Genomic DNA, 72,089 nt, shown 5'->3' on the forward strand with positions numbered 1-72,089 from the left:
CCCTGGTAGCCAGGGAGGCTAATGGCATATTAGGGTGCATAAGGAGGAGCATTTCTAGCAGATCTAGAGAAGTTCTTCTTCTTTATTTGGCATTGGTGAGGCCACATCTGTAATATTGCATCCAGTTCTGATGTGGATGCATCACTACAGAAATGATGTGGATGCCTTGGAGAGGGTCCAGCAGAAGACGATCAAAATGAATGCGGTGCTGGAGTGCATGACCTACGAGGAGAGGCTGAGGGATTTGGGCTTATTTAGTCTGCAGAAAAGAAGAGTGAGGGGGGATTTGATAGCAGCCTTCAACTTCCTGAAGGGAGGTTCCAAAGAGGATGGAGAGAGGCTGTTCTTAGTAGTGACAGATGGCCGAACAAGGAGCAGTGGTCTCAAGTTACAGTGGGAGAGGTCTAGGTTGGATATTAGGAAAAACTATTTCACGGGGAGGGTGGTGAAGTACTGGAATGGGTTACCTAGGGAGGTGGTGGAATCTCCATCTCTAGAGGTTTTTAAGTTCCGGCTTGACAAAGCCCTGGCTGGATTGATTTAGTTGGGGTTGGTCCTGCTTTGGGCCGGGGGCTGGAGTCGATGACCTCCTGAGGACTCTTCCAGCCCTAGGGTTCTATGTTTCCATGAAAAGATCCAAATTCAACTATCCATGTTTCTGCTAGGAATAGTTCATCCTGTTCTATTAGCATAGATATTGAGTGTCCACTTTGCTGGGTTACTACTGGAGATGTAGGAGAGGTCAGAATGATTCCCATATCTTCGTTAGTTTTGCGGGGTTAAGGGGTCTGTCATGGGATGGGCACTTATCCCCATGGCGCCTCCAGATGGTCACTCAGGGAATCAACGCTCTTGCCCCAGAGTGCCCTCTGGTTGTCCATGTCTCCGCCTCTGTTGCAGGTCTTCTCTGTTCAGCCAGATATCTCTGCATTCTGGGGTCCTTCCCTCGCAGGGAACCCCCAATTCTTCTATCCCCGCCTTGCCTCCATGTCCCACTGCCAGTCGTTATCTAACCCTTTACCTCAGGGGCAAACCAGAGTCTAAAATGGCCACTCATCACTAGCAAGGGGTGTGGACCTACTGCCTTTATCTGCACTGACTGCCTCCCCGCAGCTCTGGTAACCTCTGGACGTGCTTCGGGCCCTGCAGCACGAGAGTAAGGCCAGGCCAGAGGCCTCTCTGCCTTTCTCCAGCACGGCTCTGTCTCAGGAAGCCTCTAGCTCCTGGGTTCCCAAACTGGGGGGCATGAAGAAATTGCCCCCCCTCTCCACCCCCAGGCCTTCAATCAACTCCTCCCCCCTAAGTTTTGCTGCTGAGGGCAGGGCCGGACTAAGGACGTGTGTAAGCTGCTATCAGGCACCGCGCGCCCGGCTCCCGCAGCGCCGCCCCCCCCCCCCCCATACCCGCGGTGTCGGCCAGCAGCGTCCTTCCCCCCACGGCCGCCGGGCTCTGCACAGCCAGGCGCGGCCTGCCCTGGGCTGCATGCCAGCAGCGGTGGCCAGGTCGGGCTGGGCAGCGCATGTGCTGTATGCTCCGGTGGGCCCGCGCATGTACCGTGCGCCCGAGCCACCAAAACGGCTCTGGCCGGCCCGGGGTGTGTGTGAGGGATTCTCAAAAATAAAAAAGGGCGCATGATTCCGAAAAGTTTGGGAACCATTGCTCTAGCTTTTCTGGCAGCCTGGTCACTCCTGCTCCCCAGCTGGAACAAGAGTGTTTTTTCTCCTTCTTCCGGGAGCCCTTATTTATACAGCCCCAGCTGGGCCCTAATTGGTTGTCTCTGCCTCAGCTGTGGGCTCCACTGCCCAGCCACCTCCCCTGGGCTATGTTTTACCCCTTAAAGGGCTAGTGTGGGGCAGGCACCCTGTCACAGGATCATTCCGGACACACATGCATTGTCTAAGTAGGCTCAGTGGGCATTCAGCACACAGGGTCCTAAAATCTTTCTTCTTTTATCCTTTTCAGATGTAGGGAGGTCCTGCTACAGCTGGGTAATGGGCTTACACTCTGCACTGAAGCCCCAGCGTCCACCAGGCTAGTAAAACCCGAGGCACTACCAAAGTCCATCTGAAGATGAAGCTTCTGCCCTCTAGAAGTCAGGTACAGTATCTTTTGCTTTTTAAGTTATAGTGGGGGGTAGAAATGCTTGGGGTTGTTGTTATTTATAGTCTATATCCTAGGTGGTTACCAAAATTCATGTAGAAAAAAGAAAGCTAGATGGAAAGTAGACACCATAGTTAGTTAATAATGTGACCTTTGCCATTCTAACCATTCTAACATTCAAAAGATGTTTTGAGGATGTTCATTTTCAGAGAATTTTTATGTTAAAAGACATATCCTGTGTCAGTCTGCACTGAATTTCTATAGCAGAGCAAATACCGTACTTTACGCCACTCCCCCCCACAAGACTTGCTGTGTTATTTATTTGGGACTATTACTGCAGGATACTGTAGGTACCTTTAGGATTAGACTTTCTGATAAGGGGATAAAAACCCAGCCATCTCTATACATTATTGTTAGTCACAGCAAGGGGATTTTTTTGTATATTTTTTGCTTCATGATTTGAATAGTGATATCTTTCTGAACTACGACCATCATCCTGGGAATTTTCATTGAAGTGTCAGTTTCCTCCTGATCACCAGAACTTACTCTTTGAGGGCAATTATCTTATCTCTTCTTGTTTTGCTATTACATCTTATGCAGCAACTCCAGTTTCTCTCCTACTCAGTAGCATGTCTATGTGTGTCTCCCCTTTCCACTTCCTCAGTTGTTTTTCTGTCTTCCCCTATTTCTTCATCATTAGCTGCCTGTTTGCCTATATCTCTTATTTCTTCCTCTTTTCAGTATTCTTTCTATTGGTCTTTTTTCCTTTCCTTCTCAACAGTCTGTGTCTCCTTTTCTTCCACTTCTCTGGATCTCATTTCTCCCTTGTTTCTCTCTCATTTCCCCCCCTAGTGTTGGAACTTCTTTCTTTTATTCCTTCCCCCAACCTCCCACCCTTTATAGTGCTGTTATCTGTGATTTTGGCAAAGAGCACATTTATTGGGGAGGAATATCCCCATGGCAACGCAGCAGATGGTGACTTTTGATTAGCTTGGCTTTCCCCCCCCACACACACACCCCCCGACTGCCAAATCACAATCCGTCTTTGAAATTAAATCAGGCTGCGATAGCATCAGTTGTTCTGGAGAGGGGACGAGAGAGAAACGAGACTGAAGTATTACAGCAGGAGCCAGGATGTAATGCAAATTTGTGTTTTTTAACCCTGGCAATAAAAATCCCTGTTCGTTTTGGGAGCTGGAGGAACCACAATGGTGAGAATAATAAAACAAAAAATAAGATTAAAAATGTTATCGCCACATGCGGTTTCTCATGCCTACCATGTTCACATTGGTATGTTTGTCTTCAGTAACATGGATGTCATTCATTGCTGACTCACCTGAAGCTGCTGGGCCTACTCCTGCTGCTGTTTAGATGCTGTTGGGGATTCTCCTCAGGCAAATCAAAACACAGGCCAGAAACACTTCATCACTGGTGGTTTGGAACCTCAACCTGCTGGCTCGATGTATACAGTCCAATCTGATCAAAATAGTCTGTAGACATTATATGTATGGAACATTTCTCCTCAGAGGTTACGGTGTTTTGAGGAGTTTAGCGGGTAGATGCTGCTTGGAAGACATCCAAGGAGTGTCTAGACAAATGCCCTTTTCTGGTCACAGTGGGAGGATACCAGATTTCAGGTAATTATTTATTCATATAAGAGCGATGTCCAAAGTAGAAAAAAGTGAGGGAATTCCTGTATGCTGGGGCGGGGGAGAGGAAGAGGAAGGAGGGAGCACTTCTAAGACTTCAGCATAGATTTGAGGTAACAAGCAAAGTACCCAGTGAAATGGAAAGGTCAGGTTGTTCATTATATTATAATACAGATCTGAGCCAGGGAGCAGAGTATGGAAAGATGAGGAACATGGGAAAGGAGGGGAGCTCCTGTAATGCTTCAAGGCAGGACTTGACTCCATTGAAGTTGATGGAGTTGCAGCAGAGCTTAATCTGGCCTACAAAGTCTGAGAATCTAGCATGTTTCCCATTCAAGTTATACTTCTGGTTATGACTATGAGATGGACTCAATTCACTCATTTCTGGAGACATTGGAGCAGAGGTGAAAGTAAGGGGCTGCACCTCAGTGCACAGATACAGCAAAAACTGGCTGAGTTGCAGCAAAAGCCAGCTGGGAGCTATCTAAAGAGTTGGCAGAGACTCAGATTGTGATAGGACAGTATCTGTAAGAAATTTAAGTTACCTTCACCTCTTAACTTTTGGAGGGTACAATCAGAATCTTAACTTTCTCCTGAACAGAGCTTAACATCTCATACAAAAGATGATTCTACTAACAGTGCCAAACTGTCCTGTTACCACTCTTCTGTGAAAAAAACAACAAATGGTCTGGTAGCACTTTATAGACTAACAAAACATGTAGATGGTATCGTGAGCTGTCATGGACACAGCCCACTTCTTCAGATGACCGGAGTTATGAGTAGGAGATATGAAAACTGGAAATAAATAGGAGAGGAGGGAGAAAAAGAAAAAAAAGAAAAAAGGAAGGGGTGTGTCTCTGTCTCTCACCCTCGTTCCTTTTTTCCTCTTTTCTTTTTTTCTTTTTCTCCCCCTCTCCTTTCCCTCTCCTATTTATTTTGAGTTTTCATATCCCCTACTCATAACTCCGGTCATCTGAAGAAGTGGGAGGTGCCTACGAAAGCTCACGATACCATCTACATGTTTTGTTAGTCTATAAAGTGCTACCCGACCATTTGTTGTTTTTTTCTGTAACAGACTAACTTGGCTACCTCCTGAAACTCTTCTGTGAGACCATCAAGGAGAAGATGAAACCCTGCTGTGGTATTCAGATCCACAGCCTTCTTACCCAGAGACCCTGCAACCCAGTGAGGCACTCTTGTTCCTTGGATAGGAGAAATAACCCAGACATTTCCACAGCTTCCTGTATGTTCCTTCCAATAGGAGACTCATGTTCCATTATTGTTTATGAGCTATGGCCTACCACAAAGTGAATACATTACCCATGGAGCTAGACTGCTACATTTTATAACTCTCCCATTTTAGCAAATGTGCCAATTGATTCTATAGACTTTCATGAAACCAGCTCTGTTTTGGCTACACACACTAGCTCGTTGATAAATGTTGTTGCAGAGGCTGTTCCATTTGTTAGAGAGCTCAGCAGATGGGAGTATTTAGATACATCTCATGTTAGTTCTAATTTGTTCTTTGAAATGACTATCAGAAGAGTATAAGATCAGGCACAAGGGTTGAACTAGGTGGTAGCAGAGTAGAAGTTTATATTAGAAAGATAACTAAGGGCCTGGCATCCTCCCAAAAATATTCATATGGGGGAAGGTGCAGATAATACAACCGCTGGCTGTGCATATCTATAGCTCTGTGTGTGTGTCTGTGTATTAGAGAGTTTGTTTTTCTGTTTTATCAAGAGCTCCTCCTAAACAGTAGCAGCTAGGAACACCACATTCGGTATACAGCTTCCTCTTACCATAACTTAAAACAACATAAGGGTTTGAAGAGACAGAATCACCAGATCAAGCCCAGTCCTCAAAACTGATATAACTGAGTGAATGTTGAAAGAGACTCAACCAAGATGAGCCAGAAAAGTAGGATGAACCTGGAATAGGATTGCTTCTCAATAAACCTTACAGAGAACAGATAAAACAGATAAATTTGGAGTAGTGCTCTGTTTTGGCACTACTAAATCAATGCTTAAGGTTGGAAAACTAAAAGAAAATGTTGTTGGAAACTAAATTGGCTATAGGCCTTTTTTGTAAAACATAATGAATGAAGAAAAAGGGTGAAGGATTAAAGGATGAATAAAAAAATACACTTGATGGAATTCCCATAAAAAGTACTAAAAAAAAAAAATTGAAAAATTTTAACCATCCCTTCTTTTTAAGAAATCCAAAATAAAAATTAACTTAATAAAAATAACATTGTATTTTTGAAAAATAAAGCATGTATATTTTCCTTTTATTCCTTCCCTCTTCCCTCCCCCCGCAAAAAAAACACTTAATTGAGTTAAGGACCCTAGCAATGCCAGGTAAATCTAGTGTGTAAAAAGAGAGAGAGAGAGGTCTGCTTATAGAAAGTACGTAGAAAAGAGTTGTGAATATGGATGAATCAAAATTCTCTATAAAGCCTGAATAATTATTTATGAGACATTTTGACTCACTATTCAGTCAACTCACTAATAGGTGATAGAAATTTTGATTCGGCCACATGATTTTCTGTGTACTTTCTACAAACATATATCTATGATCTTGTGTCTGTGTTTTATATAAGAATTTCAATCTGCCAAACCCAGCTTCTCCTGTTTGATTGGCTTCGCCTTGCCCTCCATTCACACTTCCACCTTTTTGCTCCCAAAACTCTATACGATTCCACCACAGTCTCCTTCTGTGCCTTAGTTGCATTATCTTCATTTCCCTTATGTTGCCCAAGCTTCTTTCTTGACCGTTAACTGCCAGTAATATTCATATAGCCATTCATTCATGCTGCCACTTATGCCTGGACAACCCCCAAAACTTGTACTCTCCATCCATCCCTCCTACTCCTTCAAAACTGCCTCCTTCCATCTTTCCACCTCCATGACAATATGTTCTCTCTCTCTACAGATTGCACCCTTTTTTGTTTGTTCTTCCCTCTGATAATGAAATGTCTCAGCTCCTGTGTTCTGTCCCTACAGCTCATCAACTGCACAGTGCTAGACATAGGGATTGAAAGATCTCAGTAGTAATAATATGGAATAGATGGGGTTTCAACCTATGTGTATATGGCCAGCCATGCAAAAGGATCACATTGTGACACCAGGTTTGCATCTTCATGGGTTGACGCTACATTATCATCACTAGACCCAAATAGAATCAGAACTATTCAGTTTCCTGCTGATCACAGGATAAGGCCATGAAAACTGAGACTTTCCTCAAGTCTCAGGATTGAGCAGTAGCAATTATTGTGGCATCACACTCTCTTCCATGCCATCAGACTGTACTGCTGCCAATACATAATTATGGTTTTTCTTCAGACTCCATCTGCAAAAGGAGGCAGAGAGAAGAATTTCTGTTCTTCTATCCTGACACACAAATTCTTACAAACTCTGAGAGCAAAGTGATGCTAAGCAATTACAAGCAGGAGCCATGGAGCTGATTATGATCCCACTCACAGGAGTGTAAATCCCCGAGCTCAGGGGTTTACAGACATGTGCAAGGGATCAGAAGAAGTCCCCTTGTTGCTGTACTGTCTGTAAAAAGCCTAGCACAGGAGCTCCTCAGACTGTCTTTGGGGAAGCCTTACTGGAAGTCTGTGGACTGTTGCTTAGTCTTGTGGTGCTGGCTCTTCTCCTTTGTTCCCAGATGCTTCTACAGGCATTTTCTCTGCAGTGATGAACCTAGAAATGGCAAACACAGCTGCAAACAAAGAAGAGAGGAGCCTGCCTAGTTGCTGCCTTCTTTTAGGCATTGCTCCCCATTAAAAGGACAGGAGCCACCAGCAGTACCAGATCTGCCAATCACTAGCAGGGAGCAAAGGAGAGGAAGTAGCTGGGAAGCAAGGGGAGCAGAGCAGATGGGAAGGGGAGACTCATTGAAAATCTGCATTTTGATTAAAACTTTCCAAAGGAACAAAACAGATACAACTTCATGCTTCTAAACAAAATTGATGTTTTGTTATGTAAATAGCTGCTATAGTTGGCGCATAGGATTTTTGTGTGATCGTGACTGTAAGGAAAACTAGTCTCTGCAGTTGTGAGTTGGAGAAGGAAGAGATGCCCACAAGATGATCTCGTTGCTAAGATGTGATCCACACTATGAAAGCCCCGAGCTGTTGGAACTATGCAAATGTTAATACTTCAAATGGCCTGGAATGGAAATATATCTGTGTTAGAGGTGGTGGGAAATCTTGCTTTAAATACCCAGCAAAGAATGAAAACAACTACAACAATCCTCTTAATAATTAGGGCATGAATGGTCAACTAGATCCAGCATCTGCCCCAGAGATGGGGAAACCCATAGGGAGTATCCTAGGACCAGCCAGTTGCCTTTAATGCACATAAGATCAGAGGTGGTGGGGAAAAGTTGAATCTGCAGGGGAAACGCAGGAGTGAAGGGATCCAGCTAATGCACCCGTCTATCAGATTAGGATGTCAGAAAATCAAACTGCTTCCATCACTGTCCAAGGAGAGACTCTTACTTGCTGCTTAATGTGATCGCAGGCCTGCTGCTGCCAGTCCAGGGAGAGGGGCCCACTGCCACCACTGTGTGCAGCAGGCTCTGAGTTTAAATCCTATTAGGCAGAGACTAACAGTTGCAAAAAGAAAGCAGGTATCCCCTAGTGGGGATTTAAAGATGTTTAGACATAATTGGATTTTCCAAGCAGATGTCATTATTGTTAAACAGTTGCCCACTTGATATGTTCAAGTTGTTGGCTGTAATTGCTAAAATTAGCAGGTCTGTGTAGAGCAAAGGTCAGTCGGTTAATATTGTGATTTAGTGTTTTATGAAGTAATTCCAAATGCTTTTATGTATGTTTTTGTTTTTGCAGACTAAGCCCCCATTAAAGTAGTTGTGGGCCTGTTAATAAAATAATGACTCAGCCTCTTTGTGCTGGCTGCTGATGTTACTTGGCTGAGTGGGTAGTTGCTGGGTTAGTTTTGTGTTTTTCATGGAGTCTCAGCTCAGTAAGAACCCTGCATTTTGATCTGATGTTATATTTATTTAGGAAAAGTTGCCTTGTTTAGATAGGAAGCTGTCTCCTTGGCCTGGCATTTGCACTCAGAGAAGCAACTGGTATCAGGCACAGCATCTGAACACACGTGGGCAGAGACCTGGGCTGAGTAGGTATGTTAACACAGTGGCCTGTCTTTGGCACCTCAGTCCAATAATGCTTGAAGGACATTGTGTGTTCGTATCTTCAAGTGTAGAAGCTTCTTAAATAGACTCTGTTAACCGGGTTTTGTCCCAAGATGTAGCTTCTTTGCAGGATGATCAATCTCATTCACATAACATCCCTAGCAGAGGAATAGTTAACTATAGAAATAGATACAGTGGGATAATTAGATTTATGTACCACAAAGGAGCCACTCGTTGGTCACATGATGCTGGTTCCTCCTTATTTACAGCTGCCAAATGGCATTAAAGGAAGCTGAAAGTAATACTTTCTTAATACTGAGTGTCCTGTGTAAATAACTGTGGCAGCTGCCATAGGGATGTGCTGTCATTGTGAATGTGAATGGAAGAGATCTCGACAATTGTGACTGGGGGTATGTCTACACTACAGCGTTATTCAAAATAAGCTATTTCGAAATAGTTAATTTGAAATAGCTTATTTTGAAATAACACGTCTACCCACAAAATGCATTTCAAAATAGCGTTTTGCTATTTCGAAATAGCGTGTCCACACTGAGTGGACGCTGAATCGCATTTAAGACCGGCTGGAACCAGGTCCGACAGGGCATCCAGTCAGGATTTACTTTGTGTGGCTGCTGTCCGAGGCTATCTTGAGGCCTATGCTTAAAGGGAACCCCTCCTCCCCCAGAACAGCCAGTTCTCAGGTTTCCGTGCTTGCTTGTCTACCTCAATGAGAGACAGCAAAGCATTTTGTTTCTGCGTGCTCTGGTTGCCCGCACTCAGACAGGGCCAGCTTGAGCCATTCCTGCGCCCCGGGCTGTGGGCATGCGACGCAGGCGCAGCTCCGCCCCTGGGCACACGGCGCATACGTGGCCCCGCCCCCCACCGCACAGTGCCTGATTGCAGCTCTAAGGGGTGCCATACGGCCAGGGGCGCGGCGCCCCTTATAGCTGCCATCAGGCACCCCCCATATGTTGGTGCCCTGGGCAGCTGCCCAGCTTGCCCCCCCCCCCCCCCCACTTAATTCAGCCCTGCACTCAGGACACCACAACATCTGCAACATGGAGCCAGAGCTGCCCCTGGGCACTCTGGTGCTTCTCTTGGACGCGTTCCTGCGAGCCTGGCTACACTTCCTGCAGGCTGCCATCTGGGAGGTCCATCGGGGGGGGCTGTCAGTATCCAGAAGGCCCTGTGGGAGAGCTTCCACCCTGAGGAGCACTAAGAGCCTCCCTAGTCTGCCCCACTCGGGGGTTGTGCCTCATTCCTCCCTCACATCCTTCCACTTACACCCCCAGACCCCTTCCTGATGTAAAATAAAATACACATTTTTTCGTAAACACAAACTGTCTTTATTTAACAAAACTGGGGGTGGGGAATGAAACTCTGATGAGACTGGGGAAAGGAGGCAGGACAGAGGAGGAGAGAGGGTGGGAGAAGGGAGGAGGGAGCTGGAAGGGGGAAGCAAGGGGAAGAAGGGGGAGGGGAAGCTCGGGGCTCAGGGTTGCTCCTGCGTTCGCATGTGGCCTTTGGTGGCCAGGCTGGCAGCTATCCTGCCATAGACGGACACATTCCTCCATCCAATATGGAGATCATGGACGTTGGGGGCATCCCCCCAAACCTGAATAAGGTCCATGTTCTCTGCCCTGGACCAGGAAGGCACCTGCCTTCTCCAAGCCTTGGCAGGCTCCTGGGGAGCAGTGGAGGGCTGGCTGCCAGTGGCTTGCTGGCTCATGTTTTGGGGCCACTGGGTCAGGGGCAGTGACTGCTGGCTCTGGGCTGGCAGGCTTGAAAGTGCCACAGGCACTGTGGCCAGAGTCTACCCCTTGAAGGGCTCCGGGGAGTGGGGGAGGGAGAGGAGTGTTCTTGGTTGAGGGTGGAGTGGCCACCAAGGCACCCTCAGAAGGCTGGAGGCCCCCTATTTCGAAATAAGTGTCTACACAGCACTTATTTCGAAATAGCTATTTCGAATTTGGCGTTATTCCTCGTAGAATGAGGTTTACCAAATTCAAAATAAGCACTTCGCTATTTCGAATTAATTTCAAAATAGCAGTTTGGCTCTGTAGACGCTAGGAACATTATTTCAAAATAAGGGCTGTTATTTCTAAATAACTTTTCTGTGTAGACATACCCTGGGAGAAAAGGTGCCTATCTATTTAGTTGTAGGGCTTTATATAAACATGTGGGTGTCGCTGATACTCAGTATACAAGGTGCATGTAGAGATGTGTATTGTTTTATTTAAAGCCATACAAATATATACAAATATTATCTTAGGAGTGGGCTTGAACCAAAATTCCAGTCCCAACTAAGCCCTAATGCCACTGGGGTTTGGGATTCAAACCAAGATCCAGTATTACAGCTTGCTGTTGTCAGTAGACTGGGTCACGCACAACATTCCTGAACTCTCTAAGCTGTTCAAATTCCAGGTCTGAATTTTGCATCTTGATCCAAAGTCTTTTTTATATTGGGGCTCAAACTGCAAAATTCAGAGCTTATCTGGATTTCTAACACCTCAGAGTTTGGGATGTTCTGACCTTCGCTCCCTTTTTAAAAGCGAGAGTGAGTATGATTGTATTCCATATTTGGATATGTGTCTGGAGATTCAAGAACAAGGAAAGGTGTGGTCAGCAGGCAGGAAAGAATGATAACCTTAGCAGCCGTATTTTGTAAGGGTCAGAAAGGGAAAGATACTAGAGGGATGAAGGAGTCTTGCAATGCACTTGGGGTATGCTGATATTTGATGTTCTGATGTCTTCCCAATAACCATGATAAGAAAGCTTGATTGTTTATTATATAGTAAAACCATTATTGTGTATCTGTCATTGTATCAGTCATCCCATTCATAGCTTCCCTGTAGGGTCTGAGGGCTCACAATTTTCACACTGTACATAGTTACAACAGGAATAATCTAAATTAGAGGAACCTTTTTTCAGTCAGGGGCCACTGAGCCACAGAAAAATCAGTTGGGGGTGCACAGAAGAAGCAAAACAAAAACAAATAAAAAACTTCACTGGTTTGTCTCCCAAAAAGCAAAAACAAAACACCTTGCTGGCCTGCTCTCAACGAGCGGGGTTTTAAAAATGGCGGAGCCCCGCTTATGCAAATGAAGCCCGGGAAATTCAAATCCTGGGCTTCATTTGCAACTCCGTATGACTACATTACCCCCCCCCCAGTTCGAACTAGGGAGGTAGTGTAGACATACCCTAAGTTATGGGATAGGTACTGTGGTAGTGCAAGTTTCTATTCAGCCTTACCAGCTATCTCAACCTTAACAAGAACAGTCCATTTCTAGGGGTGGAAGAGTATTGCGGTCTCCATGACATTTCAGTTCCCGGTGATTAAGAGTATCAATGCATCTATCACTTGTGACATTGGACATCCATCTACTATATTCTACAGTGGTTCCACCAATTCATTTCACATAAGTCGCCAAAAAGCTCGCCATGGACCTATCTTGCCACCTAGAAATAAAAGGCTCTCTCACTCATAACCATTCCTCTGGGCCATCCAGTCCCTTTACACTAACATACTTAGTCTGTTTGGTAATCCAGGAAGACTGTTCTTACCCGTACCATATTTATTTGAACTGATACATTTATTTTAGGTTTAATAACATTATAGCTGGCTTGAACAGCATGCCTCTATGCCTTTACCTGTAAAACAGTTGTTCCAAGTAATTAAAAAGTCTGTAATAATTGTGTCATGAACTCAGTGAAGCTGTTTATTCATACTACTTATATGAAATCCCATTTAACTGAACAAGAGTCCACAAATGAGATATTCCAAGCAGCTTGCTGGTAATGTTTCTGCACAGGTGTGCATGGTAAGTTGCTAGCATTTCAGTTGTTCTCTTCCATTGATTTTTATGGACTTCAGCTGCCCATCTTCCTCAACTTCAGTTCTTTCTTGTCCATTCTCGATGATTTTCCTGGTAGTGATTCTTCTACCATTGACCACTTCAGTAGAAGTTGAGACTGATCTGAAGTTGTTTGACCCACTAGTGTCTCCTCCAAAGGATCTGCAGGAGAATGTAGTGTGCTCACCAGGGCTGGCTGAATCGAATGACATAAATGATTCCATAAGATCAGGAAATGTATCAAAGCCAGCAAAGCTAGCTCCTCTTCCATTAGTTCTGTGTCTGTTCTCACCTATATTTCCATCAAATGGAATGTCCCAAAAATCATGTGCAAAGGGATCCATTCCTCCAAAAAATTCCCTGAAGATCTCTTCTGGGTTACGGAATATGTATTCAGAATCAAATGGGCTGTGGAAGTGACCTCCAGTTGCACCTCTGCCTCCTCTGTGCCGAGTTTCTTTGCCAGATCTGTCGTAGATGGAACGCTTTTGGGGATCTGATAAAACCTCGTATGCCTCAGCTACGGCTTTGAATTTCTTCTCTGCCTCCTCCTTGTTCTTAGGGTTCTTATCAGGATGCCATTTTAATGCGAGTTTACGGTAGGACTTTTTAATGTCATCTTGTGAGGCTTTTTGGTGAAGTCCTAAAACTTCGTAATAATTCACCATCCCAAATGAAAGGTGGATGGATTTTGAAATACTCTAAGCTCAGTGACCTGAAGTCCTGAGTTGTTCAGGATCCAGGGAATCCTGTTTCCTTTGTGCGTTCCAAATTTGCTCCTCACAACCTGCTGATTTTGCTCAGTTCATCTTTTGATTTGTTTGTGCTTGGAGCACAGAGAAACACTTTATTTAAATTCACAATTTGATTTTAAGACAGTTGGGTGGTGGGATTGTGACATCAGAGGTAATTCAGCCAATCATTGTACAGCTCACTTTAGTGCTTTTTTTTCCTTTTTTGCACACTGCAATGATATTGGTGAATTCTACACATTTTGTCAGGGGGTTAGCTTTTGTTTGCACACTGCTATGACAGTCCCAAGATATTCAAGACACGTGGTGAGAGAGGCAATATCTTTTATTGGACCAACTTCTGTTTATTTCACATTTAAAAAAAATATATTTCTCATCTATGATGATGTACATGTGAGATACAGATCTCTGATGGCATTAATATAGAAATAGTGTAGTTATGTCTTATACTCTGCCTGCCTGTGAATTTTTGTAGTTATGCAATAGATATTGAGGGGACATGATTCTCCGCTCACATAGTCATTTTAATGCTAATGGAGTTCAGAGAACTGGGGAATTGGGAGCCAGGGCTCTTGAATTTTATTTTTGTCACTAACTAATTTTATTTTTGTCCCATCTCCTCTTTCTGTATCATTTCCCATATTTATATATTGGTAATGTGCTTTGAAATGCTTGGGTTAAAGGTGCCACAAAAGTCAAGATTGTTATGATAGAAAAAATAATTGAGGACGTGAATATGCTTCTAATGTCTATTTGCCCTCTTCCTGGCACACAGAGAGAGAAATACAGTACATATAGGACCAAAGACCTAAAGGGAAAACTGCATCATCCACTAGAAAGGAACCGTAAAGGAAAAGCTAAGAAAGTTTCCCTTGAAGAAGAGGCCTTTGGCTGGTAATGGAGAAGAAGCCTTTGGCTGGAAGAATTTCCATTTCATTGCCAACAAGGATACATTTCTCTTGTGGGTCGGTGATAAGTCAATGCCATGGAACTACTTGTAATGTAATTACCTAAATTCAGCTATAAAAGTCATCATCAGTTAGTGCAATGAAGTTCTTGAGGTTAGAGCTCAAGGAAATGAAGGGCAATATTGAAGTCAAAGTTGTTTCATCTGCTGAGAATTCATCAGACATGTTCCTTCTCCTCCACCAGGATGGCTTCATTAATGGAGGAGGATGGTGCTTTGGAATTTGATGGTTTGGGGAGTACTGTGTGAATGGAGGAAGTGTGTTAAAAAATCCATGCCACTATTGCAAGTTCGTATTCTACCCATTGCGCTCTGAATTTGGAGCCCAGTCTGTGCCAAGGACTGAGGGGAAGTTTCCAATTAATTAATTAGATAGCCAGAAGGAATGAGGAGTGGAGAATGGCTGCCTGTATATACCGGATGTTGCGTTTTAATAATTAATGGTACCTTCATTCCTTTAAAAAAATTAAGTATGGACTTTTTCCTCTTTTTCCCCACTCTCAGATTTTGAATCTCCAGCATGGATGTTGAGTGAGTGTTCCCGGTATTGGACCCATCCCCTTTTGCCTATTTATTAGGAGAGGACACTAGGTGGAAGGACCACTTAAATTAGGGATCTCAAACTCCCAGCCTGTGGGCCATCCCCCTCTAGAGTGTTAGAGAAAAAACTGCCCCCCAGTAAAAAAGTTTGGCCAGGCCGCTCTTGCTATAGTGGGCAGCAGTACTTCTTGGGAGAAACCGGCCGCACCCTTCCTGCATACCATTGCCTTTAGAAAAAGGGAAGGTGTGAAAAGGGGAAAATAGCCTCAGACTCTCCCACCCATCACCTTGGCGTGAGAACTGCGGGGCTTACCTGTCGCATGAAACCTGCTCAGTTTCGGCCCAACCCCTGGGACACAGACCCCCCACTTGGTGACCATTGGGCTATATATGGTAATATGCAAGCGCGGGAAAGCGATGTGCAGATTTGGGAATAAATACCCATCGCACAGTTCACTCGAGGAGGTCTTCGCAACACACGTACCACCGTGCGTGTGCGTTCCTGTATACTTCAAAGCGCTGCCGGCCTGATCAACCGACCAGCCACCTCCCCCGACCCTCGGGCGTAACCAAGGCCTTCGCAACCAAACCGATATCTTTGAAATGTTCCATGTGCTGTGTAAGTTGGTACGTATGATTTGATTTTTTCTTGTTGTATAAGCTTAGTGTTGTAGTTGTTTTGGGTAGTACATAGAGTTTGTAGTTATCACTGTTATTTAATTAGTGTAGCTGGATATTTTTAGACTAGAGACTATTCCCTTTGCCATTCCCATCCTTATATCTCTGACACGTTTAACTAGAAATCATAGAATAAATATAATAAATACCGTAAATTCTTTATTAACACGGTCTATTAAAATCTTAAAATAAATACTATAAATTCATCAGTTATAAATAAATATTTTTTATTTGCTAAAACGGTCCACCTGGTTTTGTCCTTCCCCCCTTGGGTATGCATCATCGGATCTGTGATTCTTGCAGTGGTACAATCCTGCCTGGGAGTCTCAGCAGGCTGGAGGAGTTGTCTGTTCCTATTCCCCAAGCCTCTCCCCTTCCCCTCCATCACCCTGCCCTCTACCCACCGTGGCATCCTGACTGCTGAAGACACAGTCTTGAGGATTATCAGGGAGGACCTGGTATGGGACAGCAGCAGCAATCGGGCCCTTCCTCCCATACTTTCCATGGTGGCAAGAGCCATGGGGAAGCTATGGGGAGAAGGCAGGCTGATGGGCAGGAAAGGGTTTGGGGAATGGGAATAGACAGCCCCCTTCTTGGCTGGATTGCCTGCCAGTTCTGACCAGTTATGGCCCACAGGCTGGGAGTTTGAGACGCCTGACTTAGATTCTTGTGCTTGAAAGTAATATTAGAGTTTCTACTTAGGGGACGGGCACTGTCTCCATGCTCAGAAAATATCCCTACAGTCCTGAAAGTACCAAAATATTCAGTTGTTGGATTTTAGCTTGGGACCTTCCATTATCCTGCAAAGCTTTACACGTGTACTCAACTTTATGCATGTGAATAGTTGAACTAAATCAATGGAACCACTTGTGCTTAGAAGTCAGCACTTCTTTTTTGGAATGGGGCATTAGTGCTGCTGAAAAGTGCCAAATTACACCTTCGGTGAGAGGGGCTCTCTATTTATCCCTAAAACAGGTACAGCTCAAGTAGATGCAAGCCCCTGCCATGCTTCCCCACCAGTGTTCTTCAAACCCGACATAGAGGGATATCAGGGAGCAGGGAGAACAGGCTCCATGGGCATTTCAGTCATTGGCCTCTGAGCTAAAATTGCCATCCAGGGGATTTGGTTAGTGACTGTTGCGATGGTGGGTTTGTGACATAGGGTTTGTCTTCATTGCAGGCTAGATCCAGGGGCAGTGATCAATCCAGCAGGCAGCAATTTATTGCATCTAGTATAGATGTGATACACCGAATGCAGAGCTCTCTCCTGTTGACACTGTCAGTGCACCAGAACAAGAAGAGCAAGTAGAGTTGATGGGAGAGCTTACCCCCGTGATGAAGATACTGTGGTAAGCATGCCAAAATGTGTTGACTTCAGCTACATTATTCACATAGCTGAAGTTGTGAAACTTGGGTTGACATCCCATGGCAGTGTAGACCAGGCCACAAATGCCTACCCACAATGAAGTGGACTAAGAACCTAACAAACTCATCTCACACAGGCTGCTTTTGCCAACATGGGCTAGATTTGAACATTTTAAAATCTCTTGGACAAGGCTTCAAAGGCCATTGCATTCCTGTTTCTAACATCCATTCTCTGTTAGAGGGAGGGGAAAGACTTGGTAAGGAGCAGTCCCAATCAGCTTGCTGGGAGGTTTCCTGGGGGCATTTAGCAAGAGCTAGTTCCCAGCAGAAACCAATTCAAATTGGCTGCCATGAGTGGTATCGTATGGACAGGGAAGGAGGTAATTCTAACTTTTTCAGCTGTGCCATTTGAGATGCTTCTCCTCCCTCCGCAGTCACAATGCTCATATTTGGTGATGAGTGTCTGTAGAGTCTCAGACTCACTGGCGCACTGGATTATCTGTCTTGGATTTAGTACATTTACCAATCTGAAATGTAGGAAGTGTTTTTCTACTGTCATCTCAAATGAGGGCTGATCACTGCCTGTCCCTCTGCTGCCTGCAGCAGCCTCAGAGATTAGCTGCAGTTCAGCTGAATGCCACTGCTGTAAGCTAAAAGAGTTTGCAAAAGAGACAGAGGGGTGAAAAAGAGAAGGAGAAAGAGAAATAAGGAGAGGGAGAAAAACATGCACACAGTAAGTAACTAGACCCAAACTAACCAGGCAGCCCCAAAGAAACCAAGGCTTTGAAATGAGAAATGTTTTTCGTATCTTAAATCTCAAGTACAAACAATAAAAACCAGCCCAGGCTGTGTTCTTTGAAGAGAAGTACGAGTGACCTGAGCAGTGGTTATCAGCAGCGTCATTAAGATAAACGCTTAACATGATTTAAAGCATCCGAAACTGAAGGCAGCACTTTCAGATACTAACAAAACGGCCTGACAGTGGGGATGGAAATCAATAGTAATCAGATGTCACTAAAAATACTCAAAAGTGTCCCATGCTGATGGAGGTGAGATTAGTGTAAATATTTGTATTCTAATCAGTGGCACGCGAGGGCTGTAGGCGGCCTCTCTGTCTATTTAATTAATGGAGTGGCTTTTAAAAAGGATCCTAATCATATGTGATTGTATCTGCTTATCAACATTTTTGCTAATTAGATGATATGGAGGCAGTCGTTCTGCTAATTCCCTCATCCGAACAGCATATCCTGCTCAGATAAAGTACAGTCTCTTTTTAATAAGAAACAATCATGAGACAGACTAACCTTAATGGTGCTCATTATCTTTGGATCTTTTGCCCCCCCCCCCCTCCTTTGCTTAGGTTTCTGCTTCAGCATGCCAGATGGGCAGAGTTGCGGTCTCCATGTGGCTCCCATCATAATTTAAACACAATCGCATCCATGGGAAGAGCATTCTGACTGCTGAGGTCTTGTCATGGGGCTTTTTCCCTATATTTGTCCAAACAGGCAGTTTGCATTTTTCATACCTGTTCTGCTAGGATGGGAAACAATTTTGGATTAAAATGGGGGGGAGGGGGAAGTCCCCAAATTCATCCTAAACTGAGCCCTGTAGTGTCAACACTGAAATCAAACCGGTTCTGAGCCTTTGCACAAAACTGCAGCTGACCTCAAACTTCTATCCAACTCCTGGACTTTCAGTCACTGCACCAATTAACCCTTTGTCCAGAACTCCAACAGGCCCTGAATTTTCCTCCATGCCAAAGAGCTTTTCTGAGCTGTAAAAACAATTTTTTGTTTGTTTTTGTTTTGAAACAGACTTGGCAGAGAGTGTCACCAGGAGAAGGGTTTATTGGCAGCCTGTTGATCCTGTGACAAGGCCTGGATCCTTTTATCTATAGAACAACAAGAGCCTGGGACATTTGCTCTAAGTACTTCAACTGTCCAATCAAACAAGGGTCACACTTTGCTCTGCTACTCAAACTGTCATCAGACATTTCACCCCTCTGTGGCCCCTATCTAAAGGGATATTGTACTTGATTCCTTCCTGCGGGGGAGGGGTGGAATCTCACAACTTTTTCCCTTGCGAGAACTGTTAGAATCTGCGGTGAACGGGCTTTGTTAGTTCATACCTCATGGTGGGTTGTGTAATGCCATTTACAATAGGAATTGGCGGCCTTAGGAAAGATGTAAACTAACAGATTTAGCTACAAAAGCCTTTCCTTCTCAAGACAACAAAGCCCCCTCTCCACAGCCTGAACTCCTCCTAAGGAATCTACCCTTCACGCAGGCAAGCCAATGAGTATCCGTGTGGGCTGAAGTAATCGGGATATATGCCTTCTATTTAGCTTGTGGGGTCAGGAGTTTGCCTGCTGTTTTTGCAGCTGTGAATGGTGAGGAGCAAAGGCTTAAATGACACAGATTGCAACCTCCCACAATGGTGGATGGCAAGAGGAAGTTTCTGTGCATCCCATACAAAGATGTTCATGTATTAACTGCATTCCAGTAAAGTGCTGTGTGATAGGTGACAGAGAGGTTCTGGGGAGCATTAGGAAGAAATGTAGATCTAGCAGGCTGAATGGAACTGTGGCTGCTCAAACATCCTCTAACCTATAAATAATCAGGGAGGAGCCGAGGAAGGACTTTTCTGGATCCGGTTTCATCTGAGATTTCAGACCCCCCAAGATCCTAGTGACAGCTCATGTGAAATTTAAATCACAAATGGCAGAAGTCTCTTGAGACCACCTAACTCCAAACTAAGAACCCAGCCCTACATGGTGGGGCTGGATGAAGTCAATGGCAGCTGCTGGTTTGCAGCCTCGGATCATGTCCTAAATTCAGGAAATAGACCTCTCCCAATTTCAGATCACCTAGAACCAAAACCATATGAGAATGTTGGGACCAACCCATGTATTCTAATCTGAGCTCCACCTCATCCCAAAATTCAGTGCAGCTTGGATGTGACATTCCAGACTTGGCCCATCTTTCTATGTAACCAGTTATACCAGTACATTCACAACGATAGCTGTACCAGTGTTCTGCTCGGAAATAAGACAGAGCAGTCGTGCCTTGCTTCCCTGCCTGTGACACCCTTGGGATTCCTAGCTTTCCCCTTCTCTCTGGCGTATACAAAGGTGATGAATTCAATATTAAACACTGAGGAGAAGGTCTAGTTTTTGGTACCATGGCTAGAAGTGCTAGAGCTGGAAATGAAGAAGGACCAGAAGACGCCATATTAAAACTCCAGGAAAGAGAAAATGATGAATTACTGTCCCGGGATTTTTTTTCTGCCTCCTGCCAGAGGGATGAGCTTTGTGGAGCATTCAGTTAGTAAACCAGAGAGGGAACATTGTAGCTCAGATTCTCATTATGAAGTGGTGGTTCATGACATTGCTTGGGCTTGTGCCTGGCAGCCGAGTTATTTGAGGCCACTCAGATATCCTACGGAAATGATACCACCTGGTTTTTAAAAGCTCCTCTGGTCTCTTCTGACTGCAGAGAGAGAGATGTTTACCTGCCTTGCTCAGCTATTTCACCTAAAACTGACTCATGTCTAATCTTGGACGACATTATATTGGGAAATAACCACCTCTGAGCACTACGCCTTCCCAGCTGCTAGATACCTTCCGCGGGTGGTAGTTAATGCCATGGGTGGTTGATGAAGGCACGGCTGGCGGAAACAAGCTCTCAGCCCCACCTCCAGCCCCGCCCCTTCTTCTGAGGCCCCGCCCCCATGGGGAGGTGGGGCAGCGTGCCATGTGCATACCCTCTTCCCAACCACAGAGAGAGGTGGGGAGCAGGCAGATGCGTGCTCACTCCAGCCTCTCCAGCTCCAAGGAGGGCAGAAGGCACACAGCATAGCCCCAGTCTCCCCAGCCCTGGAGGAAGGTACACCATGTGACCCAGCACAGCCCAGCCTAGCCTCTCCAGCCCTGGAGCACTGGGAGAGCGGGCTCCCGGGGCAGCAACACTCCACCCCAGAATGTTTAGTGAAGGCATTCTGGGGACAGTGTGTGGGTGGGGCTATGCCTGGTGGTTTGGGAAGGCCGAGCCTTCCCCTGCCTTACATACCGGACACCCATGCTAAATGCAGGTCTGACGTAGCCAGGGCCTGTCTACACTTGAAATGCTACAGAAGCACAGCTGGAGCACTTCAGTGTAAGCACTGTCTATGCCAGGAGTCAGCAACCCCTGGCACGCGTGCCACAAATGGCACGCAAGCCAATTTTTACTGGCATGTGGAGCTGAAGCTCAGCCCTGCCCCTCCCCCCTTCCCTGCCCAGCAGCGAGCCAGTGCTGTGGCTCCAGCCTCTGCCACAGCTCCAGCTTCCTGCAGGGATGCAGGTGGGAGGGGCATGCATGTGTGCATCCCTGGCTCTGCATCCTGCTTCCAGAGGGGGCGGGGCTGGGCCTGCTCTGCAGAGCTGGGGCTGGGCAGCCAGAACACATGGTGCACTGTGGCCCAGGCCACGCCATGCTGTTCCCCGAGGGCTGTGTGCAGGGAGCCCGTTGTGCCCAGCCAGGCTGGAGCTGGGCAAGGAAGAAATTCTGCTCCCCCCACCTCTCCTCACTCCAGAGCTGCTCCTGGGGGGCTGCGAGTCTCAGCGCGCTGCCCTGCTGGTGAGTGCACTGGGGGCACAGGAGGGGGGTGAAGGAGGATGAGGAGGCAGGAGTTCACTGAGGGGCATGGGGTGATGCAGGGAATCAGGCTGGGGGGGATCATGGGGCTGAGAGGAATGAAGCTGGAGCAGAGGGCAGATGTGAGGGAGGATACAATTTTACTTTGCAGAAGTTGCACTTTCCTTTACTCCCCAATTCTTTGCCTCCCTCCCTAAATAGCTATTTGGCTGCATTCTCACTCTCTCACCTTTTCTGCTTTACTCCCCCAAATCCCTCCCACCCCCAAACTCCCTCTTGTACCCCTACCCCACCCTCTCTCCTGCTTCCAAACTCCCTACCAGACCCTACCCTCCTCACCCCGTCCTGCACACCACCTCCCATCCAGATCCTGCATCCGTATCCCACTCCCTGGCAGCACTGTCCCACACATTGAACCTCTCATTTTTGTTCCCATCCCAGAGCCTAAAGGGGTCCACAAAATCCACAAACTCTGGAACCCCAGAAAAGTAAATCTGGCCTGTGGGAAGCCTTGAACCTCAGACCTCCCTGTCCCTTCCCCTCACCCTGTGAGGGCTGGAGTGCCAGAAGAATGAGGTGTCTCAGTTGGGGACCACATCAGTGAGGGTTGGAGGTTTTTGAAGGAGTTTTTTTGCTTCTCACTTGTGTGGTCCCCAACTGATTTTTCTGTGGGTCAGTGGCCTCCCAAAAAGGTTCCCCACCCCTGCCATAAATAAAGAAAACATTGAAACCTTTTTGTGTTGGATATAATATTTTACTTTGTTTTAAATGAAATTAAATGCACTAACATGAGATAGTTAAAACACTTAATGTGTTTAGTAATTTAAATTAAACCGTTCTCCCTGACTGCAGCACTAGCAAAATGGGTCTGGCGTAATTCTGTATTTAATGATGAGTTTCCATTAACAACTGGTAATCCATGGAAAGGTTTACATTGACCCAGATGGTCCATAAGGCACGTGGTGGAGAGAGCCCCTCCCGGCTTCCTGGGAGAGTGATATGGCCCAGCGCAGGATTGTTAAATCTTGGCATGCTACTTTGGTTCCTGCCCTGGTGGAAAGTCTATTTTAGCAATGAGGAACCATCAGTCCTTTGTCTTCACTTGGCCTTTGACACTGCCTGGCCCATAGACGCTGTGTGGGGATGCATATGGGATCACGTGCACCCCCCCCCCCCCCAAAGTGCACCCTGCAACACAGAAGTGGCTGGCCAGCAGCCAGCAGTGGGGTGGCGCCCAGAGAGTCGGCACCAGCAGCAGGAGCCCATGCCACCTCCCCACAAACCTGCACTCGCCAGCACTGGCAGCAGGGAAGGCACAGTCCTGGTGGCTCTAGCTTGGGAGGTGCGTCTCCAGCTTGTGAGGCACCACACCAGGGGAGAGCCAGGACAGCCCCAGCACTCTCTGGAAGCAGAAGTGGCACTGCTTTCACTTCCAGGGCGCACCTGGACAGCCCCTTCCCTCCCCTAGAGTGGCACAGCTGAACTGGTGAGTGCATGGGGGGATGCAGCGTGGAACCCCGCTGCTGGTGCCAGCCCCTTGTCCCCACCAGTCCTCCCCACCGGAGCAAGGGTGAGGCAGGGGCAGAGTAGGGGTCAGGTGCCTCCCCTTCTTCTGTCAAGTCACCACTGTCCAGGCCTACCCTAAGAGGATGCAAAGAACTTTGAAGAAGCTGTAGACCAAAGTCAAAGTAAAGATTAACTCTGACTTAAAGCTTTTTACCTGAGATTAAAAATAGGTGTTTAGGGTAACAATTTGCATGAAACAAGTTTCTTAGTGGATTGACCTAGCTAAGTCCGTGGTGTCCAACACGCTAGCCACTAGCTCAGGCCTGGGCAAAATACTGCCTGCGGGCTGGATCTGGCCCACCAAGCCACCAGATTTGGCCCACAGAGGCTCCCCTGCTTACCCCACAGCCCCACACACCGCTCAGCAACGTGGCTGCTAGGCCCCATTTCTGTTTCAAAATTGAAATCCCGGAGGGGAGGGGGGAAAGCTTGAGGAGCTGTCCCAATCCCCAGTGCAATCACATTGGCTGGTTTCTGACAAGAAACCGGTCAATGGGAGCTGTCTGCTTGAATAACAGGCAGCCAAGAAGAACCATGCCCTCTCCCCTCAGCTTAGTTATTCACCCAAGCACATGGCTAGGCAAACAGGCTGTCTGTCTGGGAAATGTTTTAAACTCTGCAGTCGTTAGCTCTCCAGGCAGGCAGGTTTGGCTGCTGGCTGGTAAGTCTCCTGGCCAGAACCTGCCTATGGTGCCCCAGCCCCTCCTTTCCCCAATCCTCTGCCCCCCACTCAACATACCCAAACCCTTTGCCCCCCTTTTGCACCCATCCCATACCCTTTCCCAGATCTGGCAACCCAATCTCCTACCCTAGGTCACATCCCAAACCCATGCCCTTCAGTCCCCTGCTCTAGGTCACAACTGCTTGCTAAACTACATTCTTCCTCCTTCACCCCACTCCCTTACCCCAATCTCCCTTCTGCACCCAACCTCCATCCCAGACCCTGCACCTCCTCCATTAATATCATGGAAGAGCGTGGCCCTCAACCACTTTCTAAAATCTTGGAGTGTCTCCCTGGCAAAAATTATTGCCCACCCCTGCACTAGCCACATATGGATATTTGTCTGGTTGAGTGTGGCTAGTTTGCTATAGCAATAGCCATTATAGTGGCTACTGCAGTGGTCCCCAACCTTTTGCGGCTGCCGCAACCCATGTCCCGTGCACCCAGGGGCAGGGCCACCACCACCCATGCACTGTGTGCCTGGAGCCGGCACCTGTGCCACATGCCCAGGAGCCAGCAGCGCCCATGCGCCGCGTGCCCGGTTGCGGGGCCACCCATGTGCTTGTGCGCCCAGGGCCAGCGCCGCCCCTATGCCGTGCACCCGTGTCAGTGTCGCCCATACGCTGCAAGCCCGGGGCCAGCATAGCCCTCACGCCGCTCACCGTGGGGCAGAGCCACCAATGTGCTGTGTGCCCGGGGCCGGCGCCACCCCTGTGCCACATACCTGGGCCGGCACCACCCATACACCGCATGCCCAGTGCCGGCACAGACCTCGTGTCGCGCACCCGGGGGTGGGGCCGCCTAACCGCCATGCGCCCGGGGCCAGCACTGACCATGTGCTGTGCACCTGGGGCTGGCACCACCCATGCACCCAGGGGCTGGCACTGCCCATGTCCCACAAGCCCGGGAGCGGGGCCAGCCCTGATCACTCGGTGGGCGCCATGGCACCCGCGAGCACCGCCTTGGGGACCACTGCTTCAGAACTGGTTGGACACCATGGAGCGAAGCATTTTTTGTTCATTATAATGTAATAACTTACTTTGATTTGACTGTTTTCACTTGCAACCACTTACTTCCTACTTTTTGTACTTAATAAAAACCACTTTTGTTTATTATCAAGCCCTGTGTAAATAATTGTTACCTGGAGGAGAGGAACCACTGTGCATATCTCTCTTTTATTGTTAAAGCGGGCAGACTTTACGAGCTTCTGAGTAAGAAGAATTTATTTGTAGTTTTGGTCCCTTTTGGGGTTTGGTTTCCTGGGTGCTGAGCCCTTATAACTGAGCCGTCCCGGAACAGAGCTGGTTTAGTGTCTGTGTTGCTCTACCGGGGGGGGGGAGGCCGGCAGAGGACTCCCGTTCTGTGCCTTGTCTAGGCAAAACTAGAGAATCTGGTCCAGCAGGACAGGGTGGTGAGGGAGCTCTAGAGAGCAGGAAGGTGAGTGTTAGTAGCATAATCAGCACACTGAGGGACAACCTCAAGGGGACTTCTGTGATTTAACCCATCAGACTGGTGATTTGCATGTACAGTTCTAGGGCGTTTAAAATTCCTTCTTTCCTTCAGAGTCAATCCTGTTGAACAACTCTGAGTGTCTGTGTCAGAAGAGGAGCCCTCTCTCTTTACAGGGCAGGAGGAATAGTACAACTCCAGAACTATGTACATCTGCATGGTACATTATTCCTAGCTGCACAGAACAAGAATGAGTAATCAGAAGAGGTGGAATATTTAATTGAGAAGATTTTACATGACATGGGAAACTGAGGAAGAAAGCCTCCCCCACCTTCCCCATCTGAACAGCCAACATCACAACCTGGGGTTTACTTACGGAAAACTTCTGAATACGGCTGCTGTAGGAGGCTGGGAACAGGGGAATTTCAACAGTGCTTCAGTGAAGATTTAGTCCAAGTTTATTACCGAGATTAAAAGACTGAGGAATATAAATTGTAAATGTGATGACTTAAGAGCTCATAAATTCAGTATACAGCCCTGCTCCCAAGAGACCCTATGTGCAGCCTGGCCAAGCTGCCCCTGTGCTTGTGAGCATGCTCTCTCACTCACTCTCTCACACTCTTATATACACCGCTTCTCAAGAGAATCCATCAACAGCTTGCCCTGGCTTCCAAGCAGGCATGTGCCTGCATACAGAAACAATGAACGCACTCATACACCCACTGGCACCTGGGCACCCAAGCATACACCTATCGCTGCATGCAGATGCAAACATACTTAAATCTCACACGCCTTCTGCATTTGCTGTGCTTCCACAGATGCAGATATACACACTTTTCCTTTTACTCGTTTGCAACAAAATCGCTGGGATTTGTCTCTATTGAACTACAATTTAGGTAGCATATAGGTCAATCTCCTTGAGGATGATATTTCAGCCCCTGAGGATGAAGGAAAATGTGTGGTGCATCCACTGAATTTAAAAGGAATTCTTTGCATTTACATAACTTTCATTCATAGTGCTGCAATAGGAGGTAAATGCTGTTGTCCCCCAGGAAACTGAAGCAGTTAAATGAATTACTCACTGTCACACAATGAGCCAGGGCACTCTTACTTAGTGCTTTTGCACCAGTCCCTTCCTTCCCCTCTCTCCTACCCCAATTAAAATAAACCAATAGAAAAGTCATGGAAACACAGAACTTTCTTCATAGGCAAAAAGGCCCCCGGAAGTTCTGCCATTTGCTCAGATCCAACCTGGGTTTTCCAAACCAACTGACTTTGCTTCTGCCACCAGGAGGATGCGGAGAGATTGTCAGATGAGTGTTAAATTTATTGGAAGCTGCATTTCCAGTGGGCGAGCTCTGGATGGGGTTGCAGCAAGGTCATTTCCAGCTGTTGCGGCCCCTCAGGTTTATAGCTACTCAGAATTCAATGCTTGCTGACACCTAACCTGGGAGCAATAAACCCCTTCCTAAAATAAAACCCCAACTTCTGTAGGGAATACACCACTGGCATCTACCATATCCTCTTTTAGAGGCAGCATAAGGAGTTGAAAAACCTGCCCCCTTAATGTGAAGAATCATCCTGATTGCAGAACATTGTCAAAAGTCCCGTAGGATAGGTTGCGTGAATGTGGCAGACCAGGACTGAAATAGCCCGGTTTGCCCCAGGTAAATGCTAGGGGAGGGAGGCAGTGGCTCATGTTAGCATATGAGCCCTTTTAGGGTGAAGGCTGATAGTCAAAATTTGGGAATCAGGAGAAATGAGGGTGAAAATGAGGGAACCAAGGAGGCACATCAGGGTGCCAATGAGGGAGAGTCCCTCCTCCCTTGAGTAAACAATATGTTCCAATGCTAACCTCACCTTTTCCCTTTGAACTTTGGCTGGAAGGGCATGGTTTAATGACTAAGTATCAAGTTTGCAGCAGATGGATTTCCTAGAACCAAAGGTTTGAATAGCAATTGAATCATCTCAGCTCTTTACCCTTCCAGGGATATTAAACTGAGATCCATTCAGTTGACTGTATGTGAGATTTTGGATGACGTGTTTAAAATCCAGCATCTGTTTGCTTTGCTTGGGTACTCAGAATGTGCTTTTCCAAAAGCTGATGCCTGAGGTCCAGCCATGTGTGTACCTAATGTGCATGTCCAGTTACTGCAATGGCCTGCGTGAATCAGATACTTGTGCCAGTAATTCTAAATGGCCTTTTGCCCCCACAGAGGCCCAATTTATGAATAGAACTGAAATAGTAATAACTATGCTGAAGTACATACAGAGCTCTTCCTGAAAATCCAAGCCCTAAAAGATCCCATGGTATTTCCCTGGAGAAAGGATGGTGGTAAGGGGGAACCACTGGCATCCTCATTCAAAATTTCCCCTCTGAATGTTATGCAAGATTAGGGAAGGTATCCTACTACTTTTCAGCTACCATCCTCTATCTCAGAAATGGCTGCATCTCAGTGATTCTTTTTACATACATAGATAGCAAAGCAATTTGGGGTGAAAGGAATTTATGAATGTACCCTGTTCTGGATCCTAGAGGCCCTTTTAAACAGAAAAACTTTTTTAAAAAAAAAGTTGGTTTTATTTTTTAAAAATCACGTCGTCATTTTAACTTAAATGTTATCTTGGAGGTGTACGTGTAGCATAGCAGACATGCATAACTGCATGCGCATGTGTAGCTGCATATTCTGTAGCTGTGTATGGAGGATTGTAACCGTGCATGCTATGCTTTAACAATGATTTGTTACACATGGGCTGTCACCTACATATTAGCTTAAGAAAGAGAAGGTTAAGGGGTGATGTGATTACAGTTAGTATCTACATATGGAACATATACTTAATAATTGGCTCTTCAATCTATCAAAGAAAGGTGTAGCGTGATCCAATGGCTGGAATTTTAAGCTAGACAAATTCCAACTAGAAGTAAGGTATAATACCTTGACAGTGAAGGCTAGAACAACATACCAAAGGTGAGAGTGGATTCCCCATCACTTGCCATTGTTAAACCATAAGAACATAAGAATGGCTGTAGTGTCAGACCAAAGGTCCATCTAGCCCAGTAACCTGTCTGCCGACAATGGCCAGCACCAAGTGCCCCGGAGGGGGTGGACTGAAGACAAGGATCAAGCAATTTATCTCATCCCATCCATCTCCAGCCTCTGACAAACAGAGGCCAGGGACACCATTCCTACCCCCTGGCTAATACCCTTTTATGAACCTAACCTCCATTAATTTATCTAGCTTCTCTTTAAACTCTGTTATAGTCCTAGCCTTCACAGCCTCCTTTGGCAAGGAGTTCCACAGGTTGACTATGCGCTGTGTGAAGAAGAACTTTTGCTTATTAGTTTTAAAGCTGCTACCCAGTCATTTCATTTGGTGTCCTCTAGTCCTTACATTATGGGAACTAATTAATAACTTTTCTTTATTCACCCTCTCCACACCGCTCATGATTTTATAGACCTCTATCATATCCCCCCTCAGTCTCCTCTTTTCCAAACTGAAAAGTCCCGGTCACTTTAGCCTCTCTTCATATGGGACCTGTTCCAAACCCCTGATCATTTTAGTTGCCCTTTTTACTGAACCCTTTTCAAGGCCAAAAAATCTTTTTAAAAGTGACAAGACCACATCTGTACACAGAACTCAAGATGTGGGAGTACCATAATTTTATACAGAGGCAGTAAGATATTCTGTGTCTTATTTTTTATCCCTTTCTTAATAATTCCTAACATTCTATTTGCCTTTTTGACCGCTGCAGCACACTGTGTGGACGTTTTCAGAGAACTATCCACAATAACTCCAAGATCTCTTTCCTGCTTTGTCATAGCCAAATTAACCCCCATCATACTATATGTATAGTTGGGGTTATTTTTCTAAAAGATCTGTTCTAGGAATTATTTTGGGGCAGTCCTCTGCGCTAGGCAGGTGGTCAGACTAAATGATCACAATGGTCCCTTCTGGCTGCTAGGGTTGCCAGGTGTCCGGTATTGACCCAGACAGTCTGGTATTTTCATCTCCTGTCCGGTAAAAAAAAAAATCAGAAAATACCGGACACCTAAAATGTTCAGTATTTTCTGATTTTTTTCCCTGCCAGGAGGCGAAAATACCGGACACCTGGCAACCCTACACACACTCAGCTACTAGGCCCAGCCCCCGGACCCACCCAGGCCTCCCCCCACTCCGATTACCTGGTTCCGCAGGGGAGCTGTCTTCTGGCTCGGTGCAGGAAAACAAGATGGCTGCCGGAAAAAAGCCTCAAACACATTTCTTAAAGGGGCCATGCTGGGTTTTTTTTAATTTTTTTTATTCTTTTTGCTTAACTCTCGGGGTCCTTTTTTTCCCCCTCAACAACTTTGGTCTCCCCCTTCTTTTTTTTTTTTCCTCAACGGAATTTTTTCCCGTATTTTTTTGGGGGGGTAGGAAGGGGTGTTCAGTATTTTTGGTTAAACCACCTGGCAACCCTACTGATTGCAGAGCCTATTAATATGTTGTCTTAAATCTATATTGCATTATCTTGATTCACTCAAATCTTCTAATCTATATTTCTGCATCATTTGCAAATTTACCTTATATGTTTGTAAGTCATAAAGCTCCCCCTCACTGGTATGTGTGTTAACTCTGATTGCCACTTATTATAGGACTCAATTCTGAAGTTTAGCCCAGATAACAATTAAGCAACATGAGAAGACAGAAAGGAACGATGTAAGAAAATAATCTAAATTTGCATTTCTGTGTGTAGGCATGTAATATAAAGTATATGGACGTACACATCTGTGTATGGAAGTAAACATTTTTGTGTGCATAGCTCTGTGTGTGTGTTTGTGGATGTTAATATTTCATGTAACAACAGACACTTCTTGACTCTGGTAGCATTTGCTGGAGCCTCCCATTCAGATATTGGTTTGTTATCAGGTTTCAGCAGGCATTTCCATCTAATCAGGGATCTGAGCCCCTGTGAGCCACCACATGGGGCCTTCAAAGCATTTCCCTGTGCCTTGAGTCTGCATTCCCTTTCTGATGAGAGAGGGTGAGAGGGATAAAGAAACACAGCGTCTCCAGAGGTGTTATTCCTCATGCTGACTGGTGCATCTGGAGAACTGGCTTTGCACCTCAAAGCAGGGAGGGGAATACCCTGTACGTAAGTTGTTCCTCAAAAAGACTGGAGGAGGGGGATTGTCTCACGAGCACTCTGGTTGCAGTGATAATGAGAAAGTGCCCTAACAAAACATGAGATCTTCATCAGTCTTTGTACCCAGCAGTCTGGAGAGGAAAGGGCCAGACCCATATCTAAGAACCCAGTGAGCAGAAACTGTTAGATTTATAACACAAAATACTAGGTATACACCCCATGAGTACACACAGCAATCTTGCACCCTTCAGAAAAGTAATTTCAAACATGGTTATGCAACTATAGGATTTGTGAGGCTTCTCAGAATGACTTGTGGCTCTAAAGAGGGGATAACCTGGTACCTCTAGGGAAGACTCAGAAAGTCTAGTATTTTTATCTTATTTCTGCCTCCCACTCCACAAGGACTGCAATGTGATGGCCACTAATTTTTTGTGGCTCATAAATGCAAATGGGTCTGGAATTAATTAATTTGACAGCACCGTGGCTGCCTGTCTTTTGCATCAAAATCAATGAAGGAAGCACACATTTCCTCCCTTGTTTGCAGGAAGAAGGGACAGCTAGGACTTGAGTGCACATTCACAGGACTCCCCTGGGACAGCCTGCGCTTGGGAGTGCAGCAAAAGCAGATTAACAACGTGGACAGACGACGCTCTCAACAACAGGAGTGAAAAGCTCCCAAGGGTTTAGCAGCGGTGGGAAAGCTTGATTGCCACATACAGCAACGCAGTAGCCTATGCAGCTTTTCCCCCTTAACTCCCCAAAGACACCCAGTGGATTGTATTCATTTGGTGGGAGGGAGGTGGTATAATTGGCTGTCACTCTGCTGGAGCGCATTTCATTTGCATAGTTAATGAGTTCCTCCAGGCAGGAGAGAGAATTTGGGCTGCCATATGAAATAATGCTAAGTGAGGGCAAAGGTGTTAATTAAAGAGATTTTGGTAAGTAATTCGAGGGCCAAAATTCACACTTTGTTGGAATAAAATCTACTTGCCGTGACTCAAAACTTTGTATACAGTTGGAAGAGAGTTGTTTTGCTTTAAATTTAGTGTTATCAAAAACAGTTGGCCTCTTTGGAATCTAAACACTAATGTGCAGTTTGAATCTAAACACTAATGTGCATTGGGCTAGCATATTCATGCCAAGAAATTAAACCGACGGTGGACCTGAATCTCCACTGCCTTGTACTTTGTGTAAAATAGGTGTAAAAAATGCTACCCAGTTATAAATCTCCATTCATTTACTCACCCATGACTGTCCTCATCTTGCAGGGGTGGAAACGAAGGTGAAAGGCAGTGAAGAACCTGAGTCAGATTATATACCAGGACTTCTCTACTCGACCACACTGGGCAGGTTGTCTAACGAGACTGGTTTGTAAGTGAAATTTTTACAATTTCCATTCTCTTGACAGTGTTTTTGCGACTTTTGGCCAAAGGAATAACAAGAGAGACGGGTTTCTGAAAATCATGGGTTCTGGGGTAACGGTCAAATTGTGGCAGCTCTCTGTGAGGAACCGAAGTATGTCACTGGAAGTATGTATGCATCATGTGCCACATTTTTGATGACTAACAGCAGCCTGCACTGAGATGTGATGGGGGTGGGGATGTCTGGACTGGCTGGTTAGAATGTATTGAGAATTATTCCTTTAAATGGCTCCATTTGGCTGATATCACCTCCTTAGATCTATACTGAAATGCCCTTCTATTAATAAATAACTCCTTTCTCCATTTCTCCATTGCTACAGCACATGTCTAAGTAACTGGGAATTTGGGCTTGTTTTTTTATAGACATTAGAACTAGATTTTATCTTTATTAAGGGTTCCTTCCCCACCCCTAAACCTTTGTTCCATTGCAGTGAGCAAATCAGTCAAATGTAAAGGGAGGGGGATCAGTCAAGATTTTGTTTTCTTGTGATTTATCTCAGTCTGAGCAAGAGAGAGAGAAATGAGTCCCTCTATGCTTTTGACCAGTGAGAAATGTCTTTAAGAGGAGCAGACAACATTTTCCCCATTATAATAATGATCTGTATTGGAGTATATTATCATCTGAAGCTATTGAGATGAGGAACTGGTGCTGAATGAATAACTTTGTAGAAAATAATGTATCTGAGGGATTTAGCCTTTTTCTTCCCTCATGGACCACTGGAAGCACATTTCCTTGAACAAATTCATTATTTGAAATCATTCTGTGATTATTATTTGTGTGTGATTAATTTGTTTTAATTAATGAATGGCAAACAGTCACTACATGCATCTGATTCCTGAAGTATATTGGTTAGTTGTGACTGGTCAGATAAAACATAAGGTCAGGATCTGTTCTGATTAGATGAGTGTGCAGTCATTGACACAAAAATGTGTGCATACAAATTAAATGTTATTTCCACAAATGCTATCATTTGTGGCTTTGAAATTCTTTTTCCAAGAACAGCCAGGCTAGTAAAACTTGATTCTTACATAGTAATCGAAGGTAAACACAAAAATGATGCTAAAATGGTCAGGATGAGTACATTTAAAAATATGAGTGACTATTTGTAACAAAAATTAAAAGTGCTTTGTGTGATCTATCAAGTCTGGTATCCAGCTTTTAAAAGCAGCCAATTCCTTTTGCTTCAGATAAAGGCAGGAAAAAAAAATCAAACCCAGAATACTTCTGGCCTGCTAAGTTGTGCAATGCTGGCGGGTGGGGCGGGGGGAGAATACCTTCCTGACCCCCTCAGGCAAACAGTTTATGCCTTGAAGCAGGAGGGTCCATTACCCTTATCTTAGCTCACATAGCTATAAATGTTATTGGCCATAAAATTATCCAGCTCTTTACATATAGACTTCTGCATTAAGTTTGTGCTGCTAAAAATTGTCAAAACTTTTTATTATTTGGTAACTTTTAAAGTTTTTAAAAAAAATAAAAATAAAATCTCTAACACAATTAAAATACATTAACTAACAATTTAAAAGCTAACACCATTGTCACGTTTTTGTGTAGACATTATACCATTATTAATATATAACAATTTATTTTCCCTTCTCTCTGAAGATCTCCACAACCTTTACAGACATTAATGAATTAAATCATATAATCAGCCCACAACACAACTCAGTATTGTTTCTTTATAGAGATGGGTAAACAGGGGCACAGAGAAATGATAGAACTGCCCTATGGTCGTATAGCAGGTCAATTGCAAAGCTAGACAAAAAAAAACCCTGAGTCTGAGCCCTGAGATTTGGGTGGGTTTGGAGTTAAATTTACCTTCATATGAATTTTGCCCAGGTGAAATATGTCAGAATGGAAACAGATTTTTTTTATTTCAGCCACGCCGACGCTACAGCACAAGCAATGCAACTCAAGCTTCCTTGGCACCTTGGCACACTAATGTGTATCTAACCCTGCCGTGGAATGGCCACCTCTAAAAATGAAAAGATAGTGCAGATTTCACTGTCTAAGCATTAGCCCCCTCTGCTGAGATGGCTAATGGAGCCTGGGAATTAATGAATGTCAACTCCAGTAGGGACACATGTCTACTGAGAACTGGACTGAGATAATCCAGTGAACAGCCATCAAATGACAACACTTTTCTGTCACTGCTGACCTGAGCTGGCTTTGAGGTGGTGGTCTGCACACAAATTCACATATATGATGCTAATAACATCTTTTATCTAGCTGCTGCCAGTCACTGTACTATCTAAGCACCAAATCTTACTTGCCAAGAGTTGAGTAAAGGGTTTTTTTAATTTCTCCTGCAGTCACACCTAAAGGAGCTTGTGGGGAGCTGCAACGCTTAACTTCATTAACTGTGTGTCATTGGAGCTGGGGGAACATGGAAAGGTTTGAGTTTAGGTTCACAGAATTCTGCCAGAATGAAATTCTTCTTTTGCCCATGCTCCAGGGTGGGCTTCTGGAATGTGGAAACTTCTGGACCAGCTCTTGGGAAGTAGCCAGGTCTTCCTTTTACTTTCCCACCCACAATGCTCTGAAGTTGGTTTCTGGAATATGGAGCACTCCTTGGACAGCTCTTGTGGCATAGAGTTGCTTTCTCCCCCTCCCATCCTCCCCATATTGCTCAGTGTGCTGAGGATTTAATCAAATCATGGCATAGTATTGGGGCACTTGTGGGGGGGCGGGGGGTAAAGATCAAGCTCAAGGCTTTGCAAAGCTCATAGAACCTTGATGACTAATTTGCATGTTCACAAAAACTAGTTCAAGCTCATGGGCATTGTAATTTTAAACACTTTTTTTTCTAAGGGTGATTCAGTTCAGTTAATAAAATAAATAATCTTTGTTTTTCTAGTTGAAGGGTTGCTTGTAATAATGCCTAGGCAATGAAATATTCAGAGCCCTTCTTTACACCCAAAAGGTGGCACAACTGGGTGTCGTCTGCATGGCATACAGCCTGTATTTATTTTTTATTAGAATTTCTCTGCCCCTCTCCTTTATCTCCCACATTGCCTTTAATTAGCTCAGGACAGAACCTCTGCACTTCAAGCCAGCTGGCAAGCTATAGTCCTATCCCAGAGTGATCCATACAGTCACAAATTCTCTGTCCCAGCCTCTTCCCCCTTTTCCACAAGTGAGAGGCAATTAACCTCTTTTGTGGAGGGCAACCCTGGCAGCAAGATGAGAAGAAGCTGCCAGTGGTCAGTGAGACCGAGCTGGAAGCAGAGAATTTTGGAGGAAGTGAATGCATGAGTCTGGCCAGCTTCTGTCCCTCATTTAAACTTCCGTAGCCTGACATCAAACATGTCGTTGCAGACTGAGCCCCCACAGGCCTGACAGAGGAGCAAAAAGAGAGGGCTGGAGGCAGCAGATCCTAATCTTTATTAAATAAGAACAAAGCCTATGCCGGCTAATGAGAAAAACAAACCGATGAAAGATCCGGCGGGCTCCTCAGAAGGACACAAAGAAATTCTCTCCTGACAAGAGCTTGCTAAAAATAAAACGGAATATTTATCTTGCTGGCAAAGGCTTCACAGGCCCAAGAGTTGGTGTTTGTGCTTTGGAGATTTGAATGGGCATAACTGAGGGCAGATTCTGGCACACAGGATTCAGATGATGGTACTTTGCTTTGTCCGTAACTTCCAGAGACAGTCATGGCAGCTACAATCAGACAGCAGCAGGGTGGGGGTAAAAGCTACATCGCTAACATCCTCTTCTGTCTTTCCATTCCCGGATGGACAGCAAGGCACATCCCTATGGCTTTATGTCTCTCTGTCTTGTTTGAATATGTATACAAAGCACAGATGCTACAGGTCTGTGCTCAGCGCTGTCTCTCTCTCCCCACAGATGGTTTGAGTGCCATATGGAAAAGTCATAATGTGGGTATCATCTGAATGATGCTACCAGTGTAATAAGACCACATCTGTTGGAACGGATTCGTGTTAGCATTAGTGAGTGCTAGTTTGTTTCATCATATGTACCTATGCATCACGAATGAATGTGCTACTTCCCTTGCAGGGGAGCAAGGAGCTTTGAAAACCTTATTAATCTTGAGGAAGAAATGTTCCATTTATGTATTCAAGTTGTTGCAGGCTCTCATTCGATCCGCGAATACGTCACAGCATAATATGAAACCTTGGCAGTGTTCTGTAGAGCTATGTGAATCTTTTGCAACAAAACCCCAAACAACATTCAGCTGGGCAGGTTTCATGCTATGTTACATGCTCAAAACTCAGACTCACTGTATAGAAAAATTCACTCAAGATCATGAAGTATTTGAGGGTCCAAGTGGGGATCTTTTGAGGGCCCCAGTGTGGAGTGATCATAAGCTGGGAACAGATCTGAATTGAACAAATTGGTCACGTGATCCCTGTGATGGGGTGCTTTCACACATCCCTAGTGAACTAGCTTCTTCTGACCCCTCCCTCCCCCTGCCCCACGAAGCCTCCCATGTGCATCAATGAACCAGAGCCAGCTCTGGTCCATTCACCCTTTATCTTTGAAGACCTTTCGAATGGAGAGTGGTTTCAACCAGGATCAGAAAACCCATGAATTAGGGGGAGATTCAGATCAAAATTCAGCCAGACAGCTACGCCATCTACACAATAATCTGAACCCAAACCCTATCTTTGACCACAAACTTTGGGGAAATTTGGATTTTAATCCAGACTTCACAGCTTGATTTTGAAGACAAAAGGAGTTATTTGATTAGAAACTGCAGTTTCTTTTCTATTCCATCATCACTGACCATGAAAACCACAGCCACTGCTACAGTAAAAACTATGGGTGAACTTACTACCAGCAGGTCAAAGAAGACATATTTTACTTGGGCTTTGATGCATTTGATTCCATTTGAGAGGTGATGATGATAGAGAGGCATGGAGATAGGGAGTGGCAGAGAAAGAAGAATATTGCCTGTCTACATGAGAACTGGATTAGTATGAAGCTGAAAGAACCATTTTCTAGTAGAAAGGGACTTAGCCACTGGAGAGAGGTTCTGTTTGCTGGCTGTAGGAATCAGGCTGAGCACTTGTCTGTAGCTCCTTTTTATTTCAGTTTCTCTGGTTAGAAATTGGGGCGTGGGTGCATTGCTTGCCTTTTTTGGAGCTCCAACCTTTTGGAGGAACTTCTCTAAAGCTCAGGTGCCAGGCAGGACCATGTGCAAGAGAGAGCTTATCTCTTGCCAGCACCCAGGTACGCCATTTGTATTGCTATAGTGCCTTTCTCTGAGAAGCTGAGAGAGCTTTGCTATTTAATTAACTAAACCTCACAAGCCTGTACCCAGGCTAGTATAATCTCACCTGTTTTACTTGGACAAGGTAACACAGTTCATGGTAACACAGTTCATGGGTCCCAGCTATAGAACCCGGATGTCTTGCCTCCCAGTCCTCTCTTCTAACCAATGGGCAACACTGCCTGCTTGCAAGGTATGCCAGTGGATGTTAGGTTCAAAAGGACGCTCAGCCTGAAATAATGGGCTTGGAGACTTATTTCTGACAGCGGGGTCTATTGAGGCCTTTATACCTACAAGTGGTGGGTACCATCACAGCAACCCACTCTCTGCCAGTGTCAACATAGACAGAAGAGGAGGCATCACCCAGGAGCAATGTAAAGCTCCCCTCCCTGTGGATTAGCATGCTGCCTCAGCAGTACCTCTTGTCCTTACTTCAACAGAAAGCAAATGCCTGGAGAGCCAGGTTTTTCTGTTGGTACTCAACACTAAGCATCTGAGTACATGGGAGCCCCTCCAAGACAGCCAGGCTGGTTGTGACTGGATCAGGATGGCTTGGGAAGCATTCATCCCATCCCATGAGATCCTGGGACCTGTTGTCTCTGTGGACTCTCCCTCCAGATGGTGATGGCTTTGGGCTACACTACAGAACTCACTGGGCTGGGGGCACTTTGGCCAGTGTTTGGGGTACTAAAATCTTTATCACATAAGCTAGGGGCCTTGGGCAAGGGAAAAACAGACCCAAAAGGTTCATTGGTTGACCTGGCTGGAAAAGAACATCATGTTGAGGGAAAGAGGTTTGTTTTGTCCCAGTGCAGAATGAAGGCATGACATTTCAAAAAATGTAATGGAAAAAATTCAAGTGAGAGGAGCATCCCTGAAGTTAGGGCATCCCCCCCGGCTATGGAAGACCCAGGTTCAAATCCTAGCAACCAGACTGAATCTTTTACAGCCTGGGTCGATGCCCTAACCACTGAGCTGCTGGCTATTCTAGGGTAGTGTGCTCTCTCTTGCTCTCATTTTGACCAGAGATTCCATCCTGGACCTGAGAGAACTTCCTAACTATATTTTCATCCAACAGCTACATTTTCGCGAGCCATTTAGGTTTTGATGAAACAGCAGTTTTTAATGGGGAAAAAGTTTAGTAGAAATTATTTCAACCAGCTCTATGTGCATTAATACTCTCTACAGAGTGGGGGTGTAAATTTCACTGCTATCTCCTTGGAGTTTTCAGTTTATGCCGTTCATTTCACATAGATGTCACTACTGCCTTATGAGTGCTTCACGGAGAGAGTCAGTTAAATGGAGCTAGTGCATTATAGTAATGGAGTAACTGTATAAAAACAATGAAATCCAATCTCTTTAAACTGATTTGATGTCTGCCTGAACCACAACATTTCCTGCTAATGGCTTCCTTCATTTTGTAACCGTGATCGCCACCTGATCAGATTACAGCTGTTTTTAATTACTAAGCTAATAGAGTCTGTAGTCAGTGTCAGACAGACAGCGCATGCCCCACGCAGGCAATGGGGAGAAGTCTTAGTGACTTTGTTAACACACGCAGCCCATCAAAGCTGACTGTCAAAACACTGCAAGGAGGGGGCTAGAAGAGATTATCATATTTTCAGAAGTGAAGCCATCATATTGGCCCCCTGGCTCATTTGAAAATATGTGAAAACAAATCAAGCCATGAGTTGTGTGACTGGTGTTTCATTCCTTCTCCATGTTCTGATCTCCTCCTTGTCCTCTCTGTGGCCTACCCAGTGGGTGTCTACCTCGGTGCTCTCTCTCGATTCGTTGTGCTACATGGGGAATATAAAGTAAAGCTTGATTCCCAACAGCAGAGAAGGCCTCATTTTGATCTCACAGTCGTAAATCGGGAATGACTCCACTAAAGGCTGTGGAGCTCCTTATTGTAAATGAAAGTGGTGTTGGTTCAGGTTTTTTTTTTTTTTTTTTTTTTTATCATTTTAAGTTATAATTCCATGCTGGTGAAAGCCATGAAGACTGAAAATCTTTATACACGGAAGAGACATGATGTAGCATGGGCAACATAATGGTAGGGTGAGCTATCAATCCTAGGGCGACAAGCACAGTCTAACTGGCTCAGCCTTGCCCCTTTTGGCCTTATCTTCACTAGGATTAATGATCAAATTCTCTAGCTCTACTCTAAGGACTTGTCCATAGAGGGAAATTGACTGAAATGGCTTCCTGTGTGGACACTCTTAGTCTGGAATAAGTGAGCCCACATTGTGAGAGTTATAGCTGAAATAAATCTCTGAATAATTTCTCCATGTAGACAAATGCCAACTTGCCTGCCATCCAGATGCAACATTCCTTCCACTGTTTGTTGGTTGAGTTACAAATTGTGCCAGGAAACCTAAGTTAAGACTTAGGCGTCACCCCTGATTTAGGCTCAGTTCAGTTGAGGCTTACAAACCCCAGCAAGAGGACAGATTTACAATAACAATCTGAATTGGTCCTCTAGGCAGGGGAGGCTACCTCACAAAGCCCCATGACATTGCCTATCTGTCCACCTGTCTGCTTTCCTGGGTCAAGGCATCACACTGGCCAGACACTATCTGTCAATGTGTATTGTCCCACACATGGCCATAGCCCTTCCTTGGAAGCTGCTTCTATGGCAAGCAATTGTTCTTCTCTTTCAAGCCTGAAATCATTGACATGGCTCCTGAGAAAACATCCTAGTGGACTGCCTCCTAGCTGGGATCTGACATGGCAGCAATGGTGTCAGCAGCAGCATGTTGAGATTGCCAAAGAAGGGTCTGATTCTGATTTCCCACCATGGGAGTAATGCTGTAGCAATCAGTGAAATGACACAGATGTGTAACCACTGTGAGATCCGAACCAAGCCTGAGAGTATCAGTCAGTGTCCATTGCAGTGCGGCATGCCATGAAGACCTGTCCACCAGGAAATGGACTGACACCCACCACCACTGTACTTCTTGGGTAGACCTTGCCTCCAGATTGATTGCTTGGGCGTGATTCTGCTGTCACTTTGGAGATGCTGAGTTGGAACAGAAGCTGATGGTGTTCAGCGCCTCACTAGAGTCGCTTAGTGCCATGTCGAATTGGACCATTTGTTTGTTTTTAAATGCTTTGCTGTCCTTCCTTTCCCATTGTATAGAACTGAGTGAGCCATTGCAACATCTTCTAGAGTCCCCACATGACAATTTGCTCTTCTAGCGGTTGCTATACAATACATCCTTTTCTCTATAGTAATGTTGGTGCTACAGACGTATAGTTACAGACTGATCTTGTAAATGACTTAGGGTCCATATCAAAGCAGGATCAATAATTTATATTTGGAATTAATTATTTATCTTGACAGATACATTGACTCTTTCTTTTTCTGTTTCTGTCTCTCTCTCTCTTTAATTTCATTGTATGATGGTCTCCTCTCACAAAACAGAATCATGGTCATCCCACATCTTTGGCCTCATTGATTTCATGTTCCTCAGCTCTTTGCCAGAGCCTGAAAAATAGAAATTGTCACTAACAACATTTTCTTTGCAAAAATAAGAGAAAAATAAATCCCAGAATTTTAGTCTGAGTTCTCTGAGTGTGTCAGAGATAGACCTAGATACCAGGAGTATTTACTCTGGGTTCTGGTCATGGATATATTGAGACTGGACAACATGATCCGTGCATGAGTCTATGAGCGTGTGGCAAACAGCTTTCAGGTATACTTAATGAAGTCTAATCCAGTAGAGAATTCCCACCCCTCAGAAGTACCTGCACCGACTGGCAATGAGGGGTGCACGCACTGGGCCCCAGTTGCAGCATAAATGCACCAGCCAGGAGTTCCTCTCCACTACACATGGCAGAAAGACTATAACCTAGCTCTTGAATCCGACTCACACCGTGTGAGTTTGGGCATGTCACTTCATCCTTTTTGTCTCAGTTTGTGATCTGTAAAAAGGGGATACTAGCACTTCCCTCCCTCCTGGGAGCACAGCAGGGATAATCTTGTGAAAGGCTCAGACTCGGTTTGTGATTACCAGATAAAAGCTCATCAATCGACAAATTGAACCAAATTGTCCTCTCAGAAATTACTCACTCACCGATGGAGATAGAACACAAACTTTTTAGAATTTCAAAGTTTAGTCAGTGGTTTGAGCAATTCTACAGGGTGGGTCCTGGTTTTCTCCCAACAGCGCACCCGCCCCTCACATTAACATCCCACAAGCTTTCCTGGCAGGCTGTGTGGTGTGCAGATGTGGGATTGTCCCACGACATCTGAGATGGCAGGTTTGAGTAATTGTAGATGGGCCTCTAACTGATTAAATCCATTCTAGTTTCTAATCACCTGTTGGCAAACAAGAGGGAAGTTGGGTTTCTTCAGCCAGCTGGCTGAGCACTCTTCCCAGTTCCTCCCTCCTAACCTTTGGGAAACTGTTACCCATCAAGTCAAAAGCAGTCACTCGACACTATCACTCAAGTCAGTACTTTGCTCCTGTTTCCCCCCCCCCCCCATTACTCCATCTTTTCCTTTATCTGAACTTTTAAACCCTGCGTCTGGTACAGATTTTTACAGTAACTCAAGCCTTTGAGCATTGTTAATGCTGTGCTGTTTTCACAGGAACATTAATATGCGCTGCAAAAACGCCAAGAATCAAAAGTCAGTTGTGCTTCTCCAAGGCTGAAATTCATGCCAGCTGACAGAGCTGGGTAGCAGGGAGGGGCCTGATCAAAACCACAAAAACCAGGAACAGGAATCTACTTTGCAGGGACACAGACAAGGTGGGCAAGGCCCCAGATTTGACCTAACTCTCCCCTCCCCGCACACCACATATGTATGTTTTTGCATTTTTTAAAAAATGTGTCTTTTCCTCAACACTTCAATGACCTGTTGCTAAAATAACTAGACGAAATTAATTCCAGGAGCCTAGAACTGTCAAGCAACTCTTCAGTAACCAAGCATTGTGTGCAAACCAGCTTTCACCAAAAACTCTACAATAACTAAACAGTGTATGTAAAGTAACAGTTACAAGTAGCCCTACAATCACAAAGCAGAGTGTGCAAGTGTCCTATTCCAAAGAGATGGGCACAACTCCATATTTATAAACAACCCTACAATAATAAAACAGTAGGTACAACCCAGCAACTCTACAATAAGCAGCATGCACATGACAGAGGAAAAATGTTTGTGTAACTAACATAGATTCCAGTTTCAAGCTTCACAAGAGTTTGTTATGCATTAAAGTTGGGATTGAAGGGGATGTAATTAATGTAAAACACCTTGACAAATGTGACTTTAAGGTTATGTATGAGGCAAGGTTGTACACTATACAGCAAACATTTCCTCGTTAGAATAGTCTTTAACAGTCTAGAAAAGAAAAAGAAAGAGACGTTTTGAAATGAAACAGGAAGTTCCCTTGAATCTTAGAGCCTTTGAAGGATTGTGAATGGAATGAGAAGTCTGTACTTTTATAAAGGCTCTGAGTTGTCATAGTGTGGGGGGTGGGGGTGGACGTAGAGAGGAGGGAGGCACTTTCTGAACACACAGACATTCTCTAGTTCTCCAGTCACACACTCTGCTCTTTGTTCCTTTTTTTTTTTTTTTTTAAACTGGAGGGGTTTTTTTATTCTGTATTTTTTATATCTAGTGTGTGTGCTGAGGCTTTGCATATGCTTTGCCAGGTGGGGGGTGGAGGGGTCCCACAGTGCATGTTAAATTAGACTCAGAGGGCTTGATCCTGTTGCTTTTACTTACTAAAGTCAACAGGAGTTTTCCTGCAGCCCCAGACCTATAATAAGATTGCTCATGGGTGGGTCCCCCTTGAGTCTGCGCAGGCGTAGGATCAGGGCTGACACTTTACTGAGTTCCATGCTCCACATGTGCCCGATGCTCAAACCATTTTTGAGGAAGTGCTCTTGGGGTTTGAAAAAGTTTGGTTCACTTTTTTTTTATTTCATTTTTGCAGCATTGTGGAGTCTTTGCTGGGACCAGATGTCTGAAACACCTTGAGAAAGTGTGTTCTCGTGGTGTGGCTGGAGGGAGCTGCTGGAAACCTCAGAGGGTAATTCCTGTGAGATTTCCAGTGCAGTTTTGTGAACTGAGTTTTGATCAGCATATGAATTAGGAGTGTACCTGCCTGAAACAGACCCCAACATTTTTTTATGTTTCTCTCTCTCTGGAACAAAACTCACTCAGCTAAACAGAGGAAGAAAAGCTTTTTAGCCAGTTTTATGGTCACAGAGGGGACTGAAACTCTGCCCTTAGTTTTTTACAGCTGGTTGCAGATGAAAGTTGTGCTCATTTTCTTTGGGGAGAACCTCTGAGTGACCCCTTACAGCCAGTGCTTATGCCCGGCATGCCAAAGCTGAGCTCCAGCACTGCTCAGCCTGGCATTTCATAGCCCCAGCACTTCTGGGCTTGTTGCTTCCATTATGAAAGTACAAATAGTGCTTGAACCCTGGCACCGAAATCCTTGTGCCTCAGCACCAATGTGCCCTCTAATCTTTCCATCCACGTGCAGAGTTTTTGCATTCATGGGTAGAATATTTTTTATGTGCACCGAGGCACGTGCAAATGTGCACCACCAGTAGAAACAAAACCTAGCTGTGGGCACTCTGCTAATCAGCTGAGCCGCATTTGAATCTCTTCCAAGTGGCTGCACAAGCACCCAGCTTACAGAAAACACTGCTCAGCACCTCTTTCCTTACAAATTAGGCACTGCCTCTGGCCAATAATTGTGATGAGCTTTGAAGAGAATGGAGTTTGCCCGAAGAGTGGGGCCTGATGAAGAAAGATGGGGGGAGTCATTGTCCATGCACAAGAAAAATAAAGGAGCTTGCCTCCCCCAAGGCAAAGTGGCGGCAGTAAATTGCCTATTCATCCTGTATAATGGTCTTTGCAGCTATCGATGGGTATCCAAAACAGCAAGATTTGTGGGTTGGGGGACCAAAAAAAAAAGATGATTCAAGAACTAGGAGATGCAGTGGGGATCAGAAGAGAGGTCTTGGGGCAAAGTGAGGGATTGTCTCTTCTTTGCTAATTATATACTTGGGGCCAAATTAAGTTTGGTCTAAATCCCTGTCAAGTCACGAGGGACGAATTTGGCCTATGGTGGCTCCATTCTTTTGGCTAAACAAGTCAGAAGCAGCAGCCTGTTCTCAGCTGTGCACAAGCACGGAAAGAAGTCTGAGTAGAACCAGGACTACCAAGAAAAGAACAGAGTTACAAGAGGAAATGTGCTCTGACACCTGCGTTGTAGATGGAGACGAGTTTAGTGTGTGTGTGTGTTAGCAGCATTTATCACCACTGAAGACTGAGGGGAAGGGGAAGGTAATTGTAAAGTTCCTTGAGTATTCAGTCATGCCATTTGGAGTTCCTCAATTGTTTGGCCAGCAGAGAGGGAAGCTGTGGGTCTGGGACAGACTTGTGGTATTGAAGGGGAATTCGTACTTTCTCAACCCCTTCCCTCCCCCCCGAGACATGGAGCCTGCGAAATCAGAAATTGAAATGATTAAAGACCTCCTCCGCTCTTGTGTAGCCACTGCCTTTGCTTCACCTATCTTTTGAGGCCATTGGCAAAGAAATAACCAAGCTGGATATTGATCTGCTGAAGGATCCAATATCACACACACCTCCACATGTGAATCCAAGCACATACCAGTCCTGCAAAAAAGTTGTCTGCAAACTTTTGGCCCTGGATTCCATGGAAGTGGGTGTTTAGGGTGTCCTTACTGTTTGCATCCTTCCCACTAACAATAAAAAGGAGGCTCTGTATCATTTAGAAAGTGTCAGTCAGGGGAAATTAAAAGCTGGCTGCTTCTGTGTGCATGTGGATTTTCTTTGAAAGCCTAGCTATGAAAATAAACCAAAGGAAGATAATCCAGCCCAGGTTAGAGCAGGGAGCTGTTTTCAGCTGATGGCTGTTGGAGGACCTGCACCAAAGGAGATGGTTATTTCAGTCCATGTTCCTATTATGCATAACAGCTGGTGCTAACTGGTGATCACAGGAGAGAGGCCCAAAACTCCCCTCTCACTCCTCAGACTGGTCCCACCAGGCCAGAGTTGAGATATTGTACACAGGTGGGGTGAGCTTGAATTGCCCCTTCCTCTGCAGAACCTGTTCAGTGGATAAACAGATCTGCAGTCTCCAGAGTCGATGGTCAGGCACCTTTTGCCATCCCTAAATACACTTTAAAGAGAACACAAAGCCATCTCATTCCTCAGAAAAGGCTGTAACAATAGGTGGGAAAAGAAGGGCAGGGAAATTCAGAGTTTTGCTGCTTTTAGCAGCCTTACACCTAAGCGGCTTGAGCCGGACCATTCCCAAAAGTCCCAGGCTGGATAATAAACAGAGCCACAGCAGCTATTCATAGGGCTCTAGCCCTGACCAGGTAACTACATAATGAGCCTGTTTGAATTGCTCCCGTTCCTGCCAAAGGGGTGGGATTGGGGGATGCTTTTGTTTGCAGTAATGAACCTGTAATTATGCTACATTTCTTGGTTTTAGCCACATTTTTGTGTGTGTTGTTCTCTTTGTATTGACAGATTTATGGCCGGGATATTCTCTTGCACCAACTGCAGTATGACACTTTGTGGAGACTGTCTGACTCAACCTGCTTCTTCTTTGAAAGGTGTGTGCGAGAGGGAGGGGGAGGTGGAACCTTAGCTTGTTTAAGGATTTAAGCAACAACGAAAAGTTTCCCCACCACCTTTCCAAGAGCTGCGGTTAAGAAAGGTAAAAAGCTTTTGTTCTTGAGTCCCAAGTGAATAATAAATACTATAATCACATTTTTAAAAAAATCATGGAACCGAATAAATAAACAAACCCAGCTTTCAGCTCCAAGACCCTCAATAAAATTACACATTGAAATGCCAGGATTAAGCAGGGTAGGGTGACAAGGTAACTTTGTTAACTGTCTAATCTCCCACTTTAACAGAGAGGGGATTTTGTGCAGCAGCACAAAACTGCTTGACAGTCACTTTTTAAACGGGGGTTGGTTAGAAGGAACAACAGTGGACATTGTAAAGCTGTTGTGATATGGGTTTAGAGTAGAGTTTTCTAGGAGGCTCCTGGCTGCATATATAAAACATTGGTAAAAATGTTATTGAATGGCATGTCTTTGTGGGTAGTTTCTTCTGCTTTCCAGTTAAAGGACAGCTAGAAATACAAGTTATCCCAAGGAATCTTTTCAGGTTCACTTTTGAACTAAATCCTTGCCTCAGATCTCAGCAGCTCCTCTAAACTTAGAAGGCATTTGAATCTGAAACCAGATCTGGATCCATATTTTGCAAATGTCCCCTCTCTTGTGGGCTAAAACAACAACAGTCCAGATCTTAAACCTCCTGCACTTTGGAAAAATGTGATGGAGAGCGGTGAATGAAATGAAATAGGCTCAGATTCGCCAAAATGGGTTTCCTCAGAATTTTAAGGCTCCCACCTAAACTTCCAGGCTAATCTCTGGACAGGTAATGCTTCACAATCCAGACACAGACACACAAACATTGATATTCCTCCCTCTCATGAGAGGCAGAGCAGTCTGTACTGTACATACTAAATTTGAGTATTTGGCCTGGATCTTAGGGATCATTTGTTAATCAGATTGAGAAAGTTGATTGGAGAAGCACTAGGATTGTCAGATAGTTTCACAAAAAATACTGAACACAGCGGGAAAAAAATTGGCTGAGCTAAAAAAAAAAAGAACCAAAAATTGTTGAGCCAAAAAAAAAAAAAAAAAGAGTCACCACGGCCCCTTTAAATCGCCACATACTCCCACACATTTCCCCACTCCCACCAGACATGACAGAGGGGAAGAATGTCCCAAGCAGCCATCTGTCCAAGAAAAACAGAAAATACCGAACATTTCTCATGTCCGGTATTTTCTGGGTTTTTTTACCAGATGCATGCCGCAAATACCAGACTGTCTGGTCCAATACTGGACAACTGGCAACCCTAAGAAGCAAAACTGATCCAAACTGATCTGAAATTTGAATGGAACCTGAAGTCTGAACATTTTCTGAAGCTTGAAAAAGACTGGTTAATGATTTATCAATTCATTTCCATAGCACTCTTTGGGCTTCCTGCTTCTGGCAAGGCCTGCAAGTAGAAGTGCTGAAATACCAGGGGTGGAGGTACCGATGCAAGCTGTTTGGACCATCAAGATCATTTTCAGGTAAGATTCCAGGTTTCTTGGGTGAACATAGATGGGCTTTTGTGAAAGCCTCAGGATTCAGATTGAAGACATCCAAGTTCTGTTCCTAGCAAGGTCACTGATTCATGGTGCAAGCAGGAGCACGTCCCTTTCCATATTTCAGTTCCTACACCATTGCTACAGAGAGAATGATGTTAGCCTCCCTCACAGAAGAGTTACAAGTCTTCAAGCATTAAAAATTTTAAAATATTTTGAAACTATTGGACATAAAGTCCTACCACAAATAACAATTAATAAAACATTCTTACTAATGACAAAGTGTTACTCTTTAAACCAACCCTCTGAACCTTGAGGGCCGAGTCTCCTCTGAATTTTCAGACTATGTTAACACCTTCCCTGGGAACCATGTTTAAATACTCGGCAGCGGATCTCCCAAAAGACAACAAAAGGGGCAGATGAACAAAAGTGTTGAAGGGTCGCAGAACTGTTTGTGTGCAAATTAGGGCCAAATAAAGGTCACAATGATACTGGACATCAAGAAGGAGGGAAGAGAAAAGAATGAGGCAAGTGTGGTCATAGAATATGTTTGTGTCATAAAGTTTTAAAAAAAAACCTAGTAATTAGGGTTGCCAGGTGTCCAGTTTGGAACCGGACAGTCCAGTATTTGAGCTTTCTGTTCGGGAAACAAATTGAGAAAATAGAAATGTCCGGTATTTTCTAAATAAGATGTAATGTAGATTGTGATGTAATGTCAAGTGTGTCCAGTATTTTTGTTGAAACCATCTGGCAACCCTGGTAGTAATGAGTTAACCTTAAAGACCCTCTCTACACAGAGGATGAAATATAGCCCTGATGCAAGCAAGCCCACCACCTTCCTCAAGAAATTCCTTGCATCACTGCAGCTAAGTCTGAACGTAACATAACACAATTTGCTGAACTGTTAGAACAGAGGCCCAGACTTCCGTGAGACCCTACCTAGCATGAACAAGAAACTGGGTTTAGTGAACTGGTTCAGGCTACCTCAGTGGCCCTTGAAGTTATTCATTGTGATGGGGGAAGAGATAGTGCTATGGTATCCTTCCCACCAAAGATAACCAGGCCCAAAGCTTTGGCATAGTTTGAGGACACATAAAATATGGTGGGGATCCTATCAAGGAACTAGGGTTTAACATTGCTTAGAGGAATAATCATTATCACTGGGTCTCAGTGACATGACTGTATTCTCCTCGAAGAAGACTCATCAATTTAAAGGTGGACTGGATGTCTGTTTTTCAAACCCTATAGATTACTAAACACTGGCTGAGGGTGAGAGGTATTGCTCTAGAAAGGTGTGGCTAGCACAGCTTGAAAACCCCATGTAGACTGGGCCATGGAGGTTTATCCATCAGTAGTTTTAAAAAATAATTAACATTGTGCACACCGAATATTCTGTTGCTGATCCTGGCCCATTGTCTCCCTTCCTTCTCTTCTCATCATTCCCTAAATCATTTTGACCTTTTAGTGGCCCTAATTCGCTCACAGAAGGCTTTGGGACCCGTCAACACATTTGTTTGTAATTGGTCCCCTTTGTTGTTTTTGGAGAGCCCAGGCTAGGGTTTTTTTTTTCACAGTGCAATATCTCATTAGAGTGGAGCCGCTTTTAAATTAGCCCTGCTGGGGGCAGGAGGAGTGCTGTGAAAAGACCTAGCAGAGAGACTAGGGGCTATTTAAATGCAATTATCACATCACTGAGAAAATGTAAAAATGGCCTGAGCTTAAACAAACATTACACGCCCCTCAACTAGAGAGTGGTAAATACTTTGCTCCATGCTATTCCCTTTAACACGGCAAAAGGGGTCATTCCTGGATAGCCCGATTATCCAAGCAAAGCGTGAATGTCTCTCCAGCCAGCTCAGGGAAACTCAGAACAGGGCACTATCTACCTTCCAAATATAAACATGATGGAGAGCTTCATCACAGTATAGTTGTTCCCTATCCTTGTTCATTGCCTGGATCTTAACCATTCATGGTGACAAGCAAACTACAACAGCACAACTGTTGTCCACAGTACAACAGCACAGATGGGGCGTATCTAGACTACGCTAGATTTTCGAAAAAGGATATGCAAATTCCATGGGAATTTGCATATCTTCTTTCGAGCTCACTTTCGAAAGCGGCACTTTCAAAAGTGAAAGTAATTAAGACATGGTTTTGTCCACAAACCCTCCCGTTTGTCAACAAGCTGCGTAAACCTCATTTTTTAAGGAAAAACGGCTTGTTGACAAATGGGAGGGTTCGCTGACAAAACCGCATCTTAATTACTTTCACTTTCGAAAGTGCCGCTTTTGAAAGTGAGCTTGAAAGTCTAGCGTAGTCTAGCTCTTGGGTACAATCCTCTACAGCTTATAACTAGGACAGGGGACAACCATGTGCTAACTGAGCCCCCGGATAAACTTAAAAAACAACAAATGGTCTGGTAGCACTTTATAGACTAACAAAACCTGTAGATGGTATCATGAGCTTTCGTGGGCACAGCCCACTTCTTTAGAAGACCGGAGTTATAGTTGTACTGTAGACAGCCCCTACAAACTCTCTTTTGTGTTTCATCAAGTTTTTTTTAAAAAAGCAACCTTTGCCCAAGCCCTATTAAAACTCTTGTGCAAAAGCCACTTACAGCATCTAGCCACTCAATGTGAACAGGTTTGAACTGGTTACAAAATATCTTCTAGCCTAGGGACTCAATTTACTGTTGAAGTAAATGCAGAAAGCTGTATGGGCTTCCTCTGAATTTCACCCTAGGTCTTTATTGGGGGCTGCAGCCTGGCTAATCAAACATGACTTGATTTTATCAACAGTAGCAAAACTGGTTCAGCCACAACAGAGTGATGTATGACTACCCCATGTTAACTAACTCATATTAAAATCCTAATGGAGACAAAGTCATTGTAATTTTAACGCATTAGCTAGTCACAGTAAAGTCCATGCTCCTCCACTAGGGTTTACCCAAGTTAAAACTATAATTGCCTTGTCTTCTCTAGAACTTTAACACAAATTAATTAATATGGGTTTCCTTAACACAAGCTAACAAAATAGTTTTTCCTTAGTGAAGACACAATGTAAGGGTATGTCTTCAATAAGTCAATGGGAGAGTGTCAGCTGTTGAATTACCGCTGGGAAAATACTATGTTAAGCGAACCTAAATAGGTCGACTTCAGCCACATTAGTCACATAGCTGAAATTGCGTAACTTCGGTCGACAGCCAATGGTAGACAAAGCCTCTGTTATCTCACTGTAAAAACCTTAACTTTTTTGGCAGTGAAGACATAACTTTACATAGTATCTGGGACCTGGCTAATGTCATTTTGTTTTATTAAAGTAGCACCCTGAGGCTCCAGTCAGGGTTGGATCCCCCTTTTGCTAGGTGCTGTGCAAGCATCTACGGAGAGACAGCTCCTTCTCCAGCCATTTGCAATCCTTTACACAATTATGGCCATGTGTAACTACAGGCAAAAGAGGCGTCCATCTGAGCTCAGGGGCTTCACATATCACTAACGTTAGGTATATAAACAACCACAGGGTCAAAGAGCTGTTGTTTGTTTGCCTTTCCTAGTTGCTATTTTAAGTTTATGTTTAAGCTCCAGATGTTCTATTTATTTTTAACTCTTCCCTAAATGTTGTTTTTCAAAAAGTTTGGAATTTTCATGAGTCCTGTTTCCCTCTGGAGCAGAGATGGATCTGGTCTGGATGGATCCGTACTTCCCTAATGATTTCGTTTAGGCCCAGCTCGAGTTTCAAACGAGTTTTTGGAAGTAGCAAAAGGTGATTCTGGCTTTATGTAAACTGACTATCCCTGCTCCCAAGCTGCTGCCTTTTCCATAATACTAGCGTGACCTGCTCTTGTTATTTCAGCATCACACACATCAGCCCTTAAGCCCAGTACAGCGTTAGTGCTGTGTGTCCTGCTGAGTCAGCAATTGAAGCAGCCACTCTGACCATAAGGAAAGCAAGAAAAATAGGAAGCTTGAACTTGCCAGTATTCCTCAAATAGGACCCCCAACCAAAGGCTGCATGCTGGCCTGGGCAAAACAAGCTCATGACTTTAGTCCAGTGGTTCCTAAGAGGCAAGTGCCCACATCACAGAAGCTGCTATTATAAATCATCCTTTTGATGGTATTCTCATCAGAGAAGCCAAGGACTGAACTGGCCTCAGAGAAAATTCCCTTTAGCTCAGTGATGAGGCATTTCAGCAGGAGAATTGTGGATGGGGGGAGCTTGTGTTGCCCATCCTGTTCCCCTTCTGTGTATATATCCAGAGAGCTGGAGTCTCCAGGGCTGTTGCACTAGAAAAACTCTCCTTAGAGGTTAAAAAAAACTCTGAAGGGGCGGGCAGGAAGAAGTCACATTTTTCCAAAATATCCAATGATGAATTCAGGAAAGCTGGAAGGAGGCCAAACAGCTACAACAAAGGGAGAAAGTTTGGGGAACTTTCACTGGTGCGTTTTCAAAAGTTTTTTCAAAACTGATCTCCCCAGACTGCAGCAGGAGCAAGAAAGCCTTGGTGGGCAGAGGAGGCGCTGCTACTGCAGTGCCACTGCCTCCTTTTCTTGCTGCCAGATAAAGAGGACAGACTCTCCTTTTTCAGCCCATTTTGATCATACAATGGGAGAAGGGGATCAGCGCCAAAATTACAAGTGTGAGCCCTTAATGCTTCAGGTTGAACAATGGACTTTGGAAGCGTCTGTCTTGTCGAGAGAAGCAGTACAGCTAGTTCTGGCCATTCAGTGCCATGGAAAAAAAGCTCATTGTCCTGGTGAAAAAATCCCCCGAATGAAAACACCCTCCTCTTCTTTTCTTTCTTCAGCTTCCTAATGGGAAGCAAAATAACAAACCAGGCCCACAATTAAACAAACATGCCACTAACTGAGCAGAGCTCAAGTGTAACAGATGTTGTTACAGTTAGTCCAGGCTGGGGAGGGGGAGTTGGGGGGAAGTAAACTGTGCTGTCTGGCTGTGGTTACAGAGACGCTGTCATTGTAGGGGTTTCCTTTGCATGTTTTCCTTCTTTCTCTTTCTCCTTCTTTTTCTCTTGTACCTCTTTCTTTCTTTCTTTCTTTCTTTCTTTCTTTCTTTCTTTCTTTCTTTCTTTCTTTCTTTCTTTCTTTCTTTCTTTCTTTCTTTCTTTCTTTCTTTCTCATCTCTCCTGCCTTGTTTCATTCCAATATCTCATTCACTGCAGCTTTGGATTTATGGTTTTTAAACAGCCAAAACACTGATTAGGGTTCAGAAAATCTCAAGAGGAAGGAGAAGCCATTTGAATTAACGTTTAGCCATTTGAATGAACCCCATCTTTTCCTTATTTTGCAAGAGTGTGCTCCACAAGGGAATAAGCTCTGGCCCCTTGTTAAAAGGCTCTCTCTGTTAAGGTGCTCTCTGGCACAAATACATGCCATCATGGAATCCCCCCTGATTTGAGATCCATTATAAAAACACCCTTTTAAAATATAGGACCAATTCTCCACTCATATCAGTGTAAATGCCACGTAGTTCCATTGACGACTCCTGCATTTACCTGAGTGTGAATAGAAAACTTCCCCGTTTCTATTATCTTCTGGTGTTCTCCTTGCTCCCAAGAAAGATGGTTCTGGATTCTAGTTCAGGGCTCGGATTTATACCCAATCCTGCCGCTGCAGGGGACCACTGCTTTATTAGATGTGGGTGAGACCATCCACCTGAGGTTCTGTCCGCATGTACATTTATGATCCTAGATCACAAATGGAGATGAGATAACTTTGCTGTCCTGGCCAGTGTTCCCTGTGTTAGCAGACCAGGTTCTGCAAGCTACAGCAAAGTGTATTATGGCTGCTCTGCCAGTAAATAACTCAAAAGTTCTTTGTGATCTCTCAAGTATAAAAGATGTTAAAGGAAACCAAAGTCTCTATCCTCTTTCCATTTTCACACAGAAAACTTCCTGGGTATGGAAAAAGGGTCATTGAAATCTTGTGGGCACATTCTCTATCTATCTGTGAGGGTACGCACAATCAGGCATTTGTGATCAATAAATGCAGAAGTAGGGCAGATGGTTGTTATTTGATTTATGTTATTTTTATTAAATTGGTATTCTGGCAAGCACCTCTTTTGATACGTTTTATAGATTTCCATACGGTTTTTAGCAGTGAACACAGGGAGACAATCTTGGATAATTATGGCACATTATGGAGTACCTCCAAAAATAACTTGAATAATCAAGGATCTATATGATCCATACCAAATGTGCAATCAGAAATTATGACATCATCTACCAATGATGTGCAGTGATGACTAGAGTAAGGCAAATGTGTATCATCTCCCAACTATTCTTTGAACTGGCCATAGACTATGTCATGAAGAAAGTAACTGCAGAAGGCAACTGAGGAATTTGGACAAATTATAAAGCACAATTGGTTGACTTGTTTTAACTGATGACATTGCTTCTTTCATAGGATAAGAAGCAATGGGCTTAAAATGCAGGAAAGGAGGTTTAGGTTAGACATTAGGAAAAACTTCCTAACTGTCAGGATGGTTAAGCACTGGAATAAATTGACTAGGGAGGTTGTGGAATCTCCATCTCTGGAGATATTTAAGAGCAGGTTAAATAGACATCTATCAGGGATGATCTAGACGGTGCTTGGTCTTGCCTTGAGGGCAGGGGACTGAACTCGATGATTTCTCGAGGTCTCGTCCAGTTTTAGTAGTCTATGATTCTATGATTGTCTTGCTTGGTTCTACCTTGGGAGTGAGATATGCCATGGGATGACTCCATGCTGGATATTAAGCAACAAATATCAAAAGCATCAAACAATTTTCCTGAACTTGAAAAGATTTGTAGAAGTGTTATGACTGAAACAGATACAATAATGTGAATGTTTGACACTGGCATGATGTTCGCCCTCGTTTATAGAGCACAGTCATAGAAATCTACAACAGTAATTGATAAGATCAATCGATTTCAAATTAAATGTCTACGGAAGATTTTCAGAGTCCAATGGAAAAAGTTTCTTGCAACATCAGAAATGTTAAGTAGAACAAACTAATCCAAAGTATTAAATGTGGTAAGAAAATGATGATGGATATATTTAAATCATGCTTTAAAGAGGCCACCAGCATAGCTTCCATGGCAAGCGATAGTATGGATGTCACGAGGAAAGAAGAAAAAAGGACAACCTAGAGAAACATTAAGCCAAACAATAGAGATCCAGAAGCCTGTACAGACCACCGTATGAATAAAAAAATGGTGGAAACCAGCAGCTGCCTGGTGCACATGTGGGTAAGGAAGATTCTGGTAGCACCTAACAGGTTTGCTTTATTTTTTAGTGTATTTAAGCTTATGGGTGGAAAGGACTGCAATTTACTGGCTAGAGTGTGGCGTCTTGTGAGCAGATGTTTTTTCAGGGTTCCCCCACAGAGTTCTGACAAGCTCCATCCCGTCTGACTTGTGCAGTCACTGCTATTACAATCCAGCTTCACAATCACCCATCCCTGACAATGCAACTCAGTCTTCACACTCTAGCACATTGATACTCAGACTGTGGCTCGGGAGCTGCAACTGGATGTTTAATGCATCTCCTCTAACTCTTTGCAGCACATGATATTAAAACACTGAGGCTGTGTCTAGACTGGCAAGTTTTTCTGCAAAATCAGATGATTTTGTGGAAAAACTTGCTAGCTGTCTACACTGGCCGCTTAAATTTCCACAAGAACACTGACTATCTCATGTAAGATCGTCAGTGTTCTTGCGGATATACTGTGCTGCTCCGGTTCGGGCAAGAGCCCTCTTGCACAAATCATTTGCGCAAGAGGGCCAGTGTAAACAGCATAGTACTGTTTTCCGCAAAAAAGCCCCGATCGCAAAAATGGCGATCAGGGCTTTTTTGCGGAAAACTGCGTCTAGATTGGCCACAGACGCTTTTCTACAAAAAGTGCTTTTGCGGAAAGTGTCCTGCCAATCTAGACGCGATTTTTCCAAAAATACTTTTAACGGAAAACTTTTCCGTTAAAAGCATTTCCGGAAAATCATGCCAGTGTAGACGTAGCCTGAGGGTATGTCTAGACTGCATCCTTCTGTCAGCAGAGGGATGCAGATTAGGCAGGTCGACATTGCAAATGAAGCAGGGATTTAAATATCTCACGCCTAATTTGCATTAAAATGGCAGCTGCCTTTTGCCGACTCAGCACTTTGTCAGCAAAAAGCAGCAGTCTAGAGGGGGATCTGTCGAGAAAGAAAGCCTTTTTTGATAGATCCTGTAAACCTCCTTGCAGGAGGCATAAGTGATCTGTCAAAAAAGGCTTTCTTTCTCGACAGATCCCCCTCTAGACGGCCGCTTTTTGCTGACAAAGTGCTGAGTCGGCAAAAGGCAGCGGCCATTTTTATGCTAATTAGGTGCGGGATATTTAAATCCCTGCCTCATTTACAATGTCGACCTGCCTAATCGGCATCCCTCTGCCGACACAGGGATGCAGTCTAGACAGACCCTGAGTGATTTAATTCTTATTAACATCTCTAAGGGTATGTCTACACTACCCCGCTAGTTTGAACTTGCGGGGTAATGTAGGCATACCGCACTTGCAAATGAAGCCCAGGATTTGAATTTCCCGGGCTTCATTTGCATAAGCGGGGCTCCGCCATTTTTAAAACCCCACTCGTTCGAACCCTGTGCCGCGCGGCTACACGGGGCACGAACTAGGTAGTTCGAACTAGGCTTCCTAGTTCGAACTACCGTTACTCCTCATGGAATGCCTAGTTCGTGCCCCGTGTAGCCGCGCGGCACAGGGTTCGAACGAGTGGGGTTTTAAAAATGGCGGAGCCCCGCTTATGCAAATGAAGCCCGGGAAATTCAAATCCCGGGCTTCATTTGCAAGTGCGGTATGCCTACATTACCCTAAGACATACCCTAAGTTATTAACCAATCGGGATGCTTTTACTATGTTACTAACCAATTGCATGTAATAATGTGCGTGTACATGCAGGAAGGACAGCACAATTGTCAGCTCCGAGAAAGAGCAAGGCCTCAGGTGGAAGGGGCAGGGCAGGGTTGGAGGCAGCTACCCTTCAGCATCCCCACACTCCTTGGGTGAAATCTTGGCCTCACTGAAATCACTAGGGGCACGTCTAGACTACATGGCTCCATCAACGGAGCCATGTAGATTAGGGCTGCAGGCAAAGGGAAATGAAGCAGCGATTCAAATGATCGCCGCTTCATTTAAATTAAAATGGCTGCCGCGCTGTGCTGATCAGCTGTTTGGCGGCACAGCGCTGTAGTCTGGACGCTCTGCGGTCGACATCAAAGGCATTTGTCGACCTCTCCGTTATGCCTCGTGGGATGAGGTTTACTGGGGAGGTCGACAAATGCCTTTGATGTCGACCGTGGAGCGTCCAGACTACAGCGCTGTGCCGCCAAAAAGCTGATTGGCACAGCGCAGCAGCCATTTTAATTTAAATGAAGCGGGGATTATTTAAATCGCTGCTTCATTTTCCTATGTCTACAAAGGTAATCTACATGGCTCCGTCAATGGAGCCATGTAGTCTAGACATGCCCTAGGAGTTTTTGCTATTGACTTCTATGGGGCTCAGAATTCACCTCTCATCTGTACCAGTGCACCTGAGTCTGGATCTGCTGTGCCACCTGCTATTGCAGACTAAGGCCACTTCTGTCCACTTGCACGTTGTTGTCATTTAAGTCATTCCACAAGGACAGTTCTACCAGGTTGAAGGGCACTTTACTAAAACCGCTGCCGACCTCTCTGGGAAATAATGTTACAAGATGCGCTTTGTCCTTTTCCTTCTCTCCTCTCCTCTCTTACAGGTGAGAGATGTGCCATGAGAGAGAGTGAAGTCAGAGCTGTGTCACTGTGTTGACTTTTTCTTGCTCAGCAGCCCTGGTGAGCCTGAGCCAACCTCTCTCCCAGGCTGTGAGGCTTTCTTGGCTCTGATGCAGTTGATGACTGGAGTCTTTACTACAGCTGAGCTTCTTAATCCCTAAGTCCCCATCTGGCAGTGACTGAGATGTTTGGCAGCCTGGAGCTGAGCATTCCTTAGCTTTTCAGGGACAGTAACTGTAGCTGGAGGAGCTGGAATCATCTGCATTCCCTCAAAGTCCGTGGCAAGGAGAACAAAATAATCTGGCAGACGATTGAGCTGAGGCCTGGTTGCCCTCTCTCTCTCTCTGGATGTGTTTCTATCGGAGAGCATTGCCAAGCCAGTTGAATCAGCAGGACTGCACCATTGCAAGATAGAATGGTTCAGCGAATCCACGCTTAGAGTTGCCAGATGGTTTCAACAAAAATACCGAATACACTTGACATGACATCACGATCTACATGACATCTTATGTAGAAAATACCGGACATTTCTATTTTCTCACTTATATTTTCTCAATTTGTTTCCCAAACAGAAAGCTCAAATACTGGACTGTCGGGTTCAAAACCGGACACCTGGCAATCCTATCCATGCTAGCCATTTAGCATTGGGTACACACCAGGCCTTGCATCCACACACGCACTCTATGCCAGTTGCAAGGCCTCTGGATTATTCACCTATCCCACAGTGCTCAACACATCTCCCTAGGGCAAGTGCATAAATATCTATGGCCTAGGACAGAGATGGGAAACCTCAGGCCCAGGGGCCGGATGTGGCCCTCAGCTTGCCTGGATCTGGCCCCCAAGGCTCAGGGCCCTCCCAACATTGGGGAGCCTGCTCTGGTGCTCCAGCCCCCAAGCTGCCTCCTTGTGGGGCTGGAGCACACAAAATCTACTAGGCTGCGGGCCCCAGGCTCTGGTGTGTAAGGGGAATGTGGGGAGTGTCTTTCTCTTTCTCATTCCAGAGCCACTGAGAGGGGTTTTTTTTCCGCTTCTCACTTGTGTGTGGTCCCCAACTGATTTTTCTGTGGGTCAGCAGCTCCTGACCCAAAAAAGGTTCCCCACTCTTGGCCTAGAATGTCAATTTGCACCTGTCCATGTTTTTAGTTTATTCCTTTGCCTGCTTGGAATGATTCTGTCCTGTGGGAGGCTTCATGCTTGCACAGTGCAAGGGAGGAACTAAGACTCTGCTACTCCCTCATGCTTGCAGATGCAAAGGTGGAGAACTCTAATTACTTCCTAGGGGCCTGCAACACTGATATAAGCTTGAGAAGGTTGGTAAGCTGCTTCTGTGTCTGTCTAACACAGGGGGTTGTTGGAGAACTCAGGTCTGCCCAAATGGGGGAGACAAAACAATTGGAGGCTGTGCTGAACCAAGAACAGCCTTGGACTTCAGGCAGGCAGCTCAACACAGTAGTGGAGAACAAGCTGGCCGGTCTTTGTCAGTGTGTGTATTCCCTGGTAGTGTGCACACTTGCGTGCGCCATAGGTAGCAAGTGTGCACACTTGTGTGCGCCATAGGTAGCAAGTGTGCAGGGGGATGTGTGATATGCAAAGTCTGTACAGGCAGTCCGCGACTTACGCGGATCCGACTTATGTCGGATCCGCACTTACGAACGGGGCTTTCTCGCCCCGGAGCTCACAGGCAGCGTTCAGCCACCTGGAGCTCCGGGGCGAGAAAAGCTGCTCCAGGTGCCCCTGGTCTGCTGGGGATCGTCTCCAGCAGACCAGGGGCATCAGGAGCAAACCCGCAGCAGCGGCGGGTTCCCGCGCTTCAGAGGCTTTGCCAGAGCAAAGCCTCAGAAGCGCGGGAACCCCCCGCTGCTGCGGGTTTGCTCGCGGTGTCCCTGGTCTGCTGGGGACCGTCTCCAGCAAACCAGGGGCACCGGGAGCAAAGCGGTCCGGCCAGAGCAAAGCCTCAGAGGCGAGGCACCCCCCGCTGCCGCTTTGCTCCCTGTGTCCCTGGTCTGCTAGGGGGGGCGCAGCTAGTGTGCTCCCCCCAGAAGACCAGGCTTTTGTTGTGGACCCTGGGGCAGAGCAGCTGGGGTGCTGCCGGTTGGTCCCGCAGCGCCGCTCTGGGCACTACTGGACCAACCCGGCAGCACCCCAACTGCTCTGCCCCAGGCGTCCTGATTCAGCCGCTGCTGGTCAGTTTCAGCAGTGGCTGAATCAGGACTCCTGGGGCAGAGCAGCTGGGGTGCTGCTGGGTTGGTCCAGTAGCGCCGAGGAGCGGTGCTACTGGAGCAACCCAGCAGCACCCCAGCTGCTCTGCCCCAGACGTCCCCAAGTCAGCCGTTGCTGAAACTGACCAGCGCTGACTACAGGAAGCCTGAGGCACAGTTGCTCTGCCCCGGGCTTCTTGGAATCAGCTGCTGATCAGTTTCAGCAGCAGCTGACTTGGGGTTCTTAAGTTGAATCATAGAATCATAGAATCATAGAATAATAGGACTGGAAGGGACCTCGAGAGGTCATCGAGTCCAGCCCCCCGCCCTCAAGGCAGGATCAAGCTCCGTCTACACCATCCCTGACAGATGTCTATCTAACCTGTTCTTAAATATCTCCAGAGAGGGAGATTCCACCACCTCCCTTGGCAATTTATTCCAATATTTGACCACCCTGACAGTTAGGAATTTTTTCCTAATGTCCAATCTAAACCTCCCCTGCTGCACTTTAAGCCCATTACTCCTTGTCCTGTCCTCAGTAACCAAGAGGAACAAATTTTCGCCTTCCTCTTTGTGACACCCTTTTAGATATTTGAAAACCGCTATCATGTCCCCCCTTAATCTTCTTTTTTCCAAACTAAACAAGCCCAGTTCATGAAGCCTGGCTTCATAGGTCATGTTCTCTAGACCTTTAATCATTCTTGTCGCTCTTCTCTGTACCCTTTCCAATTTCTCCACATCTTTCTTGAAATGTGGCGCCCAGAACTGGACACAGTACTCCAGCTGAGGCCTAACTAGTGCAGAATAGAGCGGCAGAATGACTTCACGAGTTTTGCTTACAACACACCTGTTGATACAACCTAGAATCATATTTGCTTTTTTTGCAACAGCATCACACTGTTGACTCATATTCAACTTGTGGTCCACTATGACCCCTAGATCCCTTTCCGCCATGCTCCTTCCTAGACAGTCGCTTCCCATCTTGTATGTATGGAACTGATTGTTCCTTCCTAAGTGGAGCACTTTGCATTTCTCTTTATTAAACCTCATCCTGTTTACCTCTGGCCATTTCTCTAACTTGCTAAGGTCATTTTGAATTATGTCCCTATCCTCCAAAGAAGTCGCAACCCCACCCAGTTTGGTATCATCTGCAAACTTAATAAGAGTACTCTCTATCCCAATATCTACATCATTGATGAAGATATTGAATAGTACGGGTCCCAAAACAGACCCTTGAGGAACTCCACTTGTTATCCCTTTCCAGCAGGATTTAGAACCGTTAACAACAACTCTCTGACTATGGTTATCCAGCCAATTATGCACCCACCTTATCGTGGCCCTATCTAAGTTATATTTGCCTAGTTTATCAATAAGAATATCATGCGAGACCGTATCAAATGCCTTACTAAAGTCTAGGTATATGACATCCACCGCTTCTCCCTTATCCACAAGGCTCGTTATCTTATCAAAGAAAGCTATCAGATTAGTTTGGCATGACTTGTTCTTCACAAACCCATGCTGGCTATTCCCTATCACTTTATTACTTTCCAAGTGTTTGCATACGATTTCCTTAATTACCTGCTCCATTATCTTCCCTGGGACAGACGTTAAACTGACCGGTCTATAATTTCCTGGGTTGTTCTTATTCCCCTTTTTATAGATGGGCACAATATTTGCCCTTTTCCAGTCTTCTGGAATCTCCCCTGTCTGCCATGATTTTTCAAAGATCATAGCTAAAGGCTCAGATACCTCCTCTATCAGCTCCTTGAGTATCCTGGGATGCATTTCATCAGGACCTGGTGACTTGCTGACATCTGTATGTAAGTCAGAACTGGCAGTCAGTTTCAGCAGCGGCTGAATCTGGACTCCAGTTCCGACTTACATACAGATTCAACTTAAGAACAAACCTACAGTCCCTATCTTGTACGTAACCCGGGGACTGCCTGTACTAGTACAGACAAGCTATGATTTGCTCAAGATCACTATATATTTATTTGTTGAGATCTGTAGGAAACAAAGCAATACAAATGGAGATAGTGCTCCAATAAGCACCTGATTGGTTATTTAGACCCATAAATGAAGGAAAAAGGGAAGTTTAATGAAACTGCACAATCCAGTGGTCTATTCTGGTTTGTAGCTGGTGGATAATATCAGACCCTGGAAATATTAGGCCAAAATCACTTCCTGTGTGGCGTTGTCAAAGAGATGGTTGAATTCATCCTGTTTTTGATGCCATCTTGCAAGCTCTGTATTTCCTATACAGTGGCCATGAGCAACTCAACTATGGTGCCCGGTAGTCCAGTGCTGGCACTTGTCACCATGTTTCTTGAAGAATGTTGCGTGATACTTCTCTTCTTCAGACACTACTGTAGACAGTGGAATCCCACTAGAACCAAACAAATTTGCTATTGAAAAATCATCCTGGCAAACAATTTCAAAATACCAAACCTTCAGTCAAAAGCAAAGATCATGAGGATACCAAGGCTAAGTTACTAGCAAGCATGTGACCAATCAATTCACATTTCACATAAGAATTGTTGCTGTTTTCCTGACATTTACAATGAGATCAAGTATCTCAAGTAGAAAATCAAATTAGCACACTGCTTTTCACTTCCCATCTTTTTCACAAGTGTACACACACACTTTAGGAGAGAGAGAGAGAGGTCATGTACAATTTTTGCTACAGAAATTTTGCAGTTTTGTTCCATTAAACAGTGGCTGAAGTGTGGTAAAACGACAGGGAACTTCCCCAAGTGGAAATGAAGGCATTAGAATTTAAGAAAATTGGGAAAACAATTAATTAAATGTTGTTAAAAGTATTTGATGCCTTTTTTATCATCACTCTTCCTACTCTTTTATACATGCATTTGTGCACACATGGTCACTTCCAGCATCTCTCACATCTATTATACTGCTCACTAATGCAGAATTTTAAACCTAAAGCCGGGGAAGATGTTATCTATTGTTAAAACAATGAATCTAAATCTTCCATTATTTTAAGCTTCCTCCTGAAATGATACCCAAATGAGAGACCAAAAAAAGTATTGGCAGGCAGAAAAACTAGGACTGTGAATGACATGGCTCTTTCCTCAGCCCTAGGCTACCAGAGCTCATCAGTCACTTTCTCATCAGATAATAGAATTGGCACAAACTGATTCAGCTGGGAAAAAATTTATCCTGAACCTTTGCACTAAGCATGAGGGGAACCTTTTCTGAGATTTGAAAAGGTTTGGCTAGTTCTTCCCTAGTCCCACTTGGCTACTTCCATGGTTGCTCTGTTTTCTAGTTTAATTCCCATCCAAGACAAAAATGGAAATGCCACTATGTCACAAAAGAGGCTTACAAAATTTCTGTGTCAGGAGGAAGCAGAAGTAATGGCCACTTCTTATGATATATTCACCAAGACTAGAAAATCTGCCATGTTTGGGTATTTATCCACATGTGCAAACTTTTAGGTTCTTCTCTTGTGTGGTCTCAGACACAGTGAGGGATTAGCCTAGCGGTCAAGAAATTGTCTGACTGTGCCACTGATTCATTGTGCGGTGTGTCACATCTGCCTCACATTCCATGGGCTTTAATCCTGGTCCTCCAGCTCCAGAGGGGCTGAAAAGCTGCCTGCAACTGGCAGCTGGGGATTTCCAGAGGGTGAGAGGTGAATCCCTGTCTGGCAGAAAGCCAGGGAAGAGCCAGGGGCAGGAAGGGACCTGGCCAAAACGTACTATGCATCAGCAATTCCCAGCTGCTGTAAAAGTCCCCTAGAGAACTGTTAGAAAATGGAATAGTTTAGAACAGCCCTGAAGAACCGGGGTGCGTGCAAAGATGACAGTCAGCCAATTTAGTCCCCAACAAAGGTCCTGAGTCAAGCTTGGCAAAAGAACTGGAGTCATTAAGTGTAAAATGTGGGATATAGGGATACCCCATAGCAAGTGGTTTGGAGTTCTCGGGTAAAACGTGCAGGCCTGTCCTTAGGTCTCATGGAGCCCTACACAGCACTATTAAACTGGTGCCCCTATGCCTGATGGCAGCCAGAGAGGGGGAGAGGATGACAATGTTTTAAAGCTGTGATTTTGTATAATCTTCAGCAACACACGAATGAAATATTCATAGAGCAAATTTTAAACGAAGGTCCTGTTGGCTAACACAGTAAATTCAGAAACTGACAGTAGATACCTGGGGTTTGCAAACACCTGTTAAATGGTTTCATTACCACCTGAATGGCTCTTTCACAGGTTTGATGTTCCACTAATAGGTCTGGCAGGCTTTCATACTTTTAAGTTAACTAGATTGTCTCCAGAGGAATCAGAGCCAGAGAACAGGGATAAGAAGAGGTGGGTGGGTGGACATTAAGACCCCGTGGTGCCCCAAATTTTGAGTGCCCTATACAGCTGTGTATTCCTGTGCAAATGGGTAAGGACAGCCCTGTATATAAGAGCAAAGTATATTCTCATACAACCCTGATGTATGCCCAATTCCAAACCTGATGGTTTGGTTTCCCATGGCACCTTTAATTTCCTCCCAACAGGTGACCCCCCAGAGGTGAGTAGCTCACCTTTCATTAGTGATAGAAATGTAGCCATGTTAGTCTGGTGTAGCTGAAACAAAATGCAGGACAATGTAGCACTTTAAAGACTAACAAGATTGTTTATTAGGTGATGAGCTTTCGTGGGCCAGACCCACTTTTTGATCTGAGGAAGTGGGTCTGGCCCACGAATGCTCATCACCTAATAAACCATCTTGTTAGTCTTTAAAGTGCTACATAGTCCTGTATTTTGTTTCACCTTTCATTAGGCACTGGTTCTTGGGAGCTGTGTTCAGTATCAGGGGTGAGGGTGCCTTGGCTGGGTTTGGATGCCAGCATTCAGAGATAAGGTCTCACTGTTTATGTGAACCCTTTTATTCCCGGCTGCAGCTGACCCAGTTGGCAGCTAGAGGTAGTGCTCACATTTTAGCCTCCATATGGCTAAACTCCCTGGCCATGATGTGTCTTCACAGCCTCATCACCTACAGGAAGATGCAGTATTATCTCACCATCACTTTCCTCCTCCAGCTCTGTGCTGCTGCATGGGGTAGCATCCACACTGCCTCTCACCTGTGTGTGTCTAAAGCCATTCTTGCTGGGCCCCTATCAAAGCTCACAGTGGGAGAGACTCCCCTCTGATCCCACTGTTACCGCAATTCAAATGCTATCAAGAAGCTAAGCTCTGAGGTCCTGTTGTATCATGTAAGCTCAGGATTCGGCCTACGGTATCTAAACAAATAGCACTTAAAGAAGAATCGCCATCATTACCTAATCTCCAGTGATTGGTATGTAACAAGCTTTGGAATGCTCCACTCTCCTTAGCCAGGCTTTGAGGGCGACTTGCTTTTTATGATTAATGTTACATTCATAGATTCCCAGGTCAGAAGGGACCATTGTAACCATCCAGTCAGATCTCCTGTATCACTCATGCCATTGGACACCCCCCACCCCAACTATTCCTAGAGCAGATCTTTTAGAAAACCATCCAGTCTTAATATTTAAGGCTCTGACTAATTGCAGGGCAATGGCCAGGTTTATAACAGAAGCGTGTGTAGCCTGGAGCTATAATTACACTGTATAAATTCCCCCACTTGAAATGACAGGGCATTGGCATAGTGTACAAAGCAGCCAGGGCCCAGTCAGCTGGCTCTGTGAAAATCTGTCTGACAATTGTTTACCCTCCTTGATATCTGACTGACACTTGATACAATGATGAGACTGTTATGTGACAATGAATGGAAGCCACTGGCCTCACAGAATTTCTCATTGCAGCTATAGTGTAGCGGCCAGTGGCTTGACTTGGTTTCTCTGCACTAGCCCATGTTAAGTTTAAATCACTCTGATGGATAAACCCCAGTGGAAAAGTAGGAGTGCACAATCTATTTTGTGATGCAATGTCACCATGATGAATAGAGTGGACATATCTCCCTATGCTGAATGCGGGACACCAGGTAAAATTACTCATATTCAAGTGAGATCAACAGCAGTCAATCATACAAGTGTTCAAATTCACATCAAGTTGACTGAGCCCCTGTTAAAAAGAAATCCTGCCTCTGGCTGGGCAGTGCCCCTGGAAAGTTCTTTTTTGATCTGAGGAAGTGGGTCTGGCCCACGAAAGCTCATCATCTAATAAACCATCTTGTTAGTCTTTAAAGTGCTACATTGTCCTGCATTTTGGAAAGCTCAAGACCCTCTGGCCCAGGATGCTGGCCAGGAAGAGCTGAACCGTGTTTGTGCCATAGCCCTGCACGGCACTAGGAATGGAGGATTCTCTCACGCCTCCTCTAAGCTCAGGAGTGGTGGGAGGGGAAGCAATTTCCAGCCTGTTCAACCCCTAAACCATTTAGCACCCTCTTCACCTGTTGTCCCCACCTAGGGTCCTGCTCCCAGAGAACATGGGGCAGCTCTGTCACCTAGGCACCCTCCCCTGCTGAGCCATCTCTGGCCATGTTCACTGAAGCCCCTGGAGTCAGTTTCTCTGGGCTCTGGTGCACATTGCCTCCTTAGGGTTTAACCCCTTCCTGCCTGAACTGTAGCCAGAACAGTGAGCTGCCTTTTGACTCAGTCACACCCCACCCTATCTCCCAGATGAGGGATGAGTGTGTGTATGTCACCTCTCCCTCTGTGTGTGGGGGGCGGGACGTAGAGGTGTGTGTCACCCTTCCATGTGTGGATAGCCGTGTGTGTGTCACTCCTCCAGGTGTGTGGGAAGATAGGTGTGTGTGTGTGTGTGTGTGTGTGTGTGTGTGTGTGTGTGTGTGACCCTTCCCCGTGTGTGTGGAGTAAAGTGTATTTGTTAGTTACCTCTTCCTGTGTGTGTGGGAATGTAAGGGGGGTATCACCCCTCCCTCTGTGTGTAAGGCTCTAGAGGTACATCTACACTAGCCCCCTAGATCGATCTTGGGAGGCTAATGAGGGCGACCAGAATTGCAAATCAAGCCCAGGATTTAAATATCCTGCGCTTGATTTGCATGCTCCCGGCCAGTCGCCCATTTTAGAAATTGACTAGTCCGAGGTAACTGCCCGCGTCTACATGCGGCAGTGAAACGGGATTCCAATTTAAAGCCCCTAATTCAAATTAGCTGGTAAACCTCATTGCAGGAGGAATACCGGCTAATTCGAGTTAGGGCTTTAAATCGGAATCCCGTTTCACTGTCACATGTAGACGTGGACAGTTACTTCGGGCTAGTCAATTTCTAAAATGGCGACCAGCCAAGAACATGCAAATCAAGCGCGGGATATTTAAAGCCCGGGCTTGATTTGCAATTCCGGTCGCCCTCATTAGCCTCCCTAGATCGATCTAGGGGGCTAGTGTAGATGTGCCCTAGGAGTGCGTGTCATTCTTTCCTGTGTGAACACTAAAGCCTTAAAGCTAAGAAGGTAAATAAAAACAATCCAATTACACAATATTTCTTTTTAACAGAGGCTCAGTCAACTTGATGTTAATTTGAACACTTGTACGATTGATTGCTGTTGAACTCACTTGAATACGAGTAATTTTATCTGGTGTCCTGGTATTCAGTGCAGAGAAATATGGCCACCCTATTCGTCATGGTGATATTGAATCACAACATAACTGAGCAACATCATCATGTTGCAATGCCACAACAGCCGACCCAAAATGAATTCATGATTTTTAAATGACCTGCCAAGGTGGAAGATGAATCTGTGACCAACAGGACAAGTATCATTAAGGAGCCAGGCTTATCTCTTGTAGATCTCCTCATTTGGTGCCTCAGTCTTCCTGACTATTTGAGCAGAGTGACCCAAATTCTTCTCTGGCTTAAGAACATTAAATTCAGTGGAGACCAGGGTGAATTACACATTTTCTTCATCTTCTTACAGAGAAAGAAATGTGTGTAAAGTTGGGAAACATACACCACCCAACCAAACATCTAGAGAAAGATGCTCTCTCCCCCCCCCAACTCCTCTTGCTTCCCACCAGCGCTCTGCTGCAACTCTCCCCTGTGGCCAGGACCTAGAGGTTTTTAAGTCTTTGCTTGACAAAGCCCTGGCTGGGTTGATTTAGTTGGGATTGGTCCTGCCTTGGGCAGGGGGCTGGACTTGATGACCTCCCGAGGTCTCTTCCAGCTCTATGATTCTATCACCTGGCCTGAGCTACTGGGAGCTGGCCTGTGGCCAGGAGCTCTGGGCAGCTGAAGCTGGGGCTTGCACCATCTGCTCACCCAGTGATCCAGGGCTGGTGGGGGTGGAGAGACACTTGAACAGCCAGGGGCTGGGGCAGAGGAAGGGTTTGTGGGCTTTGGCAGGGGAAGGAAGGTGAGAGGCCTCAGGCAGAAGGGACAGGCCTCACTGGGGGCTAGCCTCTCAAGCCTATGGTTCACCCACCATTCATGGTTCTATAGAAGTGACCTGCCTTACTCCATATATGTCAGCATAAAGTGGCAAAATCATGTGAGGGGAATCCTTGCTTAAAGAACAAAGCTGTCTGTGGAATAATATCAAAGGGCTTCATGGTGCAAGAGATTAGGAATGGGTTATGAAGTTTTTCCCCTTTAGGACATAGATTCCAATCTGACTAATGTCTGAGGAATCTGGATTGCTTCAGGGACTGGGAATGGGCTGTATACTGTCTTTTTCTTCTGGGTTCTTGTAGGTCATTGACTCCAATCTGGTTTAGTGGACTGGGAATGAGTTAGGCCAGGAATCTTGCCCCTGGAGGCCACTAATTCAAACCTGACTAGCGTGATAGAGACTGAAAATAAAGAGAGTCATTTGAATGGTGAATGAAAAAAATCTAGTAGACTGTCCATCCTGTCTGCTGGCCAGTGAAAGATTGCTCCCATCAGTATGTGGTCTAGGGTTTTGTCCAATCTAGTTACAAAAGTCCTGAATGATGGAGCTTCTGTGATTTCCCATGGAAGAGTGGAAGAATATTCCATATAGCCTAGTTACCGTCATTGTCCATTTGGTGGCTCTTGGCGGGACTTGTGTAAAATAAGTAGATGGTCTCAGTACATTTGCTGGTGGGCAGGTGGTAACCTCATAGAACAAGCTCTGGTACTAATTTGTGCATTGCTGGCAACCTCCACTGAAAGCCAAGGACTGAATAGGCCCCGGCGTCTGTTTCATTACCAGTGAGGATGTGGTAGGCAGGCAGGTTTTGTCTCACCACTTAGACATGGTCTCTCTTGTTCAGGGTTGAGGAACACTGCAGAAGAAACTTGAGTTGCCACTGTCCGTAATTAGACCTCTTTGTGGCTAAATCGACTGTGCAGATGCCTCGGGCTGCCAATTCAGAATCTTTCAGCTGCACTAAAATTTAATTCAAATGTATTTTTAGAAAAAGAAAACAGTGACATGAGTTTCTATTTTCCAAGCATTAAGGGTTTACAAATCCACACCATTAACAGCAGCATTCTGTGTCAAACTTAATGTCCAGTCTTCAGCAACAGCTGAGTGAAATAGTGTACAGTCCTTGTTTGTTCTACAACACAGGAAAGTGGTTGCTTTCTATACTGTAAATATGCATTAGGAAAGCTCTTACAGGCTTGTGTTAGGGATTTGATGTTTTTAACTGACTGCATTCCTTACATTTTTGTATAACTGCCAAGAAAACTAAATAAAATGGCTTTTTTTTTAGTGTTTTCTCTAAGAATAGCCCTGCTTCTTTGTAAATATAGCAATGGGATTGTTGATAATAATTCTTTGGGAGAATCACTGGTGTTATTGATGTTAAAGAGTAGAAAGATTGCTGTTTCTGTGTCTTGGAAACACAGTTAGCCAAGCAGTTCCTATCCAGCGATTGAGATTAGACTCCTTTAATTTTTGTGGTGAGAGGTAGCGAAACATAAGAGTGTGGGCTGGCAGAGGGAATACATACGGATTCAGTTTTTCTCTCAGAACAAAAACTAAATCTTTTCTGAAGTTCAGAAAGGTTGATTCCCACCCCCATTCATTATTTTTAATTTTCTTCTGGCTGGCAGAAATGCCAATATGTCACAAGAAGGTCTGGTCTTGGAATGTACGCGGCCTGACTGAAGTAATAGTAAATTACCTCATGTCTTCACAAAAACACCATCCTACAGAGATGCCTTCATCTCACAGTTGAGGAGAGAAAGGCACTGCGAGGTTAAAAGACAAACTTTGAAATACAGCCTCTGATTTGTTTGTACAAATTAGGCCCAAATTAATTGTTGCTACAACAGGCTTCGTTTACTCATCTAATGACTTGATTTGCAGTTAGATGCTTAAACACTATCATTTGTACCTGCAAACTTCATGGCCTTTTAAACAATCAAACCATAAATGTTTTGCCCAAGGCTATACAAGAAGTTACTGATAGATGGAGGGTTACAGTTTCAGTTCCTAGCTCTGAAATCCATGCTCAGGCCACTAGTCCACTGGAAGAATTGTAATTTCCAGGTCAAGTTTGCAGAAGTTAAAATTAAATTTTGTATGTCTGACCAAAGTTACCTGCTTACCTACCATCCAGCTTCAGTTTCAGCTTAGGTCTCTCATAGCTTCCTCTGTGGAAGCATAGATTAATGTGAAAGGACTATGCAGCACTTTAAAGACTAACAAGATGGTTTATTAGGTGATGAGCTTCCTCAAATGGGTCTGGCCCACAAAAGCTCATCACCTAATAAACCATCTTGTTAGTCTTTAAAGTGCTGCATAGTCCTTTCTTTTGTTTCAGCAAGATCAGACTAACACGGCTACATCTCTATTACTAGATTAATGTGGGCATAGTTTTCAGTATGTTGTTGAGGGTAAACAGGCCACACTGTCAATGTTTGCAGGGGCTCTTCGATGACCATGAGGCCAGAACTGAGGTTCAGATAAGTATCCACACATTTTGGGTGTGTCTAAACTACATGGCTCCATCAATGGAGCCATGTAGATTAGGTTGATCGGCAAAGGGAAATGAAGCCACAATTTAAATAATCACGGCTTCATTTAAATTTAAATGGCTGCCGCACTGAGCAGACAAACAGCTGATCAGCTGTTTGTCGGCTCAGCGCGCTAGTCTGGACGTTCCCACGCCGACCTGAAAGCCCTTTATCGACCTCCCTGTTATGCCTCGTAGGATGAGGTTTACCGAGGAGGTCGATAAAGGGCTTTCAGGTCGGCGCGGGAGCGTCCAGACTAAGGTGCTAAGCCGACAAACAGCTGATCAGCTGTTTGTCGGCTCAGCCCGGCAGCCATTTAAATTTAAATGAAGCTGCGATTATTTAAATCGGCGCTTCATTTCCCATTGCCGAACAAACAAATCTACATGGCTCCATCGATGGAGCCATGTAGTTTAGACGTACCCTTTGAGTTTACCTATGGGCCTTATTTGGTTCTTTGATTATTTTCCAAAACTGGGTGGTCTTGCTTCACAAACACTCAGTTTTCATTTTTTGAAATTTTCTGCAGATGCAATTATCCTAGGAGCGTTAAGCTATGGAATTGCAAATTTGGCCAAATTCATCCTTTGTTGTCTGTCCCTCTGTTTAAATGAGAAGAGGTGCCAGGAAGCAAAATGAGTCATGTCCTTTTTTGTATATATTTTACATCAAAAAGATAAAATTGTTACGAGTTCAGGTAGTCAGACATTTACGCTGTGAAATAACTTTTGTCCCTCCAAAGTTTGGTTATGTGTATCTTTATCACTCTCAGAGAGGTTTGGTCTGTATCCCGCTGTTGTTTAGAAGCAAGTTTCGTTGACTGTTTTGAACCTAAGAAAAAGCATCTGAATGTCCATCTTTTCTCTCACCCTTTTGCTGAAAGCCTTAATGATACCCTCCCTAAAACTTTTAACATCTAGCACAGTTCTGACATATATACATCATAGACTCTGTTAGGAAATGCCATCTCCACCAGATCCAGCCAGAGGTGCAGCTCATATGTTTTGAGTTGAATACATTTTACTGAAACAAGAAATTAGTGGGTGAGCGTGGCTGAAATTAGATATGGGTCAAAGCCCAAAGTTTGAATGGAAATCCCTTTAGAACAGGGCTACTCAACTTTGGAAGCCCCGGGGGGCCACAAAGATACTCACAACACATGCTGAAGGCCGCAACTTAAGTGTGGTTGCATATACATGTAAATATATGCAAATTCCTTGTTTCACACTGATGAGCATGAATACAAAGCACTTCCCACAATGCCCTGGTGCTCCTGGTACCTTCTCCCTGGGGACTAGAAACACCAACACCCTGTACCCGTCTGTTCTAGCCAGCCCACCTGCTTGCGTCTTCCAGTGCTCACCCTGCCTGGGAGAGGCTTCGCCATTGTGGAGCATGTTGCCAATGGAGGCCATGTACAAATGATCCCACCCGCAAGCCGCATGCTGAGCCCCGCGTAAACCCAAACCATTCTGTGGGCAACAAACAAATGGGCCACATGCTGGCCGCAGGACGTGTGTTGAGTAGCCCTGCTTTAGAATATCACATAATGGAGAACAATTCACATCTCCAGATTGGAACTCAGCTCTACAGTTTTTGTCCTGGGTTGGATCCCGTGCTGATGCTAGCCCTTTGGGGGGCCTTATGGAGGAATATCCACTCTCCCAACATATATGATCTATTAATAGGGGGCTTTCTTGACTGCTAGGGGTCCTAAGCAATTGCTTGGCCTGCTTAAACCTAGCGCTGGATCAGGCTGGATCCCAAGCTAGAAGGAACCTGTTTTCCGGTTCAGATGCAGACGTAGACTAAATCTCATGAGAACATCTTTTCATGGGA

At 45.0% G+C, this 72,089-nt stretch overlaps 1 protein-coding gene and 1 long non-coding RNA gene across 5 annotated transcripts; one reads left to right on the top strand and one right to left on the bottom strand.

Annotated features, from left to right (window-relative positions):
• Positions 1–12,605: 12,605 nt before the first annotated feature.
• On the bottom strand, positions 12,606–13,626 carry DNAJB8 (DnaJ heat shock protein family (Hsp40) member B8). The gene has a single exon (XM_006120227.4). It carries the CDS (start codon positions 13,432–13,434, stop codon positions 12,742–12,744), a length of 693 nt encoding a protein of 230 aa, XP_006120289.1. The 5' UTR covers positions 13,435–13,626; the 3' UTR covers positions 12,606–12,741.
• Positions 13,627–13,718: 92 nt separating this feature from the next.
• LOC102459777 (uncharacterized) lies at positions 13,719–22,436 on the top strand. Of its 4 annotated transcripts, none has more exons than XR_012906484.1 (6): positions 13,719–13,824; positions 14,294–14,520; positions 14,990–15,016; positions 15,478–15,652; positions 16,884–17,052; positions 18,883–22,436. It is a non-coding gene; the product is annotated as an uncharacterized LOC102459777 (long non-coding RNA). The 4 variants fall into 4 exon arrangements; XR_012906486.1 differs by having other exon boundaries at positions 14,294–14,483; XR_012906483.1 differs by having other exon boundaries at positions 14,990–15,652.
• Positions 22,437–72,089: the final 49,653 nt, after the last annotated feature.

The sequence above is a fragment of the Pelodiscus sinensis genome, chromosome 11 (genome assembly GCF_049634645.1).
Source record: "Pelodiscus sinensis isolate JC-2024 chromosome 11, ASM4963464v1, whole genome shotgun sequence".
NCBI classification, from domain to species: domain Eukaryota; kingdom Metazoa; phylum Chordata; order Testudines; family Trionychidae; genus Pelodiscus; species Pelodiscus sinensis.

Bases quoted from the DNA above. Each gene is read 5' to 3' on its own strand.
- DNAJB8 (XM_006120227.4), bottom strand. From the start codon at position 13,434: ATGGTGAATTATTACGAAGTTTTAGGACTTCACCAAAAAGCCTCACAA.